At 37.5% G+C, this 72,089-nt stretch overlaps 1 protein-coding gene across 1 annotated transcript; it reads right to left on the bottom strand.

The window, feature by feature from the left end:
* Nucleotides 1-19,757: 19,757 nt before the first annotated feature.
* GPX2 (glutathione peroxidase 2) lies at nucleotides 19,758-71,176 on the bottom strand. The gene is made up of 2 exons (XM_044073729.1): nucleotides 70,857-71,176; nucleotides 19,758-20,246 (listed from the first exon to the last, which is right to left on the bottom strand). Exons 1-2 carry the CDS (start codon nucleotides 71,076-71,078, stop codon nucleotides 19,896-19,898), a joined length of 573 nt encoding a protein of 190 aa, XP_043929664.1. The 5' UTR covers nucleotides 71,079-71,176; the 3' UTR covers nucleotides 19,758-19,895.
* Between the last annotated feature and the right edge of the window lie 913 nt (nucleotides 71,177-72,089).

Genomic DNA, 72,089 nt, shown 5'->3' with positions numbered 1-72,089 from the left:
TACAGTTTTGCCATGACTGTCTAACAAGATATACAGAAGATTCTGTCAATTGACTTGACTGCTGTTGCAACTCTGAAATTAATATTTCATGTGTGGTGACAGTCACAGAACATAATGCAAGTGTATGACCCTTATCTGATTGTTTACCATTACTTTTATGACATTGCACACAGAAAGCAGTTTCATATGACTTGCACAATAAACATTTACTGTCATACAATCGTGTATCTGTTTAAGATACCAGTCAAATGTAATTCATTTACATATTTCCTGACTGTCAACTTGCCCTAAAATGTTTTACATGTGCTAATATGCTGTTTACACAACTTATGTAGTCTGTCTAAAATTGACACAATAATAGTCATATTGTATTTACTACCTTTCCTGTCCTTAATGGCATTCATGCTGTTATGTAACCACAAAAATTTTCTTACTAAGTCCACAGAGACAGATGTCCATGCAGCTTACTGTAGATGGCTTGAAAATGTGTGTAGTTACTTGAAAAGCTGGTGAAATGAATTTGGCCGTGTCAAATTCGAACTTGAAGTCTTCAACACCCTGGAGAATTTATGGCACTGCTTACTTCCTGCCCTCCAGTCCTTCTCTGGATCCAGACATCTAAGGAATTGTACTGCTGTAAACTGGAAACTGAAGTGTTCCTATTCCAGACTCAATCACGTACATAAATGTTAGTTACTGCGCTTTCAATGAAGTGACCTTATACAAGGCACAGGCACTACTCACTCCCCCTGTGTTCGGATACAGGCTAGGCTCGTCATTGAAAACTTATTTAAAAATAAGTGATGGCAATGTTAACAACAGTCTTGTCTTATCTTACTGAAGCTGCCAAAATACAGCTCTGTGTTGGTGCCTAATAATTAAATACAGATGTTTAAAGTGCCTTGCAAAAATACAAAGTATGGTTAGTGCAGATAAACTTTGCAGACTATTAACCTTTAAAACTGTGTGCATAACTACTAAAGTAGCTGTCTATATAACAGACGACCCATACAATACTGTCAGTTTGCAACTTTAATGTCTTCATGTTTCTTCTTGATACAACATGAATGGTGTTCTCCATGAAACAGCTCTAACAGATTTCCCTAAAAATCAGATTACATCTCACATATATACATTCTTATGAAAACAGTCTTTTGGGAGCTCTCAAAGTCATTACTTTGGTATTTAGGGAGTCTTTCCTGTCTGAGAATGTTTCTGTGTGAAGTCTTTCTTCCGATAATCTTATGCAGTCTGTTATATAAGCTCCTTTGTGTTACGTGACAGTTCAGTAAGTTATTCTTGCCTCCAACTCTGTTTCTTTTTTTCTGCACCTGGGTCCTTATCTGTAAACCTTGAAGCTTGCTTAAGACACTAAATATTCAGCTTTTTCTTTGTTAAGCTGTACCAGGCTTCATGTTACATTGCAGGAATGTCATTTTATTTATTTGATTTTTTCCTTGCTTCTCAGCCAAAAACTATTTAACCCTTTTTTAGCAAACAGAAATACATGCATCTAACTGACTATATTATTCCTACATATATTATAGCAACAAAAGTGTATATGCATCTAACTAGCAAACAGATGTACATGCATTTATATATTTCTAAATATATCTAACAAGCCTCAAATCAATAAAGAAAAACATCTAAATTATGCTTCACTATATTCCTGACTGAATTTAAGAGAATTACTATACCCTAGTTAACTTACTTAAGAGCAAGGCAGATGTGGTGAATGGATCATCTAGTTGTTGTCAGGTCAAAGACAGAGTACAGAATGCTCTGTCTCTCTCAGAGATATGGGATAGCTTGCAATATTTAGCATCTATCTGTGAAAATATATAGACCTCAGATCTTTGACAAATGCTGGAAGTCATACAACTATTTACATTATTCCACATTTAAAGAAAATACAGAAAGCTCCCTAGTACAGACATCATGTCTTCTGCTGCACTAAAACTGAAAGATAACATCTTTTTATGGCCTAGCCATAAAGTAATTTAATTTCAGTTATTTTTCCAAAGTTAACCTCCTGTATTTCAGCTTCCACTGTTAAAATATATACATTTAAATAATTACAATAGTGCATGTACATTTCTGTTCTATTCCAATAGAGTACACTGTGGTTACATTTTAAACATCACTTTGCAAAAACCTTTTAAACACACATTTCTGTACCAGCAGTTTGATATACACATGACATACAGTTCTAACACATTTGTAACACAAGCATCTTATATCAATCATGTTGATATTCACAAATGACATATAATTATTTACAAAATTCCAGATAGATGTGCTGGCAGTATCCCCTTTGTCACAAAGGGTATGGAGGCAAAGGTGCCCAGCAAAAGGGAAAGTTGTAAGGTATTTTGGTTTAATAAAGCTTTTCCATCAAGAGTGATATTAAGTTATGTTTGTTTTAATGAAGTTTTCTATGAAGTGTGTTTGTGTACCAGCAGTGATTCACGATGTATTTTTTCATTCTCTTTTATTTGTTTTTCAGCTGTTGTGTGACTGTTGACCTAATATATCTAAGTAAGGGGAATGTGGAGGTGAATCCCCACACCTGGGGGTGCAGTGGAATAAATGCAACTTTGCAGTCATTACTTACAGTTAAGGCATTTAACAGGACTATTTACAATAGGCATCTGACTTTCCTTTTAAGACAGTTCTTACCACACTAGAGCACTTCTAAGAGACACAATGGTTCTTAAGGACTATTTCATTGCAGCAGAACCAGTTATAATGTTTGTGTTTCCTGCTCTTCATGGAATGTTGACGTCTATTTCTTTTATAAATGTCTACAAATCCTTTACACCCTCCCATTCAACAATAAAAGATATTGCATTAGCTGCTTTATCATATCCTTTAGTTTCATGATGGCAACTTTTCTCATGGCTTTTGTATTCTCTCAGCCTCTCCCCTTGTAAATCTGATAATCTTCTGCAGTGTGTCTTATAATAGCAAGGTTGTCTCTGCTGATTTCTTTCCAGCATTGCTTTTACTTTGAGCTGGTTTTCGGGAATCAGTAAAAGAGATAAGGTACTTAGTTTACTTTTCTATCTAGTTCACCTGAGTCCCGGCACCAAACTCTCCTATAGTCCAATACTGCAAAATAACAATCCAAAATAACAATATAAACATTCTACAAACACCACTCTAGCTGCCTTGCGCTATCTGTCTTTCTCTCCCATGATAATTTTCACTGTTTGGGAAGTTCTCTCCCCCATTCCATTTGAATGCTGAAAGTTTAGACTGGATTTTGCATGACTGAATTCCTCTTATACACAGATCTTCTGAATTCCTAACTTTTGTACAGTGGACTATTGAATATGACAAAGTTGTGCATTTCTTGTTTAGAGAAGATAAACCAGTATACTAACCACGCTTGCTCTTGTTGTCTATCAGTTTTATTATTTCTTGGCACAAGAAACAATCCATGAAAATGAGATAATGGCATTTTTGAACTAGAAGAAATGCATAATGGGTATGCTAGCATTTGTTCTTCATTCCAATGAAATGTAGCATTTTTTGGCATTGTGGACAATGCCCTGATTTGGGGCTCTCCATCCAAATTGAAGTCAAGAACCACAAAAAAGAAGTCTTCTCAGACTTGAGAACCATGGTTGCAGTAGTAATAATTATTGGGGCTTCTGCTGTTGAGAGAGCATTATTCAGCCTATCTTACAGAGATTTACACCCTTTTTCCTTCTCACCTGCTTGTCAGTGCTGTTAGAGGGATGTCTGTTCTTGCCATATTTAGTTCTTTCTTAATGCAGTAGGAGTGCAGATTGATGTAGCATTCATTAGCCAATCAGTTTGGTCTGGCTTCCAAAGTTTTTAGATAAGTATGTTATTGGGAAAATATTCTTATATCTTTATACTGCCATGTTTATACTTCCGGTAGTTTTTTAGCCATTAGGAATAGATGTCAGAAGTTAGTTTCTAGGTGCATTTCATGGAAGAAGCAGATATCATATAAATACTTCTATAACCAATTCTTATTCTATTTGGGGCTTAAGCACCACAACCAAACTTCTCTCTGCATGCTTCTATTATTTACTGTTACTGCTTTCTGTTGTGACTAATACTAGTGTAATCTGTGATTCTATTATTGTTACTGCTGCATTCTTAATTTCATTGTACATTAATTACTTCCTATTGTCAAATGGCCCATGTTATACATGAAAAGGGTCTTTGGAATAGTCCACTTACCCAGTTAAAAAATATAAGCAGACACCAAAGACTGAAACACTATCTGAACCAAATCAGAGAAGGCTGCACACCTTGACCAAGTCTGCAATGGTATCAGCCAAGCCTGCTGTGGGCATCCCACAAGAAAAGAAGAGGGAATTGCTCTTGCAAGAAAGATATAAAACAGGAGGACAACTCATTGGGAGTTGAAGACTTCCATAGGATCAACAGCATCAGGTCCAGTGAGGCAGTTTTGCACCTCCTGACTCTCACATCAGCAGATTTCACTATAGTTTCTGACATTGTCCCTCATGAGATCACCACATGCTTGGACAACAGCATGTCCTTCTGAGCCAAAATCCATCAGTCTTCTAATGTTCTGAGGGTAAGGGCACTATTCCCTCTGTGTTATTGCATGAGGGCACCCTTAGTTCTAGGGCTGGAGTCATCCATCTCTGCCCATGCTCAGGGACCTTGAAGGTGGCCACTATCAGGTCCACATGCAAGGCATCCTGGAAATGGATGTCTACCACATATTCTCAACATTATTTTTAAACACTTTCTTAATAACCTGCAGCCATCTGTAGAACAGAAGTCAGTGTCAGTGGGCCATAGTCTTAAGAAAAGAAAGGATGCCCCTCTGAGGAGTCAGATTCCTCTGACTTAGAGTAAGATGAACTGGCCTACATTGACCAAATATGTTTTATTCCCAGTTATGTATCAAACAGTGAGGATACGTTATCCTCAGATTCCCTAGTAGAGGACTTCTCACTTGGTCATACTGTCAACAGAATAAAGGATAATTTTCAAATGGAAATCTAATAAGATTTTATATGCTCATAAAAGATACTTGGACTTCCAGGGCTTACTATAGACAAATCCCTTAGTGGCACATTCAGTGATAGAAGCCTTGATAAATGCATTTAGTAGTGTAGCTTTGATGCCATACTCCCAATCCCCAACTCATAGAAAAGCCAACTGATTTTACAGGGTTGTAAATTCATGTAAATATCACCATACATATGCTATTGTTAAGGCAGCCACAATATCCATGGATGCCAGAAAGAAGACTCTACTAGGGGCCCAAGTAAAAACCCACTTCTTGATGACAGGGAGAGTGAAGTCTCAGATCAGTTTTGAGATGAAGCTCTACATCTCTGCCACCCAGGCTCAGGGCTCTTAATTGCCAGACACACACATGTTAAAATACTGGGGAACCTCTGACTCAGTTACAGGACAAGAGTAAAGAGATAACATGCAAAACCATGAGAAATTCTGTGCTAAAATTAAGTAGCCTGTCTTCCTGGATAACAAAGCATTCCATCAAATGTGGCTATGATGCTAATGATGTGTTTTATAGGGCAACAGCAGCTTCAGGGTCTATGACAAGTGAACATGCCAATCTAAGGAATATCACCTTCCAGATTATGTTAAACTTCAATTTATCAATGCCGCTCTTGAGAAGGAGTTGCTTTTTGACTTCCTGCTGAACAAGTGTTTAAAAAGCTGGAGAAGAATAGCAAGATTATGTAGTCAGTGAAACAGCTGTTCTAGTCCCATGCCTCATCTATCACACAGAGTTTGATCCTCTTGCTGGATGTGGAACAAAGGAAAATAGCTTAAGAGGGAAGAGAGCCCATTACAAAAAGAAAATTGCAAGACCAGAAAGTAAGTCTAGAGGCCCTCAAGGCTGATATCTCAAGGGGGAACAGCTATGACTCAACAGAACTCATCTCATCTCCACACCCAAAATCCCATCCAAAGCCACCGTCTTTTTAATTCACTTGCTTCTCCAAAACCCAATAACCAAAAAGTGGGAAGCCGTTTGAACCTTTTTGTGAATGAATAGTACTTGGATACTGAAAACCTTAGCCCAAAGATAGAAACTACATTTCATAAAAAAGAAAAAAAACCCCACAAATCTCAAGAATCCTTCTAGTGCCCAAAGAAAATATAAGACAGTTAGTGCCCTTGTCTTTACTGGATCTCTTTTGATAAAGTACCAAACTAAAAGGGTTTTACTGAAAACTATAATTGATTCAAAGGGATGATGGCCTTTGGAGAACATTGTTAGATTTACCAAAGCTAAACAAGATCTCAAAGGTTCCAATTTTAAAAATGTTAAATATATAACTTTCTTACTTTGCCTTCTTTCCCAAACTTTCATAGTGACATTGGATATACAAAATGCCTACATGCACATACCCATAGCTAAAGCAGACCAACAATACCTAAGGTTTAAATTAAGGGATCCCACTTTCTTATTCATCTCCTTTCACTTTGGTATTTTGCAGAACCAAGAGGATTCACATCTCCCCATAAAAGGATGATTGCCTAAAATGCAGGCAACAACACTGGAAGAGATTCAGGAAAAAATATGCAGTTCACCCTTTCATGCTTTGAAACTCTAGGACTGTTGCTGAACTTTTGAGAATCTTATCTCTTACCCAGGCAGCAAACCTTGCTCCTGGGAGCATGGCTAGACACTGAGAAGTAGAAAGTTCTTTTCCCCAAGAGAAAGTGACCTCAATAAGCCAGTATTTTCTCTCCATAGCATAGCGCCATCACATCACAACAAACAGGTTTGTAAGAATATTGGGATACAACATTTCCCCCATCCTGATGGTGCTTGTACCCAGACAAAACATCAGGAGGCTCCAGTGATGCCTAAGCAACAAATAATGTCAGAACCCTGTATCAAAATAACTTTCTTAGCAAGCACAAGTGAACCTAAACCTGGAAGTTCCATTTAAATTTAGACCAGACATCCATATACTAACAATGGACTTCTCAGACACAGCTGGGAGGAGGTTGGGTGGGCTCACTTGGGGTTAGATGGTCCAGAGGAGTTGGACCCATGTACAAAAGAAAAGGAATATCAGTGTGAAATAAATGGTGGCAGTAATATTTGTTATCAAGGCTCTAAAAAAATTTGGAAAGCAGGAATTTGGCACTTTTTCTCATAGATGAAACCTCATTGATGTGGTATATTAACAAGTAAGAGGGTGGAGGCATTATTTCCCTCTTTTGCAGGCTAGCCATGGAAGCATGGCTTGTATTCCAGGGACCAGAATGATCTTTAGAGTTTGTAAACAAATAGCATGTAGGATTATACACACATGCACGCAGGCACACATACACACACACACACACACACACACACACACACACACACACACACACACACACACACACACATATATAGTGCACGATGGCATATTAATTGAATGAGTTAAGGAATAGTATAGCATAAAAAAGAAATCAGACGTATAAGCATACCTGTTAATGTTATCTGTGTACAAGTAAATTCACTGTAGTACGATCTTGGAGTTGGAATATATAGTTAGTGTGTGGGGGGGGGTGCAGCCCCCCACAGTCAGCAGTTCGATTACCAGCGTTTTCGCTCATGTGAGCGTTCGCTGAGGTAATCTTTTGGTCTTCTAATATAGACCCATAAATCTTGTATCCTAGGCTATTAGTTTAATAAGCAAGTCAACCAGAATGATGTCTATTACCCACTGTCAAACCGATATCTAGCATAGAATGCAAACCCCATAGTTTCTTCATGTGCAGAGATGCAGCCTAAAACCAAACAAATTAAATCTATGCATGGAGACGTATATCACAGAATACTAAGCAAATTGCATGGAAAGCAATTACACTACATCACAGCAATGAACAAAACAGATAATTTATCATGATGATTCTTTATGGAGCTAGTTATGAGTCTGTCATTCCCCTTAACCCTCTTAACCATTAAATACCTGTCTGTCAAACCCATATACAATTAACAGTTCTGTTGTACAGCAGTACCTTCTGGAATATTTCTAGGTTTGCAAAGTTTGGCCCTCTGCTCATTTTAAATCCAAGTAAGTGTAGCTCCTTCAGAATCAACCTACAACGTATGTTATTTAGTAATGAAATGCAGCTTCCTAACTGGAGGGGCCTTGAGTGACATTCCCATCAAGGCTGCACTATTAGACTATTTGTACTAATTGTATTATTTGTACAAATTAAAAAAAAACAAAATCACACTCTGCTGTTATGTAGCCCCATTTTAACGTGTGACAGGTTAACAATCCATATTGCTGGTTATTTTGCTTCTGTATGTAACAAAGTCTTAGCTGAAATGGTTCTAAACATGATATTTTGGAAATGGATAGTTGGTTCACCTTAGCAGACTCAGCCCTGTAATATCCCAGATATGGAAAAGAGATAATGTGTAGATAGCCATACATTTACCCCTGGTTTATAGGGATTCACAAGCCTCATAAAATCAGGCTGATCCATTCAACTATGGGCTGAATGTAGAAGCAAAACATACTGCTACAGTGGTAACATGTATATAGATGCATGGTTACATTTGTGTTACTTTTTGTAAAGGGGGAGGTATTTAGTTTTTTCAAATACCTTAGCATTTATTTTTATTTATTTTATTTTGCCTTCATTTACCAGGAAACTTTAGTTAAAACACCTCTTCAGCTGAGGCTCAGGGAGAAAAGCACCTCAGATTGTTTTAAAAAAATATCAAGATTACACATAAAATGGCAGTGTAAAAACAGTATACAGGTTAGAGGATGTGATACTTTAAACTGTGTGATTACATTTGTAGAGTACATGAATATTTAAGCAGTATCTATATTTAAGAAGCATATCACTCTCTCTCTCTCTCTCTCTCTATATATATATATATATATATATGTATGAGAGAGAGCATCATATATCTTATTTACAAGGTGACCGTATGAGTTTAGGTCAGTTGTGGTGTAGATTCTATTCCATCTGGTAGTATAGCAGGGAAAGAAAAAAAATAGCATGCAGAGTATAAACCATGCATTTTTGGTGAAAAAAAAGATGACAGTCTTCTTAGAGGCGCTATTTTTGTGAGTAGCATTTAAATCCCAAGTCTATAGAGAATGAGACAAAAGAAGAAAAGAGGCGTTATGATTTTGTCTGATGTGAGAGATTTGGTGAAAAAGAGAGAGAATAAGGAGTGGAGGAAAGGAAATGGGTAGTGCAGTAACTTAAGGTGTCTCTGTGTATTAAAAGTATAGAGTGCCTTGTTGTTGATGAGATTGATTATGGAATCTTTGTAAGTATATTAATGGGTTGAAGGGTAACAAGTAAGTGATATAGATTAGGAAGGATAGTAACAGGAGTGTAAGTATGTGATGTGAATTAGCAAGATAGTAACAGGAGTGTAAGTAAGTGATATGTACTAAGACAGATAGCAACAGGAGTGTAAGTAAGTAATATGGATTAGGAACAATAGCAACAGAAGTGTAAGTAAGTGATATGTATTATACCAGATAGTAACAGGAGTGTAAGTAAGTGATATGTATTAGGAAAGATAGTAACAGGAGTGTAAGTAAGTGATATATATTAGGACAGATAGTAACAGGAGTATAATTAAGTGATATGTACTAGGACAGTAACAGGAGTGTAAATAAGTGATATAAATTAGGAAAGATAGTAACCGGAGTGTAAGTAAGTGATATGTATTAGGACAGATAGTAACAGGAGTATAACTAAGTGATATGTACTAGGACAGTAACAGGAGTGTAAATAAGTGATATAAATTAGGAAAGATAGTAACAGGAGTGTAAGTAAGTGATATGTATTAGGACAGATAGTAACAGGAGTATAAATAAGTGATATGTACTAGGACAGTAACAGGAGTGTAAATAAGTGATATAAATTAGGAAAGATAGTAACAGGAGTGTAAGTAAGTAATATGTATTAGGAAAGATAGTAACAGGAGTGTAAGTAAGTGATATGTATTAGGACAGATAGTAACAGGAGTATAACTAAGTGATATGTACTAGGACAGTAACAGGAGTGTAAATAAGTGATATAAATTAGGAAAGATAGTAACAGGAGTGTAAGTAAGTGATATGTATTAGGACAGATAGTAACAGGAGTATAACTAAGTGATATGTACTAGGACAGTAACAGGAGTTTAAATAAGTGATATAAATTAGGAAAGATAGTAACAGGAGTGTAAGTAAGTGATATGTATTAGGAAAGATAGTAACAGGAGTGTAAGTAAGTGATATGTATTAGGACAGATAGTAACAGGAGTATAACTAAGTGATATGTACTAGGACAGTAACAGGAGTGTAAATAAGTGATATAAATTAGGAAAGATAGTAACAGGAGTGTAAGTAAGTGATATGTATTAGGACAGATAGTAACAGGAGTATAACTAAGTGATATGTACTAGGACAGTAACAGGAGTGTAAATAAGTGATATAAATTAGGAAAGATAGTAACAGGAGTGTAAGTAAGTGATATGTATTAGGAAAGATAGTAACAGGAGTGTAAGTAAGTGATATGTATTAGGACAGATAGTAACAGGAGTATAACTAAGTGATATGTACTAGGACAGTAACAGGAGTGTAAATAAGTGATATAAATTAGGAAAGATAGTAACAGGAGTGTAAGTAAGTGATATGTATTAGGACAGATAGTAACAGGAGTATAAGTAAGTGATATGTATTAGACAGTAACAGGAGTGTAAGTAAGTTATACATATTAGGAAGGATAGTAACAGGAGTATAAGTATTATATGTATTAGGATGGATAGTAATGAGTGTAAGTAAGTGATATGTATTAGACAGATAGTAACAGGAGTGTAAGTTAGTAAGTGATATGGATTAGGCAGACAGCAACAGGAGTGTAAGTAAGTGATATGATTTAGACAGATAGTAACAGGAGTGTAAGTAAGTGATATGTATTATGACAGATAGTAACAGGAGTGTAAGTAAGTGATATGTATTAGGACAGATAGTAACAGGAGTATAAGTAAGTGATATGTATTGGACAGTAACAGGAGTGTAAGTTATTGATACATATTAGGAAGGATAGTAACAAGAGTATAGGTATTATATGTATTAGGATGGATACTAATAAGAGTGTAAGTAAGTGATATGTATTAAGACAGATAGTTACAGGAGTGTAAGTGATACATATTAGGAAGGACAGTAACAGGACTGTAAGTACAGTATATCTATTAGGACGGATAATAACAGGAGTGTAAATAAGTGATATGTATTAGGACAGATAGTAACAGGAGTGTAGACAGAAAGGAGGATGAGAAGGAGTAGATGTGAAAAAGGTAGCAGTAGGGGTGAAGATAAAGAGTGCGTTGGAAGTGTATGTGAGACTAGAGATAAGGAGAGAGGGGGTACTAGTACAGATGTGGGGGTGAGTGAGAGCCATGAGTGGAGTTTAGGAAGAGCAATGCAAGAGTGAAAGTTACATGGAGAGAGTAATGGGTGGAGAACATCTGGGATTGAGAGTAGGTTGGGTAAGTTGCAGGCCATGAACCCAGAGGTAGGCAAGTGGTGAGAGCAATCTGTAGTAAAAAAATAGGTAGAAGTTACAGAGCTAGCCTGTGGCTATACAGGAGCAAATATCGAGTGTCTATCAGATGATATTTTAACAGGGTTTTGAAAGAGCTTAGCTCTTGGATTGATTTCACTGTTAATGGGATGTGCTTCCAGGCTTTGACAATATTAATTGAATGCAGGGAGTCTGCTGCAGTATTGCACATTTTGTCAATAGTGAAAAGTAATTTATCTCTAGAATTTAAAGCTCTGTTTGGGGAGTACTGTTGAATGCTGTTGTTTAGGGATAGGCAGTTCTCAGACTTATAGAAAGTCTGTGTACTGCTGTGAGTTATGTATGTGTTAAGTAGTGTGAGTGTCTGAGCATCCAAGTGCTCCGGATTATGCAGAACGCTCCGTATTTAATGATGAGTGAAGCCACTGTTCCGCTGTTCCGCATTGAACAGCTGTGACTCCACTACACGCATTCTGATTGGTTTGTGTACCGCAATTAATGCCAATCAGCATTGTGGTATACAAACCAATCCATAGCTGTGCTGCCCTTCCACATTACACAGCACTGGCTGTGCTCTACAGTTTTTGATTGGCTTGTACACTGCATTTACAGCCAATCGTGAATGCGGTGTACGAGCCAATTAAGTAACGCGTTTCAGGACAGGAGCCAATGAGAGCTCCCCAATGCAGGTCAATCACGTTCTGCTATGGATTGAAGATGTCGGGACTTGGACTCGGAAGCCAGGAGAGGAGTCAGTAAACTGTAGGGACTTCAGGGGCCTTGCTTTGGTGGATCAAGATCGGTCAGATGGATTACTAGAAGGCTGAGGTTTGTGTTGCTGCCTGCTGGACAACCGGGGCTGATCAGATCATCATTTTGGATTACATTTCGTGTTGTGTGGAGACTGAGTCTGTGGATTATAGGCAGAGGTAAGTGCTTTATAAATGTAGCTGCAATATTACTTCTGCAAGAATTTCTATCCTTGAGAACCTGTATGCTAGCAACTTTCTAAGTTTATAAGAGCAAAGTTTAGTGTCTCTATGTTTGTGCTGCTTGTCCCTGGTATGTCTGTTGTATACAACACAGATCCTGTTATTCTAGCAATATTTCCAAGTTTATCAGAGCAATATTTGTGTTTATAAGAGCAATATTTAGTGTCTCTAGTTTTGTGCTGCTTGTCCCTAGTATGTCTGTTGTATGCCAACACAGATACTGTTATTCTAGCAATATTTCCAAGTTTATCAGAGCAATATTTTTAAGTTTATAAGAGCAATATTTAAAGTGTCTATTTTTGTGTTTTGCTTGTCCCCCTAGTATGTCTCAAAGTAATTACCATATCTTTGAGAAACTCTATGCCAACACAGATCCTGTTATTCTCGCAACTTTCTAAGTTTAGGGCAATATTTAGTGCCTCTATTTTTGTGATGCTTGTCCCTAGTATGTCTGTTGTATGCCAACATAGATCCTGTTCTAGCAATATTTCCAAGTTTGAGTAATATTTCTAAGTTTATAAGAGCAATATTTAAAGTGTCTCTACTTTTGTGCTGCTTGTCCCCTATTACGTTGGGCTTTGTCCAGATTTCTTGGACTAAGAAGTTGAGAGGTATGTTAGGATGGATGTCAAAAGTGAGTTATTTATTGTAATGAGATACTTTAAAGTAGACAGGATGTTGTTTAACTTAGTCTAACTAAAATCATTTGTGTGACTTTTGTAATGGTTTAGAAAATGTAGTAAATGTGAATTTTATTTTTGTAAAGTCCTGTTTCATTTACTTATGGTGTGGATATGGTATTGCAGATTATAAAACAAAGGTTTTGGATCTGAGAAGTGTCTTATTGAATTTTACAGATGTTCTACCATGCTCCATGGCAATGGCATGTTTCGTGCAGTGCAAAAATAGGGTGTTCCACATTTTGACCATTTGTAACACATTGTTAAGGTCTATGCTCCACATTGGCCTCTTAAGAGGTTGAGACCTATGGTGAGAGTTGTAACCAGTTTAGCTCTTTGAGAGACACACAGTGGTGTCCTCAGAAGTGCAGGTTGGTGTCACATGTTGCTATTTTATTGTATCAGTGCTCCAATTTGTTTAAAAAGTGTGACTTGAAGTTTAGTAAAAATGGGTACAGCATATAGATGAGATGGCTGTATGTTTTCTGGCTGTGTCAGTGAGGTATGCTTCAGATTATTATACAGATCGGAGTTATTTATTTATTTATTTTACAGCTTGTGATATGTGGAAGACTAGTTTTAGCTGCTCATCTCTGATGTCTAGTAGTTTTGTCTGAGTTATCTGTTTGATCTTGGTGTTGCTGATGGAGGTTAAGATGAATAGTGCCTTTTGTGAAGACAGTTTTTTGGGAGTAAAGGGTATTAGATTGTTTTGTGGAGTTTTTTGTAGGAGATGTGAAATCACTTAACTATGCCACAACAAACATGAATGATTCTTGTGTGGGGTCTTGTAGTTTTGTCATAGTTTTAGCAGAGCAGACCAACGTGGAATCATCTGCTTATTGGACTATAGTAGTGTGTTTAGTAGCTGTATGGAAGCCATTAATGATCCTTGTGAAATTTCTATGTTTAGGGAGAAGAAAGAGCAGAAGTCAGTTTGCCATTTTTTGTCTTGTGCTCTGTTTGAGAGAGAGAGAGAGCTATAAAACCAATGTAGGGATGGCTTAGTTGGGCCTACGGAATAGAGTTTTTGAAGATGTTTCAGAAGGTACACTGTATCAAAGGATAGGTAACTGAAAAATGCTAAAACTAGATTACCTTCATGTCTTTGTGTATTTTTGGCTGTAGTGAAATACAGTAGAGTAGTAGTAGTGCTGTGATTGGGTCTAAAACCATGTTGTGTAGGGGAGAAGTTATTTTTTAGCAGATAGCTGATTATTTGTTTGTGTATGCATTTTTCTAATACGTTTGATAAGGATGATAGTATACTTTCTTGTCTGTATTTGGAAAGTACAGTAGATGTCCTTTTTAAAGGAATATAATAAATTATGTTTTTTTTAATTGATTGGACAGTTTGTTCAGCCAGGGATCTATTTATCAGGATTGATATGGGATAGGAAATTGCTTCTGCTGCTGTTTTAAAATATTTACCTGGCAGATTTTGGGCATTGGTACTGGGGTTTAGTTTATGAATGAGTTTGTTGATCACTACAGTTGGAACATGTTAAAGAGAGAAATGTTGAAGGAAGTTATTAGATTGATGGAGGTCTATGAGTGTTTTATTGAATATGTTGCCAATCAAATTATAACTTAAATAACAGTGTGTATTAAACCGATTGGCAATGATATTGTGTTTGTTTTGTGTTGTTGGGGTAGGTTATGTGGCTTGTCTTGGATTAACCAGATTATTAACTGATGCCCTGATGAATTTAAGGTTATTAGAGTGCTTGTTTTGGAGTATGAAATAATAGGTTTTCTTATGTTTGGTGATTAGATATTTAGCTGTGTTTATTAGTTGTCTATAAACTTGTAGGTTCTTATCTGTTTTATTTTTTGATCAAGTTTTCCATGCTTTGTCCTTCTGTTTCATGATTTGATTTGTTTTGAAGGATAGTTAAGCAGATGGGTTTTATTCACTCTCTTTGATCTAAGGGGAGCAAGGGAGTGTGGGATGCTTAGGAAGGCCATGTTGAATTGTGTTACAACATCATCTAAAGGTAGGGTCCCAAGTGATTCCCAATTGCATTTGATTGTGTGTTTATGAAAGTTTGTGTGTGGAAAGTGGATATTTTTCTAACCAGGGCATAGTGGTGAGTTCTGCAAGATGGTTAAGAAAATGTTTGTATTGGGAGTAGTACAGTAGGAGGTTTTGTAGCTGCCTTTAATCCTGTTTTCATCTATAGATTCCCTGTAGCAATACACATCAAATATGCAAAATATGGTGTTTCTTTCACCTAGTCCTGGGTCTGCTTTTATCCTCCTCTGTTTCGCTTTTGAAACTGACCGCAAGCCAGTCACAGCTACTCCCCTCATTTGGGCTACTGCAAAACCACCTACACTATGAGGCTATGTTAGAAAATGTGTATACATTTAAAACTCTCCTCTATTAGAACTGTTGAAGTCTTCAGATGAAAGTGCTTATCTGAGATAAATAAAGCCTGATTATTTGAGAAGAGTAGGAAGCTTCAGACTTACCTTACTTGCCAGACTAAGTAATAGTGAATTATTTTCTTAGCTTTTCTGCATGCACTTAATGTTGGCCTGATGAGATCTGTATTAACAGGCACTTAATCAAAGTATCAAAAGGAGGATTATTTTCTTAAAGAGAATGAGATTTAAGTTAGCACCAACTTGAAGCTACACCCTTTTGCTGGTGTTTTAGTTTTTTTCTGCTTAACATCACCAACGTGTGTGGTAAATGGGCACATACATGTATTCAGTTACCTGATGTGAAACCTTAGTGTATGTGTCTTAATAAAAAAATAAATAAATCCATAAAGGAAATTTTTCTAATTAACCTCTTGAAAAACTCTACAGTTATTTGTAAGTTATGACCCCTTATGCGCCTCTTCCACTTTCAAATTAAACTAAAAATTTTTAACCCTTTTCTTTAGTACATGCCCATATCGTTCCACCCTCTACCCTTCTTTTGTTAGAGAATAACATTATTATTTGGCATACTCTAGCCATAACTAAAGTCATGCAACCCTTTTGTAGACTTAACTATCTTTCTCTATACTGCTTCTACCAATTTGACGTCCTTCTATCAGCATAACATTTAATTTGCACTCTGTACATAAGATTTGGCTTTACTAATATCTTCTACAGCACATGTATAATATTCTTTTTCTTTTCAGATCAACACCATATCAACAAATTATCACTGTTATTACATACTATTTCTGATATAGTCATTGTGTGTTTTGTTCATCTGGTCACATGTGCATCACCAAAGCAGTCCAAATGTTAGTCTGGCTTGTCGTATGGCATGTAACTTAGGGCTCTGTTTGTATGTGAACCAGGACATTACATAAAACTGGAAACCCAGGAAAGCATCAGAGGAGGTTGCAGGAAAAGTTTATTCCTGCATAGATGTGTGGTAAATCTCTTAAAGGCAATTCCCATCTTCAGTCTGACTAGAAGAGACCATAAGTTAAGACAGAGGTCCAGGTGTGCTGGGAATAAAAATAAGTACCAGGCTTTATTGATGCCAAGTACAACACTACAGAAATAGGGGTCTATATTATATTGTCGAAACGGCATTACAGCGAATGCTGTTTTGATGACACATAAAGAGCAAAATGCAAAAACAGCGAAAGCTCAGGTCAGCGACTTTTTCCTAGGGAAAAAAATCGCTTGGTCTGAGCCGTGACATTGCCCTTTATCCCACTGTAGTGTGATCTCGGAGTTGGTATATTTAGTTAGGGGGCTGTGGGGGGCACCAATGTTTTTACTGGTGTGTTTTGTGTTGCTGGTCTACTGTTTTTTTTCCCGAGGAAAAAAAATTGGTGACCTGGGGTTTCCCTGTTTTTGTATTTCATTCTTTGTGTCGTCGAAACGACATTCGCTGTAATGCCATTTTAACAATATAATATAGACCTCAGAAATATATATGAATGTGTGTGTGTGTGTGTGTGTGTGTGTGTGTGTGTGTGTGTGTGTGTGCGTGTGTGTGTGTGTGTGTGTGTGTGTGTGTGTGTGTGTGCAATTCCTCATTTAAAAAAAACTGTGCATTAAGTCACTTTTGTGGCATCGAGGGATAAATCCCTGACTACAGCCCACATGACACAGGTCCAATTAGTGGCCGGAGTGACTGACGGATTGGCATGGGATGGATGTTATCATCCAGGGGAGGGTGGTCTCAAGGGCTTTCTCCACACAATCCCAGGTGGAGAATCTCTAAAGCAGGAGGTGTAGTCCTATGAGGGAGTAGGGTGATGACATTCACTGAGCAGCTGTGGAAGTGGGGGTGATACATCAGCACATACCAACTACACTCCTTTCCTCTCAATGCAAACGAGACACCACAGGGGAGAGGGGAAAGGGAGTAGAGCATAAAATTAAAAATCCCCCAGCAGATTGTGAGATAGCCATACCACTCCCTCAGGATGCCCTTTGGATGTGCTCTGGTTCCAGCCCACATGGAGAATGTCGGGGGGGTGAGGTTGGGAAAAACTGGTAGATCCAGAGATGGACATGGAGCACTGGAGTGGGATACCATAGGATAAATGAAAAAAAAAATAGTGTGCATTAATGCAATTGAAAATATGATGTGATTTTTGTAGGTACACATATTTAAGTGTATATGCATGTATATTTGTGTATCTGTGTGTGTGTGTGTTTTGAGTGTATGATTGTGTTTGTGTGTGCATGTATGCATGTGAGTGTGTTCACTTGTGTGTATGTGTGTGTGTGTTTGTGAGCGTGCACACATGTGGGTGTGTTTGTGCTTGTATATGTATTTATAATCTCTCACTGTGCATTAATGCAATTTTTTAAATGGGATGTGATAGAGTACGTGTTTAAGTGTGTATGCATGTGTATTTTTGTGTGCCTGTGTGTGTGTGTGTGTGTGTGTGTGTGTGTGTGTGTGTGTGTATGTGTACAATGGGTCCATGCATGATGTCTTTAAATCCATTGTATTCAAAATAAAACAAACACTGGTTTTCTTCTGATTTTTTTACTTTATTGATGTCAGAAACAACAATGACTAGAAGATCTGGTCCTTTACAGGATTTCCGGTGACCGCCATTCTTATTTTGGTGGACACCTTCATTAAGCAAAGCTCCAGAGTCTGATTACAGCTGTTTTCCAACACCATGGAAATATCACATATTGTCGCTGCTCTATCTCTATATGAACCAGCAAGCAGCTTTGCTACTGGCAAACATTTCTTATGCAATTTAGAAAATTCTCTTATATGTGAGACCTTTCCCACCCTTCAGTAGTGCCTGCATTAAAATGTACTTATTGCTGTAGTAAAAGAAATAGTGACAGTACATGTTTTGGGTAAAACAATGGGGTTTTGATATGTTTAGGTTTTGACAATAAAATGTTCTTTGCTGTATATCAGGACTTTTTGAATGAATGATTTGAGCCATACTTGCAAACAACAGAATAATTAAGACAAGTAATGCTTATACACAGATAAACCTTTTGATCTCATTTATTTTTGCTTTCCTCATTCCTTGTTGTTATTATAAATATACACCTACGATGATGAATCATTATTGCAAAAGCAGAAAACTGCAGTACTACACTAGATGAAAAACAAGGGTACAGGATAATTAGTGAATTATATTAGATTATTGGTGGTAGAATTGCCATCAATGTGTTCCTGAGTTTGGTACAAAGGCTGCATTATTGAATGGTCTGCTACAGAAAAGTGTCTGTTGAAATTTTTAAAAATGAATATAATTAAAATAATGCTTAATAATATTTTGGAGCTGAGGGCGTAGGCTGCAGCCCCATTCCCATGACTGACAGCAACTGCTGTCATTTCTTAGATAAGGAAGAAGGGGGTTTCAGGATAACTTGCATCCAATGATCAAGTTATGCAATAGTTCAATAAATGGTAGTCATACCTAGGGTTAGTTGTTTCACAATGTTTAAGGATCTGCATAGTTGTGCAGATGGAAGTAACTACTAGTGGAAACTGGGGTGATACACATTTTTGTAAGAGGTACTCTTTGCAGTAAGCAGATAAATGGAGCAACACATGCTGTTGTCCAGCCACAGTCTCTTTTTAAATACAGTGTTCTGCTTTTATTCTATTTAATGATAATAGTATGAACAGAAGTGTTTCACAAGTATTTTTTTTGTTTTCAGAACTTTAGCTGTTAAATAACATTAACAGCATATAGCACAACATTAGTAGTGGGCTAACCATATAACCCCTGCAATAGCTAGGTTGTTCCTTGAATATCAGCAGGTTTCATTATGCTACAGCTTTGGTGGCTAGCAGATTTATAACATATTCCATTACTTACAACAAAGACAGTAGTGCTGTAGCAACAATCTCCATTGTGATTTTTTTAACATGTCAGCTAGACTTCCAGTGGGATACTATCTAGTATAAAAATGTCCATCTAATAACATTACAGTGACTATTAATTTGTTTTCTCACTTGTTTTTCAGAAAGCTGGACATTCATTTGCATTAGCATTTCACAACAAAACAATCTTTGTGTGCGTGTGTGTGTGTGTGTGTGTGTGTGTGTGTGTGTGTGTGTGTGTGTGTGTGTGTGTGTGTGTGTGTGTGTGTGTGTGTGTGTGTGTGTGTGTGTGTGTGTGTGTGTGTGTGTGTGTGTCGGGGGGGCTCCGCTTTTCTTACAGAATCGGTTTGTCCTATCTCACTTCGGTGCTTTATTAAGAAACGTTGTTTTGGAGGGAGCCGAATGTGTTTATTTGGCAATTTTTAGCAGTCGTTGAATGTCCGGCTCAATGTTGATAGTCTCAAACCTCCTGCTGTAGCGTTTAAAAGGTTCTCCTTCTGGCCCGATAAGAAACTTCTCAAAATTCCAAGTGACGTCAGAGCGGTTGACAGGGCTCCAGATGATATGCTTGGTATCTGTCATGAACGCTGTGGAGTCGTCATCAGGAGTTGGCAGCTTGTCCTTTAGGTAGGCGAATACAGGATGGGTGTTCTTCCCATTCACCTCACACTTCTGTAGGAGTGTAAAGTTGGGCACAAAACCGTTTCCAGGTCGCACATACTTCAAGCTGTTCAGGATCTCTTCATTGCTGCAGTTCTCCTGTCAGGGAACCAACAATAATACAGGAAATGCTATTTTAGAAATCAGTGGCATCAATTTTCTTTATTGCACAGTTAAAAAACAGTACAAGTATTATAATCAAAAGAAAATCAGTGTAAATGTGCATTTCATTTTGATTCCTCCAGATATTTCCCCTAACTGTACCAGTTAAAACTATCAGCCTCATCAAACTGATAATATCCCAGGATTTTTCTGATTGGTTGTTAATGATTCAGAAATCAGTATTCAGTAGATTTTATTATTCTTTTACTTCTCTATCTGGTCATTCAGGAGACTATCAGTTGTACAAAGGTTATGTGGGATTTGTAAAAAGTAAAATTAGTGAAATCACTTTCAGAGCCAATGGCTTTTGCACATTTTCCCTTTCTTGTGCAACCAGGAGGGAAGTCTTAGCTGGATTCATATGAAACCTTGTACCTGGTGGCTAGCAGCACATGCAAAATTCTAGTCATTACATTTGTTTGATGGCAGAAGGAGTCAATTTGTATCTCTAGTCTGGGCTTTAAATACATATGAAATTCCACCTCCATCCAGTGCTGTAGGAAGGGTGGGACGCATGCCTTACCCAGGTGCCACCTTATGGAATGTGCTGGTCTGGGTATGTAACTTTAAAAAAAAAAAAAGCATGCCCATTACCGCAGTAACTTATAAAATACTTGTAAAATTGTAAATCTGTTCTCTGTGGTGTGCTGTCTATATAGCATTGTAGCCTATTATATATCTAAAAAATTAAAATGCAGTTTAAGTCCTGAAACTATGAATACTTTAGGATATGAAAGAATCAAGCAAAACAATTCACTTTGTAGGCATTGATTAAATAAAAAATGTGGCTATGAACTCACTTTTGTGGGGGCTGGACAAATTGCTGACAAAAAACAAGATATAAAATATAACGTAGAACAAAGAGAATTACTGGATTTTTAAGCAATACGCTACTAATGGAATAGGTTAAAATGATGCATAACGTTAACAGGCTTTCCAGTCCCTCCTATTTACCCACAGTTCCTAGCTTCTAAGTCTCCCTCTCCAGATTTCTTCAGCCGCGAGTAAAGTTGATTTTATCTGAGACTCTCCAAGGATTCTTTTGACATTTTTTTATGGTTCAGTTTTGTTTGTGTATTTTTGTTCAGTGTGCAGGTGTTAAGAAGTCATCCCAAGGTCAGTCTGTACTTTTTTATATACTTTTTCCTTTAATTTAACTGGTATTTGATATTAGTTTGTTCCCTTCCCCCTTCACTTTGATGCCAGTTTGTCCTACTAAAACTTTGTGTTAGCTGGAAGTTTTTTGCTGTTAAATACTGGCAGTTATTTTTCTGTAATTGTTAAATTACCATTGTTGTTACAGATAAGAAATGGGATTCTGTAGTGTATCTGCATTCTGTTGCTGCATATTTGTCCAAGTGGATATTTATCTCATTTCGAAGATGGTAGTATGTTGTACCACAGTTGGGTGGTGTGAGCTGCTTGTGCACTTTTGGTACCTTTTTACACTTTTCTCCACTATAGTGTGACCATGGTGCTGGTATATATAAGTTGGCTAGGTAGGTGGGTGGGTGTAGGAGGCTTGTCCACTGCAAGAAAAGATTCTGTGTGTGTTTCAGAGTGTTTGAGCTATGCTTTTTGAAAATGACTAATGATACGGTAAATTGACTTAACATAGAGGGCCTGATTATGACTTCCTTAATTACAGGGCAAATACTACACCTAGATAAACATTTTTTTTTTTTGTGCTTAAAATATCTACAAGAAGCTGATTTCTCATGAACAACGTATGATATGTGCTAGTTTAAAGACATCCACCTTGAAAGAGCATAAAACTGGCCTGAGCTAGAAAGATTAAGAGCTACTCCTACTTCTTGCCAGAAGGATATTCTTTTTACTTCCAAAGCCCTTTCCTTGCAGACAAACAGAAAGCGAAATATAGGATGTGAGAAGGTGGACACTCATAAGGAAAATACATCTCCTGAAAATTCCAGTATTTCTAAGACTGCTAGTGAGCCAGTTATTGTAGACATTCCTCCACTGAAGGTCAGGCATGTGGAGGGTACTTCTCCTGGAAAGAGACCCTCTGAATAATGTGCAGTCTGTTTGGAAAAAGGTGCTCTGTATTTTCTGTCTCCATTCTGCTACATTATATGGGCTTATGAGGTCAGTTTCAGACCTATTGGACTACAAAAAGACATAGGCCACTTTCACTGTACAGCAGATGTAATGCCACATCTCTTCAACCATCATTTCCGGAACTTAGGCTTCATCATCCCTGGCCCCCCAAACCCAATGTAAGTGAGTAATGCTCAGTGCAAGTAGAAAGATTAAACCTCATCAGAGGAGCCTGTCACTCCATATCTCAATGATAACCAGGATGCAGACTTCCCTACCTTCCCACTAGATTACCTCATGTTTGGGAATATCATGGACCTCATATAGTCAAAGGTCAGATAGCCCATAAAAAACCTTCTGAGTCAGAGTATATCTTATCTTAGGCAATCCAGCCTCTCAAGTCTTCCACTTGGGCGAGTCTACCAGCCAATGAAATGACTCAGCTGTTTTCTGATACTGTTTTGGGAATCCTGACATTGTTCTTGTATTGGAAAGACCTAACTAAATGCTTTGGCTGCTCAAGAACACAATACAATTAGTTGACCCCAGAATTTTTAGCTGTCCTTAACAAAGCTCACGAACTTGAGACTAAGGCTGTCCATCTACCAACTAGGAAGTCACATGCAATGGACAGATTGGAAAGTGAGTTTTTTTCATCCTCTACCTTTTCTTTGAGGGAATTAGACTATATAGCTCATGTACTAAGATTCCAGCGAGAGATCACAGATGAGACAGCCCAATGTCTGGAAGGGATGCCAAAGTCAGACCTAAAATTGAAATTCTGGTCTAGGCTGCTAAGTTCTATAGTCACCTAGATGATGAAGCTAGCCCATAGTACCATTCATGGTTAAAAAAGCACAACAAGCGCAAGGCTTACTGTATGCTGCTATGCCTGGCTGTGTTTTGTACAATTTGTTGAGAACAACAAGGCTGAATTCATGAATGTACCCTTTGAAGGACCCTTGTTGTTTGGGTTATAAGTAAAAGCTGAAGTAAAGAGACAAGAGACTGAGTCCAGCTCCAGTATACTCTCAAAGCTGGGGTTAAATTTCAAGAAAGCTCAGATGAAGTGGAGAATTTTTTTAAGGATTAATCCCTTTTGTAATTTACAGTTTATGAATTATAATTTCACTGAAGTGGAAAGGTAGATACAAATTAAGAGCACATGTATGGTCTGCAGAAGGGATGCCAGGTGCGACATAGGTGAGCAGATGTGAATTAAGAACCAAGATATGGCCCTTACTTAAGTTTATAGATGATTATCTGACTACAGGCACTTACAACACAATTTTCCTAACCAAATATTTTGGCTGACAAATAAACAACAACTGTTTCTTACTAATATTAAACACATTTATCAGCAGTGATCATTATTCAGAGGTTAGCATAATGGTTACGGTATTTGCCTTACAAATACAAAGGTGCAGGATCTGATTCTCACGTAGAGTAACTGGCTAGGCTTAAAATGGCCTAGTACTAATCTATGAATCTATATTGCACTCTCTGTAACTAAAAACGTAATAGGATAGTAACTGATATTCTGTGTTTTTTCTTCCATTGTCACCATATCTGCTCCCTTTCCCCAAGGAGAGCCTTCATTTCTGAGGTAAGTCATGGACAACTATTGACTATTGTTCTCCTGAATTTGGTGGGGAACAACCTTTTCTGAATTATATGTCCTGAATTATAATTTAATTTAAAAGATACTGCAAAGCAGAGTCAATGTTACATTCATCGTAAGAGGAATCCCAAGCAATAAAATCAAGTTGCAGTAGTAAACAAGTTCCTGTCCTTTCCTATACTGAAAAACAATCAAAAGAAACACTAGAACCAAACCAATAATTAAATATGTATATATAAAGGTATGTCATAATTCACAAAATGAAAGATGTTGCAGCCCTAGAGCCTTGAGTACTTAAAAAATGAATATGACTGTTGGTAATAAGTCTTTCTTGCTGGAAAGTATGTTGATACTGACCAGTAATGAACTTCTCTTGCCAACAAAATTTTAATCAAATTTAAAAGTTTTATGACAGTTTTCTACTTGGATTTGCCCTAAAAGTTTTGGGCACTCCCATGTTCAACAAGCACACTGCCGTACTGATATATGGGTAGGAGTGCCCTGCTACTTTCCCAGTGGCAGTCTGTCAAAGCTCAAAACTCCTCCCACTGCCTGTCTATGAGGGTGAAGAACCAATCAAATGGCAGGACCAGGGCAGCCTTTCAAACTCGCAAACAGAGCTCTCCCAGTTTTCTTGTGAAACAGTCAGAGAAAGATCTGTTGAGATATTGCTGCTCTCAAACTGGGCAATATAAACTGTAGAGCTTAGATAAGAAACTCCTTTTGTGATTTATTTCCTCCATCCACCTTTTTATCATTGGTTAAATAGTATGTTGTACTGATTTGAATTTTTTTCTGTTTTTAAAATTTTATATGCTTCTGTATTAACTTTTGACATGACATTTTGCTGATATTGCATTTTTATTCTTTGGGATTATGATTATTTGAGGTGATCAAGAACTTGGAGTCCAAATGGAGAGATGAAATCAGCAAGAAAAGGTGAGTACTATTGCTGGAACTGAAACATATCTCTCCAGTGCGCAGATTTTTCCAGACTGTCCAGATTTTTGTCTTATATTTTCAGTCTGCTCCACATAACATTTCTGGCTTTTTGACAAATCACTGAGGACTGACATCATTAAATAATGATATACATTTGAGTTTCAAACTTCATATCCTTCAGAAACAGCTTGCTAACAGAAATCCCATTGTTGTTGCAACTTTCTAAGTATACAAGAGCAATATTTAAAATCTGTCCCTATTTGTGGGCATTTATCCCCTATTATTTTTAGCTTTGTCTAAAAATTTTGCGCTAATAAGTTGAAAGGTATGAACTAAAGTCATCCTCAAGTCTTGAATACCTTCATGTGGTGGACCCAGTTTTCACAAAATCTCACTAAGATGACACTGATATATACATTGTATTTTATATAGCAAATATCATGGACACGGGTAGGTTAAAAATGCAAACTGATAGCTGAGTGCACAAGTCCCAGGATAAAAAGAGTCCAGTCCCAGTATGTGCATTGGTGCCAGGACTGGAAAAATGGCTGTGTAGAATCCTTAAGACACAAACATTCCTACAATGGGGTTAGGCCAGGCTCGGGGGGGGGTGATGGCCCCATTGTTGTAGAAGGAAGTAGTAGTCCACAAAAATCACAAAAAACTGACAGGACAAAAAAGAGGCATAAAAATGATAGAGTGGACTACTGAGGATATGGAGGAAATTATGTATTGTTTCTATTGTGCAAGAAGTCCAGAATTTACAGATAGAAGATATTCAAAAAGATTGAGAGAAATTAGAAGAAAAAAATGTTTGCACAAGAAAAATTGTCAAAAGCTTCAAATACAAATTTATGTTCATAGTACAACAAATCCATGAAAAACATTACACAGACAAAGAAACTTTGGGCCGTCAGGAAAAAGAAACAATACAGGAAGTATAAAAATATAAAGAACAAAATCCAGAGATTTTTGAAAGGTATAAAAAATATAGACATGGGAAAGAAATAGAGATCTGATATGAGAAAGCTAAAAGAAGCAGCTCCAAAGATATTTGAAGAGAAATACAGACAAAGCCACCCAGATACAAAAAATTTCACAATACAAAAAAAAAAAAAATAAGAACACAAAAGGGAGAATGTAGAATAGAAAATTAATAAGGTAGAAGTTAAACACTAGAGATTAAATTCTGGAATACCTGCAGAGTGATGGATTTAGTGAAGAAAGTTTAACATAGATCATGTCACAGCATGATGGAACAATGAATCCCCAAATTAAAGAGAAACAGGTAGAGTGGGAGACATGTGAAGAAGAAATATAAACATGAGAAAGAAAAAAAATTAGATATGGTGCAATATTTATGCCAAGGAGAAAGCAAAACTAATCAATACAAAAAAGAAGTACCAAAAATATTTGATGAAAAATACAGCTAAGGGCACCCAGATATGAAAAATTTCACAATACAAAAAAAATAAGAAAACAAAGGTGGAAAGACAAAAACAGGATTAGTAATGGAAAATTTAAAGAAAAATAAATTGAAGCTTATGGATTACCTGTAAAGTGAAGGATTTAGTGTAGAAAATCCAACTGGGGTAGCATGACAGCATGGTAGAATGAGTTCTTAAATTGAGAAACAGGTGGAACAAGAAGCATCTGATCATTTGTCACATGATGATGCTCTGGAGCCTTCAGTAGGAAACCAGTGCAAAAGATCAGTTGGAGTTGCATAGCAAGGAAATGTGTAGGAAACAGTAGCAACTATGATGCAGGTAATGTTGTGGAGTGGTGGGCCAATGAGGTCTCTTATGAAGGAGCAACACATGATGCACAATGCAGCCGAAGAGGATAGGTCACAGAAAAATGTTTTAGAACTTTCTGTACAATGCCCAAAGGAAATAGAGAGCAAAGCATCTGCCCTCAGTTTAGAAGAAAATGATTTAAAGAAAGAGTTGCTTGATGTAATAGAGATGGATAGACATAAGACTGATGAAAGAAATAGATTATAGAAAGTAAATAAGACCCAAAATATTAGATGTCTGATAGAAAAGATGAACACAGTAATCAAGACTAACAGAAATTCATGTGATAAAACAGAAGTAAATATAATATATTACTGTGCAGCTAAACTAATAGCAGCTAAAGTCTTACTACAAAAATACATAATAAAGGAAAGAATGGGAAGAAATAAAATCCCATCATGGAAGCATTGAACAGAAAAAACTATAAATCAATTAAGACAAGAAGTGCCACTGTTAGAAGAATATAGAAGAGGAAATAGATTAACAAAACTACTTAGATGTGATTAAAATAATGCACAGTATCAGAACAAGATATATCATAAACTATTGCAAATAATTTAAAGATATCAGCATGGGAAGAAAACTTAAAAGATATGCAGAAAAGGACAAAATAAGCAATTCATTGATGACCCAAAAAAGTTTTATAGAGAACTGGTAAACAAAGCAAAAAGAATAAAACACCACCAACAAGAAGAAATAGACACATTTTGGAGAAAATGTTATGAAGATCCTGTGGAACATAACAAAGATGCTGAATGGATAGAAAACTTAAAGTTTAAATGTACAGGCTAAGAAATGGGATGAAGTAATGGCCAGAGAAATTGAAACAAAATTAAGAAAAGCTCCTAAATGGAAAACTCTAGGCCCAGATGCAGTACCTAACTTCTGGCTAAAAGTGTTAACATCTTTACACAGATTTAGCCTTGGGTAAGAACTACTTATATGCACATCCTGAACAGACACCAACCTGGTTGACAACAGGAAAAATGATACTCCTCCTTAACAGTGAACCCGTAAGCCATCCTAAAACTATAGACCAATAATTTTCCTTTTAACAATGTGCAAACTGTGGACTTTAATTGATGCAGACAGTTTATAGTCATTTAGAAGAAAATTCAATCATGATAATAGAACAAAGGGTTATCAAAAGAAAGGCATATGCAATAAAAGATCACTTGTTGCTAAATAAAGCCGTTATGGAGAATTGTAAAAAGGGGAAAACTCTAAATATGGTATGGCTAGATTACAAAACAGCATTTGACAGTATCCCACATTCATGGATAAAGGAGTGCTTACAGATGAATGAAATACATCCTACGTTGATAAAAAATACAATGAAACAGTAGCAACCCACTTTGCAATTAAGTCATGACAAAGAGCAAATTATTATCAAAGGGATAAAAATTCAAAGTGGGATATTCCAGGGTGATTCTTTCTCACACTGTTGTTTTGTCTTGCCCTTAACCATTAACTTGTTTACTTAACAGATTAGATCTTGGTTACAATTTGGTTCCCAGAAAACAACCTTACTTAAAGATTTCTCATCTACTTTTTGTGGATGATTTCAAAATGTATAATTCATCAGATGGGAAATCGAATGCACAACTGCAAGTGGTTACAACTTTCTCAGATAATATGAGTGACATTTGGTCTTGATAAATGTGCAAAAACAACATTTAAAGCAGTAAAGGTGTACTACAAAGAAAATAATATAGGACAGGAATACGATATAAAGGAACTTGAGCAGGAAGGAATGTATAAATATTTGAGAATTGATGAAGGAGCAACAATAAAATATGAAGAAATGCAAATAAGCTCAGTAAGGAATACATCAGAAGACTAAAACTAATATAGAAAACAGCCTTAACATCTAGGAATAAATTTCAAGCTATAAACAAATATGCAATTAATACATGTAACTCCATAAGAAATGCTGGAGTGAAATCTGGGAACATTGCAAGTGGTGCAAAGAGTACTTTTGGCTAGCAGCAGAGATTGAAACAATACTAATTTCATGAACTTTAATCATAACCTGTTTTAGGAATAGGGTCCATTCCCATCATGGTATTAGAAACCTAAAAGGCTTGGAAAAATTATACCAAGGATGATATCTGCTGCAGAGCTGAGATAAGAAATGCCTTTTGGCTTTTATTTCCTCCCTCTGCATTTTCTTTCAGTGCTGAACTAGTGTATTCTGTTGGTTTGAATGTATTTTTCTGAGTAGAAATGTTGTATATGTTTCCGTTTTTACTTTGACTAGCTCAGTAAGGCCGGTTTATTAAAAGCTTAATTTGGAAGTTTTGACAAGAAAACTTGCTTGAGCTTGATTTTTTTGGGGGGGATTATGATTAATTGAGTGTGTTGAGGAGGATTACATCATTTTAAACATTTCTTTCATTTACATTGCGATTTTGGCACCATTTTATATGTTAATTTTTTTCTGAAATGAAGTTTTTCATCCGTTTGCAATTGATTTTGTCTAATACTGCTTTAGGCTGATCCATTCATTTTGATTTAAACTAGCCTCCTTTTTGTTCATATATTTTGTGCTTGGAACTGCATTACTGAAGCTGTCATTTTATTCAGTGTGTAGTCTTTAGAATAGTAACCCCTGCAGAAATAAAATTCCAATTGCTTTTGGCTCTATTTTTGTATGTTAAACATTTCTGACATGAATTTTTCACCAGTTTACAATTTATTTCTTGTCTAATGTTGTTTAATGCTGTAGCCATTCATTTGGAGTTAGGTAAGCCTTTTTTTCCAAAATCAAGGGATTTTTTTGTGCAAGTATTTGTGCTTGGACCTATGTTACTGAAAAATACTGTCATTTCCTCAGTGCAGCGCAGTGTTCAGAACAGTATCACATCTGAAATAGTCTTTAGATTGCTATTTAGAAAGAGAATAGTGACATTTGTCTATCTTCTTACTAGGCTGACCACGCAGCCAGTATCTGTTATTGAGCTGGCTAGTTTCTTGTCTCCTGAGTTGATGGATTCGGACCCCTCCCGCCATCTTTCCAATCTGCATGTAAAAAACAAAAGAATAGATAAAACAATATGTCTCAGCCTACAGCTTATGACTCTGCAGTAGCCTTAGTTATAGGCAGGCTATCAGACCACTCACCTTCTGTTACCTGCATTTCCTCTGGGGTGGTCATAGTAACACAACTGTGCATGACATGCCTGCGGCAGGTGTTAGAAAACCAAACCCTTTAAGTGTGGGAGAAGTCAGAAATGTACAGTTTGTTGCCAGTATTGATACTTTCCGTAGATGTAAAACTAGAGTAGTGATGTCAACTAAGAGACAGAAGACCCACCAGGTAGTGGGACAGTAATCTGACTGTTTTCTCCTGAGATGTAAGCCATTGACTATGAGGTGCCTACCTGGATTATGAGTAATGCCCATGCTTCCACCACTGATCAATCTGATAGGGATCCTCCCTTTGAAGAGATTCTGTGTCTGAGAACTCTGACCTGTCAGATCAGTTGAGTTCCTCTGGTGACAAACAGGTACTGGTATCCAAACAGAAATTTCCTTTTTCCTAAGTGTTGACTAGATTTAGAGATGTATTAATCTGGGAGCTAGCTATCTTTGGCTGCCCCAAGACTAACATGGTTTATGATCTCTTGGAGGATGAGGCTCTAAACATTGAGACGTTTCCTCTATTATTCCCAGAGTTGGAGGATGTCTTCAAGAAAGAGTGTATTTCCCCTCTGTTTATTGAGGCTTTACCTAAGAAAGTTTTTAAGAAATGTAGGATATGCTTTGCCTTGCCTGGCCTCCAAGCCCCTTTGCATACCCTGGTTCAGTGTCTCCATTGACTTTCGCTAATAAGAAGACCATGTATTCTTCTAACCCAATCCCTTAAGATAAACTAGGCAAGTGGATTAAATCTCAGGCAAAGAAGCTGGTACAGTCCAACACAGTAGCTCTTAAAGTGTTTAACTACCAATGTTTTATGTGTTGAGATGCATAGGCAGTTTAGATGAGTTTGCTGCATCATTCCCTGCAGAGCAAAATGTCTGTGTTAAAGGTATTGTCTCCAATGTTTGCCAAGTGTCAAAACATGCCTTTAAAAGTGCTCCGGAGGGGATTAATGCTATTTCTAAAAATTAATTGTCAATGTTGAGTAGGAGGTATGCATGGTTGCACTTCCAGAATTTTACTGATGAGCTAAATATGAGATTTTGAATGCTCCTGTTAGTCTGATTGCGAGGTTGGTACAGCATTTAATCAAATCCTTAAATACTGGGGTGACAGAGATGAATTGATGCAAGGAGTGTTGAAAATGTTCCATATTCTGAAGTTCTTCTCCTTTAAGCAAGATAACTTTTGGTGGCCAAATAAGCAGAAGTATCAGCCAAACAAGAATCAAGGCAATAAAAGGAAATGGTAGGATGACAACTCCAGTAAGCTGAACAAGAGGGGTTACTTTCCTAAAAAGGATCTCCTACACCTAACTTACGATGAAGCCAAAGTGCATCACCCACCTCAGGTTAGCTCTCAACAAGGTGGCCTAGCTATCAGTGTCTTTTTTCTGACTAATGGGTGGTAAACATTGTTTACAGGGTTTATAAATGGCTGTGGAAAATCCAAATGCTTCCATTTAGGGGGGTTCCCCATCATCTGCCAGACCAGACATTATTATTCCCTCCTATTCTCCAGCAAATGCTGGACACAGGGATCCTAGAACCAGTCCCTCCTTCCGAAAGAATGAGAGGTTTCTACACCAGAATTTTCATACTTCCCTAAAAGTAATAGTGATGGAGATCAATGTTGGACAATTCTTTCCTGAATACGTTTCTCAAAATCCACAAGTTCAAGATGCTCACCCTGCAGATAGTGATTTGTCTGTTGCCAAACTGCTTCATGGTGATCCTGGACTTGAAGGATGCATATCATCATATCTGTATTGCTCATCATTTCAGAAGATGCCTGAGATTTGTTGTGTCACTTTTGTGTATTGCCCTTTTGGCTATCAACTGCACTATGAATGTTCACTGAATTCCTTGCTCTGTTTAACAAGTGTAAAATAAAAGTCAAGGAAACCGAAAAAGTGTGTGTAGTGGCCCACTGTCTGATTCTGAGCATTAACATCTTTCCTTATGTGTACAACTTGCTGATCTGTGCAGAGTCTGCATCCAGGTGTTTGAAATCACTGGAGAAGGTTTTGCCCTTATGCTCCTAGCTAGGGTTCAAGTTGAAAATCCAAAAGCCATGTCTGACACCCTCACAAAGACTTGTCCTTCTGGGTTGCTTGATCAACTGCAACAAGAAAATGGCCTTTCTGCTCAAAGGCAAGGTCCTGTCATACCAGGCAGTGTTTCTGGAATTCTGTAACAAGAATGTCACCTTGGCAAGAAAATTACTAACATTTTTGGACTGATGGCATCCATGATTCTCACAATACCACTGGCCCATCTTCAAATGAGAAACATTCAACAGCATGTCTGCAATTGCTGGACCCAACATCTCCATTCCCTGGAATCCCAATTGCCAGTGTGCCCTTCATCAGACTAGAGTTACAGCGGTGTTGACATCAGTTGAGTATCAATCCAGGGCTTCCTTTGTCCCCTCCAGTGTCAGTACAATCTTTCCAGACAGATACATCTGAATTCACCTGGGGCGCTGTTTTCAATGGGATGAGGCCCAATGATGCATGTAAGCACATCACTATCAAGCAGAAGTTGACAGTGATTCATACCTTGAAAGTTCTTCATCTCCTTTGGACTTCAGGTTCTCTTCTAGTGGTTATAGACAACACCACAGTAATGTAATACCTCAACAAACAAGGAGGTGCAAGGTCTTACCCTCTGTATTGATTATCAGTGATAGCCAGAGAAGTATTCTCTGACTGTTCAGGTAATATACATACCATGAGAGCATAACATTGTGGCAGGCAAATTAAGCAGATCCTGGGTAGACCCAGTGAAGTGGAAGCTCAAGGCAGTGGTGGTCCAGGATCTAGTACAGATGTGGAGAATACCTCAAATAGATTTGTTTACCTCCTTTTAAAACAGACAAATGGAGAAATTCTGTTCTAGACATCCTTACAGTCATGCTTGAAGGACCAGTACATTCTAGTTCCCTTAGAAGGGATGAAAGTTCCTGCATAAGTTCCACCCTTTCCACTGAGTCAGAAGGTGCTTCTGAAAGTTCAAAGAGAAATGCCAAAGAACATTGTGGGACCCCCTTTTGGCCCAGGCAATCTTGGTTCTCCTTGTTAATTGTATTAGCCAAGGGGAAATTACCACAGATGTCCGCACACATACACAGTCTCTGGGGTGACTGCTGCACTCCTATTTGGAGAAACTTCAACTGACAGCCTGGATAATTCAGTCTTAGCTCTGTTTTGGCACTTGTCTCATGAGGATGAGCAGCAAGTATGAAAGGAGGCCAGAAAACCTGTTTACAAATGAGCAAGGTTTTCTAAGCAGTGCCTAAATGGAAACAGAGGGTCCATTGAGATTAATATCCCTCTGAACTTGAAATATTTGTGTGAGCTATTTCTGGATGGCTTATTGCAGTGGTCCTCAACTACCGGGCTGCCAGGCACGGAGTGAAACAAAAAAATTAATGTGTGTATGTATGTGTAGGAGTGTGTTTGTGTCTGTCTGCATGTGTGTGAATGCGTGCATGAAAGCAGAATGTATGTGTGTGTGAATGAAGAGACTGTGTATGACAGAGAGTGAGCAGTGAGATCAGGCGAGCCATTATTTTACACTGGCTAAGCAACGCTTTTGCTGTTTAACAAGTGTAAAACAAAAGTCAAGGAAACCGAAAAAGTGTGTATGTGTATGTGTTTCTGTCTGCATGTGTGAGTGAATGCATGCATGAAAACAGAAGAGGTGGGTTTGTGTGTGTGTGTGTGTGTGTGTGTGTGTGTGTGTGTGTGTGTGTGTGTGTGTGTGTGTGTGTGTGTGTGTGCGTGTGTGTGTGTGTGTGTGTGTGTGTGTGTGTGTGTGTGTGTGCATGATTCTGTCTGCACATGTGAGTGAATGAGTGCATGAAAGCAGAAAAGACTGTGTGTCTGTGTGTGTGTCTGTGTGTCTGTGTGTGTGTGTGTGTGTGTGTGTGTGTGTGTGTGTGTGTGTGTGTGTGTGTGTGTGTGTGTGTGTGTGTGTGTGTGAGAGAGAGAGTGAAAAGAGAGTGATCCCTGGCAGGAGCAGCAATTAGGTTTGTGTACCTCTCAAGCATACCATTCTGCTTCTTGCACAATAAATCTGGACAGAGTCAAATAATAGGGACAGATTCTAAGTTTATAAGAGCAATATTTAAAAAATCAGTAAGGTTGCCATTAGGTTTACTTACCTCTCAACCATACCACTCAAGCAAACCTCTTAACTGTACAGATTTTCACAGAAAGTCCAGATTTTTGTCTCATATATTTGGATCTGTTTTTCATAAAACTGTTTTTCTGGCAAATTATTGGTAAGTCACTACAGACTGAAGTCAGAAAATAATGACATACATTTGAGATTCAAACTGCATAACCTTCAGAAAATTCATGCTAACAAACAACGTGTTATTCTATCAATTTGCTAACTTTGTAACAGCAATATTTAATATTTGTCCCTATTTTTGGGTCTTTCTCCACCCATTATTTATGGCTTTGTCCACATTTCTTGGTCTACTCTAAGAGGTTGAGATGTATGCACTCAACCTCTCCCACAATAAATCTAGACAGGGCCACAAATAATAGAGACAGATTTTAAATATTGCTCTTATAAACTTAGAAAGTCAATAAGGTTGCCATTAGGTTTATGTACCTCTTGACCATAGTAGATCACTGTTATGCTGTTAAGCAGAATGTAGACTTTTTTGGTAATTATTGCCAGTTGTCTTTTTATTGTACTTTGGAGCTTTTCTCCCAGAGTCTCAGCTGAAAATGTTCTTCTTGTCCAGTTGAACCTCCCTGGTAAACAAATGTCAAATAAATAAATATGTACTTTATTATGTTTTATTATGCACACATAATGGAATGCCCTTGGAAAATTGTCTTACATGAAACTGGCCCTTGGTCAAAAAAGGTTGGAGACCGCTGGCTTATTGTATGCAAACATTAAAGTGCATTTAATGGCCATTTCTGCTTGTCTACCAGTGGATTTCCCTCTTTCTTCTTCTTGTTTGGTAAAACAGTTCATGAAATGAATATTGCATAAGAGACACATTATGTTCATGAAAAATTGACTTTATTACCTTTTGAACTGGCAGATCACGCTCATTGCAAGATCTTAATGTGGAAAACATTTCTGCTTATTGCTTTGACATCTGCTAGGTGAGTTTCATGATGAAACAGCCTTATCTGATTTTCCACAGGGATAGAGTTGTGTTACACATTAATCTTTCTTTCATGCCAAAAGTGGTCACATAAATCACTCTCGATTAGCTTATTAATCTCCCTGTGTTCTTTCTAGAACCAAAGAATAAGAGAGAGAGGATATTTTATACCTTGGATGTGTTTAGGCATCACAGGTACTACCTTGACAGAAGAAAGCCCTTTAGGAAGACCAAAGGCTTTATATTTCCTTTTCTGGGGCTGAAGAATGGTCCGCCTATCTCTAAGCAATCCATTGTACATTGGTTGTCCTCTGATAATGTTTTTTTGTTGCACCCACCATGGAAAGGTGTATCTGGGCAAGGTAAAGGCACATTCCACTAGGTCCTTTTCCTATTCTATGGCATATTGGAAAGGAGTGGACTCCGGAAGTATTCTAGAGGCAGAAATTTTATCCTTCATCCACACCTTCATGAAAAACTACAAACTGAATGCTTTTCTAGATTCATAGCAGGCTTCATGAGGACCATTCTCCAGTGACACTTGGACAAATATCCATCCTCTTCTCAGGTTGGGTAAGCTTTGGGAGTCTACCCATATTTCAGTAAAGCAGTGTAAAACAGTTCATCAGTTTAGTAGTGATGGGAAGAAAGCTTTATGATGTGTTAAGGGCAGGTGTGTAAGTTCCACTTAACTGTAACAGTAGATGCTCATTGAACACACTGCCTTACTAGCAGTACTTTCCCACCACTCCCCTTTTGTTGACGGTATACAATTGGTTTTTGGAGTTGCTATTGTGTTTTGATTCAGCAACCTTTTTTATTGCCTGTGTGTGTTTTCTGGTTTGGAGCAGTAGATGTTTTATTTCCTTCTGCCCTTCCTGTCTGTGAGTATGAAGGGATGTCCTGGTCCTGCCATGTAATTGGTTCTTCATCTTCACAGACTGGCAGTGGGAGAAGTTCTGAGCTTTGACAGACTGCCAGAGGGAGGGTAGCAGGGTACTACTACCCATTGTCCAGTGAGGCGGTATGTTCTATGAATATCTACTGTTACAGGTAAGTGGAACTTACACAACTGTACTTACCACATCATAAAGCTTCCTTCCCATTACTCATAAACTGATTAACTTTGTTTCTTGCATGGCAATACACTGAAATTCTTATCTTTCATTTAGTATAACCATAGACTCATCAGCATAAATAAAAATTATAATGACTTGCTTTTTAAAGTCTATCCCTCTAATACTAATATGGTATGTAACATAATATTAAAAGTTATTCACCACTTCAGCTCACCTTGCACCCCATATTTGGAGGGTCATACTACATGTAAACAATATTAGATGATGGCAGATGGGTAGGAATTGTATCCCACTACTGTAAACCAATGTGGAGGTAAGAAGACTGGACAGGGGCTAAGGTGTTCTGATCTACTCCACTGCCAACCACTAAATTAAATATTTTCAGTCTAAAAATCGTAAATCTTATAGCCACTAGGGGTATAGTCACTTAAGTATCTTAAGTCACGGACTAGTGCTAAACAGATTTAAGTATAAACAATGTGCACAAATATGAACCACCACACAATTCAGTAAATACAGCATGGCCTCAATCAAGCAGGAAATACATATTGTTGTCCTGGATAAGAGCCTATACCGTCCACACTAACAAATAGGCTCCACATTAAGCACTTCATCAATCAGAGACTTTTTGACCTAGCTCTCCATACCTTTAATCTCATTTGTCCACATTAACTATAAATACACTTTTACACACACACACACACACACACACACACACACACACACACACACACACACACACAGACATTCATTTTCAATGAATACAGTAATATTCCCTAACAATACAGTTTTTCATCTTAACTCATGGTAGTAAACTGCCATCACCTCAGATTATCAAACCAAGGATCTCCAAGTTACTGTTCTCCCTTGATAATAAGCCTAATAATAATAGGTTCATAGGTTCATAGGAGGTACTAGGCTATCTGCCCGAAGGCATTTATAAGCCTAGCCAGAATGTGTTGGCTTTCACCGCCCCGTTAGATTAGTTCCCTGTGCATCTGTCCAGCACAGCCACTGAAGTGACCCCTGGGTAAACTTTCTGTTTCCCATCCACTTGTCAAGGTTTCTCTTGAAGAGTGTTAGCGAAGAGCTCTGCCTAATGTAGATTGGAATCTTGTTCCAAAGCATGAGAAGTCTCTGGGACAGGAATCTATCCCTCCAGCATGTCCTATTTATTGTTGTGGTGAGGTTTAGATCCCTAGAGCATGTGGCTCGAGGGGATAAGGTTTTCTTTAGATGGAGCATGTCCATCAATTCTGGGTTGGACATAGCCTTGTATGTCAGGCAGAGATCACCTCTGAGCAGGTGGTATGCAATCAAGTACAGCTGGAGTTTCTTCAGTCGAGCTGCATAGGGCATCTGTTTGAGGCCAGTGATCCTCTTGGTGAGGTACTTCTGTGGTCTTCTGTGGTCTTTCCAGCTGTTGCAGATATCTTGCAAGGTACATCCCAAATGGGGCTTTGTACTCTATGATGGGTCTGATGAGTGATGAGTAGAGGGGCACAATGACCTCTTTTGATCTGGATTCAAACCCTTTTGTGATTAGGTGGGCCACGTAGAAGGATTTTCTAACCACTTTGGCAATGTGATTATCAAAGGAGAGATTACTATCTACTTGGGTCCCCAGATCCCTTATTACATTTTCGGTATTTAGGGGACTACCACCTATGTGGTAGTTTGTAGGTACTTTGTTATTTCCAAAGGGAATAATTATGCACTTTTTGGCATTTAGCTTGAGGCCATGATTTTGACACCAGGTATCCGTCTCAGTGAAACCCTTTTGGAGGATGTCTGTGTCAGCCGGTGAGTCAATTATAGCCCTAGTTTGCAGTCATCTGCGAACTTGGTCAGCCATAGTCCACCTGTGCTTGTCTGTACCTCTGAGAAGTATATGCCTAACAGGAGGGGTCCTAGGACTGAGCCCTGGAGAACGCCACTTGCAACCGGTTTAGAGTCAGACCTGGCTCCCACAACTCTGGTTCTGTCCGTGAGCCAATTGGCAACCCATCTTGTGACATAGGGGTTTATATTCAGGCTGGTGAGCTTGTCTATAATACCAGAATGGGGAATGGTGTCGAAGGCCTTAGCAAGGTCTAGGTAGGCTGTGTGTACCACCTTTCCCTCGTCTGTAGCCTTGGTAACTGTCTCAATAATAATAATAACAATAATTAATAAACACAAATGATAATATACATTGCAGTCTGACCAGTCCAGGTTCGTATGATATTACTAGGCTAATGGCTTAAGAGCCCTTACATGCCTAGCCAATATAACCCAATTTTATCCAATATATGGCCCCTAGGGGCAAGAAGATGGCATGGATTTGTGCCTATGTCTTGAGTATCTTACAGGTTGTCTCTGTCCATAAGGGACATAGGCAATACTCCAGGTGAATTTGTGATTCCCCATCCATTGATTCAAACTGTGTTTGAAGAGAGCCACGAAAGGCATTGCTTAATGTGAATAGGAAGTCTGTTCCAAAGAAGAGGCAATCTCTGAGACACATATCTGTCTCTTCAGCATGTTTTGTTTGAGTCACTGACTAAATTTACATGCCTAGATCATGCTGTTTTATTTGTGGATGTGTAGAGTCTCCATCAGGGCTGGATTTGTGAGTACCTTGTAGGTCAGGAATAAGTCACCCATTAATAGTGGGTAGGAGACAGAGTAAAGGGATATCCACATAGGACATGTTATTTATACTCTGTATTTTCTTTGAGATGAACTTCCAAGGGTACTCCAGCTGCTGTAAGTGCCTAGTCGAGTACATGCCAAATGGTGCATTGCACTCAATTATTGGTCTAATGAGGGCTGAGTCCAGGGGGACTATAATTTCCTTGTATCTGGATGCCATACCATTACTTATAAATTGTGCCACATAGAAGGACTTCCTTACCACTGTGGTTACATGATAGTCAAAGTTCAGGCTACTATCTATTTGTGCACCTAGATCTCTCACCTCTGATTCTACTCTTAGGGGGTGTGTATTGATGCTGCAATTTGCAGGTAGTTAATTTCCCAAAGGGTATGATAATGCATTTTTCTCATTTATTTTTAGGCCATGGTTCTTGTACCAATCAGTTGTCTGATCTAGACCCTCCTGAAAGATACCTGTGTTACTGGGAGATTCAATGATTGCCCCCAGCTTACATTCTTTGGCAAACTTTTCATCCAGAGGCCTTTCACATTATCCTTGATTTCAGAGATGTATATTCCAAGCAAGAGTGGTCCGAGCACTGAGTCCTGTGGCACATCACTAGTAACTGGCCTCTTGCTGGATCTGGACTCTCCCACTTTAGCCACATGTGTCCTTTCTATGAGCCAACTGGCTATCCATCTGGTGACAGAGGGATTTATGCCCAGTTTTGTGAGTTTATTTATAATACTGGAGTGAGGAATTGTGTCAGAAGCCTTGGCCTTAGTAACTTTATCAAAGAAATCCACCAGATTCAATAGGTGTGCCCTTTTCTTGACAAAGCAGAATTGGGTTGGGTCCAGTATTTGGAGGTTTCCCATGTCATTATTTATCTGGTCCATAATTATTCTTTCCATGGCCTTACATATAAGACACGTCAAACTTATGGGTCTGTAATTTCCAGAGTCAATATATGGTCCCCCTTTATGTAGTTGGATGACTGTTGCTGTCCTCCACATTATTGGGAAAAGCCAGTCCAGAGTCTGTGGTTAAACAGAGATTCAAGTTGCCTGATAAGTCCTGATTTAAGTTGTTTAAGAGGCAACGTGGTATATCATCAGGCCCCATCGAAGCCATGTTTCTAGCTTTAGAGACCACAGTGGTAACCTGTTCTTTGGTGATAATTGGTGGTGGAGTGGTGGAAGGTATTTCTTGGGAGAGAACTGGGTGTGATAGGGAGGTGAAATTTGAGCTGAATTTGTCAGCCAGCAGATTTGCTATATCTTCTGGCTGAGTATTGGTGAAGCTATCTACAACTATTTCCACACATTGCTGGGTGCTGGCCTTAAGATTGCAGACATAAATAAAAAAATGCCTTACAGTTATTCTTAGCTTTGGAAGCTATTTTTACCTCAAAGTCTGCTTTCAGAGACTTGACTAGTTCCCCGATTAACTTGTTTAGACTAATGAGGGACTTTTTGCTCTGTTGTGCATATTCCCTCTTACTTCTTGACAGGATTTTCTTTCTTTAGTTTTACAACCTATTGGTTGGGTTCCACCAGGGTGGCTTGTTTTTGTGGATTGTCATGGGTTTATTTTGGTCTGGTACTGCTGTCTCTATGCAGTTGTTTATACGGTCATACAGGGCTTTTGCATACACCTCTGCATAGGTTTCTGTGTTTTCTGGATTTGGGAGAGTTTGGAAACTAGCTATGCTGTCCCTTAATAGGGAATAATTTACCTTAAAGAAGTTCTTAAAGTTTTTGAGGTTAGGTAGAGGGACTAGTTTTACTTTTATTTCAAGGGAGACCACTTTGTGATCTGATCTTAACAGTCAGGACATCAGATTGGGGGGGGGGGTGGCAGCATTTTCCCACATTTGTGAGTATCAGATCTAGGATATTTGTTCCCCTAGTGGGAGTGCAGACTAGCTGCTCCAAGTCATTTGAATTTACAAAGTCAAGAAATCTTTGGGCCTGCACATTAGTGGTCATGTATGCCTCCCAACTGATGGAGGGGTTGTTAAAATCACCCATGTGTATGGTGTTGGGCTGGATGGTGGCTGATTCTAGTAACTTCAGGAATGATGTACGAGTTTCCTGGTTCATGGTGGGAACCTGTAGCTAGCAAGAATATGGTAATTGATATGTCCCATGGTTAGTTGGACATGGAATAGCTCAGGCATGTCATATTGTCTGACCAACCTTGAGGTATGCTTATCCTTTATGTAGATAGATGTATCTCCACCTTTGCTCTTTCATGTTCAGTGGGTGGTTGGAAAGTATGAAAGTCATTATAGGCATGCATTGCCAGAGTGATTTCCATGGCTTTGAACCATGTTTCAGTAACTGCACAGACATCACCATTCTCCAGGGTGAGGAGAGCATTCAGAAACAGCAGCTTCCTGTTGAGACTCCTAGCATTGAGATGCAACACTTTTAGCTTATCCTGAGAAGCTTTTGTTATGCTGGAAGGTTTGTCTTTTTTCTCAATGTTTAAAAAAGGCATCATAGGGGTGAATAATGTTTTGGCCAATATCCAAAAGCCTAGAAGTAACAGTTGAAGACTATACATGGCAAAGTAGCATGGCCTGTCAACCATGTCATCCCAGGCTGACAGTATTGGACCCCTTTGGAAATACACCAGTAGTTAAGCTAATTGTTAAAGTCAATCATTTTCTGCTGGTATTGTGGCATCATCCTTGGAGGTGGTAGAATGCTGCTCAATGCTACTTTGTCAGCTCTCAGCAGTTTGAGTGCTGACATTTCAGTAGGGAGCCCTACTCTGAGTCTGAATCAGAAATCCGAAAATAAAATCCTGAATCCATCCCTACAGCTTCCTTTCAGATTCAGAATCTTGAATTTCTTCAGGAAAAGTGGCATTCCTCTTTCTTTTACCAGAAACTACTTGACAAAAAGGATCAGTAGCCTGAATTAAACCCTGAGCCAGTCCCAGTAAATTACTCCTATCCATAAAAATGTGAGGAGGAGGACTAGCTACATGTTGGGTTTTCTGTTTCTTTTTGACAGGAAAAATGGGGCAACCCTGTTACTAATGGGAGAAGCTGCTTTCCCAGGGATGGGCACACCATTTTGACACAATAGAGAAACCTTCCATGTTCCCTCTTCCAGGACCAACAAGAGTGTCTCTCCCTTGCCCACTGATGGGACTCCAACAGCCAAAGAGGCTGTGGCTAACCCCCTGTCTATAGTAGCTGTAGGTGCTGCACCAGAGGGATCCAGGGTACAAGATGAATGGTCTGAGGTACAACAAATGGCCACAACAGTCACCCACCTGCAGCCGAGGCATATTGCTAGCCTGCTGTGGTGGCAAAGTTTTTGCATAAATTTTTCTTTTGTGGGTGGAAGAAGGACAGAAAATTGAGAACCAACAATCTACTCCATGGTACGCCTGAAAATGGTGCCTCTTTCCTGGGGAAGACAAGCAGCAAATGCCAGTAAAACTACCAGTCCACAAAAGTTATTTTCTTGACAGAAAAAACTCAGTAAAAAGCACTTTCAAACACTACTTCAGCCCCACAATTGAAAATTAAATAGAAAAAATGTTATCAGTTAGCTTACACTACTTTTAAACTGACAGAAAAAATAGTACTCTGTTTTAAAGTACATTACAGTCCTGAAACAATCCATTAACACCCAACAGTCCTAGCTTTCCTGAAGAGGAAAGTAATAAAATATCAGTAAATATAAGAAAATGGAAGTTTTTTTTTCCAAAGAGAACTTGTCTGTCCAGCAAAGGAAAACACAAGCCAATCTTCAATCATTGAACGCCTCAGAGGAGCATACTCTTTTGCAACAGGAAAGCTCTGGGAAGCTTATCTCTCAAACTTGTCTTTTAGTTAGCTCAGCTCGAGCTGCTTGACAGTTTGGGTGCATGGAAAGTGCCCTGAAGCTTTGGCAGTTGGCCTGCTGTTATATACTTTGCAGGATATAACCCACATGACTAAGGCTATTGCAGCAATGATCAATATGAAGAATATAGTAGGAATACTACAATCAAGTACAACAACTAGTACATAGAATTTTGCAGTTCTCCATATTAAGCCTCACAACTTAAATAATGACAGGTTATTGGTATGCATAATGTTCGCATGATGCTAAAATTCTGTACCTAACTGGCTTAATCTGATAAACATATCATGGGTTTACTTTGCTAAACCATCATATAGATATGATCAGGGTTTGTCAACTATTCCCTGGATTTATAACAGGATTTCCAGATTATTTAAGTCTATAAGTCAGTTAAATTAACTATTGCATGATCTTAATAATTTTAGTTTTTTACTGTCCTTCTCTTTCAGGTCCAAATAAATATTTTTCTAACAATTATCCTGCTTATAATTTTTTTTCACATTGAACTGTTTGATACCTGTGTGAGTGAATGTTCCTGTCTGGTTGTCATTTTGTCTACTTGTCACAAAAATAAGACTTAAACTTAATGTTCTTCATTTGATGGTTCTAACAATTTTAATAATCAGTAATATATTGTTGTAAATAATGTATACACTTGCTGTATATTATTAATGAAGTTTGAAAATTTATTGCTACTTTCCTACGTGTGTGATAGTTTCTCTTATAAAGACATTGATAAAAAGAGCTGATTGAGAAAACACATGAAATGATAACTTTGAACAGCCAATCACTTGTGATGTTTTTTAGTTAGCAGTAGGAAACCACAGCAGCCAGACCTTTTAACATAGAAATGGGAAGAATATGCAAATTGCACACAAACATTACCCGGAAGTCAAAAACGAACCCAGTGGCTGGCAGGCAGCAACTCTCACCTGACAATGTTCCTCTATCCGATTAACCTTTAAAAAAACTAACTTGAGAATGACATCTTTAAACATAGTCCAGCATACTTTTTATATTACTACTGTTAAAATAAAGTACAGTGCTTAAATAATTCAAGCTGCATTTACAAAGGGTGCAATGTAATATACAAATTGGACATCTGAGAATTAGGCAATGCCTGCAAGTTTAATTTCATGCAAAATGGACACTATTCTAAAAAATTGAAATAATTAGGAATATTTTCAGCATGTTAATTTTCTTATGCAAAGTTTATAAATGTACAATTATTTTTTTTTTCGTTTGGCATGCTTAAAGGTCATTATATTACAAAAGAGATCTTAAAAAGCTGATTAATGCTCATCAAAGTCATTTCTGAGTGGTTATAAGGCCAGTGACAACAATAATGCAGAATAACAAACACAGTTTCAGTCAGTTGTTCAAAACAGCACTATTATCAGCCCCATTGCAAAATACAAGTGAGAAATTATTCTAGCAGCACACTGGACTATTTATCAAGCATAAGTGATCCCGTCCTTTAAGAAGTAATACATTTATTCAAAACTTCCTAGGTTATTTAGAAACTGAATTAATATGAGTTTCTTAATTCTTAGAAATGTGGTCCTCTTACAACAGAATGAGAAACTGGCCTGTTGCTATACTTTTTTGTCAAGCTTTTACCAGTAGTGATGCCTGAAAATGTATAATCATAAAGAAATTAGTTATGGTCCTGGATCTGCATAAATATGCTATAAGAAGCAACAGATCCTAGGATTAGAGTCAAATACTTACACTTTTATCTATAAAATGCTGAACTAATCAAAGTCAAATCAGACTGCTTGACTGCTTCAGATGCAATAAAGGGCCCCTCCATCAGAGAGTAAACATTTTAACAAAGTTTCATTTCATAAAACAGTTAGATAAATATCTGACAACAGATCCCTGAACATAAAACATTATATAGGTTTGATGAAAAGTAGTTCAGTTCTTAATTCTAATTAACTAGACTAGCAGGAAGATGGTAGCGAACAATAACTAATTTGTGAAGTATGACAAAAGGTAAATGTATAGTTTGCTAGGTGTCACTATACTGGAAATCCATTTATTCATTTTAAGTAAAGAATTGCAAGAGGCTAAGCCTCATACTTGAGGGGTACCCAAGGTCACCAGGTTATTTTCCTGTCAATGTAGAAGGACGTCCGCATCCGCAATGAAATCACATAACATAGTCATAAAGGACAGACTGCCTTGTTCCTGAGTCCAGTCTCTAAGTTTCAGTTCTTAGGGGGTTTCTGGTTCACTGCTAATAAAGGCATTCTGGGGTATGACAACTGCAGAGGAAACAAACCACTGTATGAATCTGGTTCCTACATTTCACTTTGAGGAACTACTTCTTGACTAGGATAATCTGACTGAGCAAAAGCACATGTTCAGTAGAGGCCCAAGCTTGATCACCATCTTGACAACCCTAATTATGAGGTTGCGATGACACCTTGATATGTCACTTTACTGGTCAAGTCCTTCACCCCTAAAGTAGAAAGCCTATTTAATTTATTAACCAAGTATTCAAAATGGCTCCTTTTCAGCCGTGACCCAGACCACAACAGCAAGGTCAGATATATAATCTAAAAAGACAACTTAACATAGTCAGTCAAGCAGTATTTTATCTTTTTTTTGTAGGTCGAAGGATACCATTGTAGCCAGGTAAGTCCACACAGGGATGGGTGACATGGGGGAACACATTAACCACCACACACAGAGTGACTAGGTCAGAATTAAACTCCAGACCTCTGCATCTGTGAGGCAGAGAAGTTACCACTAAGCCACAATGCTGTCCACTATGATGAAAAGCATGATGGCTAGCTCACTGCCATGCTCAGGGACTCAAGAGGCTATGTAACTTAAGTTTTGCACTCGGTGAACAAGTAGTAACAAACACTCACATGACTGACTGGCTCTAATGTTTTTGTGCAATACAGTGTCATCACTGCCTTTATCTCTTACATATGTTACTAATTCTGTAATTAATATTTAAAAAAAACATGTGAATAATATATTTATTTCCATCTTGAATACCAAATTAATGAGTTGTGATCTGACAAACAAATAAACTTATAATAGATTTCTTTAATGTATGTGTTCACATTATTATTTGAAACCAGATCCTTTGATAATACCGTGATGATTCATGTTCCGTTTAAGAAATCAAATGAGGAATGACAGTATTTTAGAGGACATGGTAAAAATACATAGACTAGCTGACAAGTGGAATGCTGTTAATAGGAGAATGTTAATGTTTTGAGAGGATTCTATGACTGCTGCTATTTTGCAATCGTGTTCAGACTTTGTCAGTTGTATGCCCTTAATGTTAGTCTTGACTTCTGCGAAGTAGATGCCAAAAAGGAGCAGACCCAGCATAGAACCCTAAGGGACTCCAATAGTGACTGGTCTCTCTGTGGAAGTGGATTCCCCTATCCCAACTTCTTAGGTTCTATCTGAGAGCCAGTTGGTTATCTAATGTATAACTTAGGGGGTTTATGCTTAATTCCATGAGTTTATTTATAATGCCTGAGTGGGTTATTGTGTCAAATGACTAGGCCAGATCAAGGAAGGCAGTATGCACTATTTTGACCTCATCCATTCCCTTCTCAAAAAAGCCTACCAGGTTGAGTATGCATAATCTTCCCTTGACAGAACTGAACTAAGTTTGATCCAGTGTCTGAAGGTTTTCCATGTCAGTATTTATCATTTCTATGATAATTCAAGTCCATCAGTCTTTCCATGAGACTAGCCTGACTTATAGGTCTGTGGTTTTTGGGATCCATTGATCGCCCGCTCTTGTGCAGATACACAGGTACAATTCTCCATTTATGTGTCATAAAGCCTGGCTGGAGGCTATGGTTGAAAAGTGCCTCCAGTGGTCCTGATAGATTTTCATGCTAATTAAGAGGCATTCTGGGATGTTATCAAGGACCACGGATACAGTGTTCACGGCCTTTGAGACTGCATTTAGAACCTGCTCCCTAGTGATAGTTGGGGGGGGTATGTTTGATGGTAATTCTTGAGGGATTACCAGGGGAGGTAAAATTGGAGCTGAATTTGTCAGCCAATAAATTTGCTATATCTTCTGGCTCAGTGTAGGTGGTTGCAATTACTGTTACTTCAGCACATAGTTGTGTACTGCCTTTGAGATTGCGGACATAACTAAAGAAAGCATTATGATTATGCTTGCACTGGGAGGCTATTCTTATCTCAAACTTGGCTTTGGTAGACTTGATCTGCTCTCTGGGCTGTTTGTTTAAACTGATAAGGGAGCATACCTCTCAGCCTCTTAGCTCAAGAACTCTGGACAAAACCTAAGATATTAGGGGGGGCAAAAGTCCAAAAAATAGGGACAGATTTTGAATATTTCTCTTACAAACTCAGGAAGTTGCTGAAATAATGGGACTTCTGTTAACATACATATTCTGAAGGATATGAAGTCTGAAACTCAAATGTATGTTACTTCAGTTCTCAGTGATTTGCCAGAAAAACATACCAAAAAATATCAAAGATATTAGGCAAAAATCTGGACAGCTGAGATGTATGTAAAGGAGATTTTGTCCAGTTAGGAACTGTATTTCCAAACTTTTGTTGTGATTTTCTTCCTTTTGCTGTACAACCTATTTATGTCAGGATTCCACCAAGGTGGCATGCTTTTGAGTTTGCCCTGAGCATTTTTCTGGTGGGTACAACTGCCTCATTGTTTCTATTAACATGACTGTACAAGGTTTCTGTGAACAATTCCACATAGGATACTGTATTCACGGAATGTAGAGGGGTTTGAGACTTTGCCAGGTTATCACTTAATAATAAAAAGTTTGCCTTATAATAGATCCTAATTGCAGGGTTAACTGGGGTCATGGGTTTTATTTTTATTTTGATGGAGACAGTTTTATGCTTTGATCTTACAAGACAGAACATTACAGTGTGTGTGTGGGGGGGGGCAGGCCCAGTATGCTTGCACCCCTACTGGGTATGTGGACTATCTAATCCAGTGTGTTTGCGTTTAAAAAATTGAAGAATCTTTGGGCCTGTATGTTAATGATCCTGTATGAATCCCTGTTTACTGTGAGGTAGTTAACTTTGCCGATGAATTTGGGAACATATGTAGAAAGTAACCTGGCTTTCAACCAACGTGTCTAAAACAGTAAGGAAAGCATTCTGTGTTTAACTTATAAACAAGGGTATGGCATCTAGGTCCAAGGAAGTCATCATTCCACTGGACTCACCCCTCATCAATGAGTACAATGCCCCCTTCATTATGTATCTGACGAGGCACATACAACAACTAGAATATCCACAGAGGTTCTTCACAAAAAGAATGTGGGGCATTAATAATGTGTCCTATGCAGATTGCCTCTAAGCCCTATCCCTACACTCTGTCTCCTACAGATTGCTGTGGGGCAATCTATGTCTGGCATACAAGGCATTCCAGGATCCTACTTTGATGGATCTCTTGTATATCCACAAAACAAATAACATCAGAACTACCCAATCCAGGGACATAAACCTTTCTTGCAACATAAACAGGACATGTTGGAGGGGCAGGCACATATCCCAAAAAACACCTCTTCTCTGGAACAAGCTTCCCACCCATGTGAAGCAGAGTTCCTCCCTGACCATATGGGAAATCAGAAATTCACCCCTGATCTGTCACCTATGGACAGAAGTAAACTGTAAATCTTTGACTATGCATGCCGTAGCTTACACATATCCCTAAAAATAATCTCTAGGTCACCAAACTTGTCGGATACATTTGGGATGCATGGCTAGGTTTAAAAAGGCCCCATAGCTGGCCTTAGGCATAGGCCAACTCGGTGGCCACCTAGGGCGCCACTCTAGTAGGGGCACTTTTCCAGTATTTATTTGGTGCAGGTAGACCAGGATGGGGGCACTGCGTGGTGTGGTGGTGGGGCGCTGTGAAGCCCTTTTGCCTAGGGCACCAGTTGACCTAAGGCCACTCCTGAAAGACCCTTGAGGTCATTAGCCTAGTATATACCGATGAACTTAATGAATCTATGAAGTACAACTCGGTGAATTGTCCATACCCAGAGGATCATTGCCCTACAGACATAAAGAAGGGTACATTTGTATATGTGGACACTTTAAAGATGCTCACAATCTAGAATTAAGGAATCTGCATTATCCCCAGGAACAGAAAAATATTTGCACACCACTGATTGGGAAAAAAATTTTAAAGTTAAATTAACATGGCACAAATATGCACAGACACACATGTATATACATACGTACACACATTTTTATATATATATATATATATATATATATACTTACACACACACACACACACACACACACACACACACACACACACACACACACACACACACACACACAATGGTACTGTCTTCTAATAAAACCTCCACAATGGGTAGTTACTTCTAATATAACATGCACAAACAGTGGGTAGTTACTTCTAATATAACATGCACAATGGGTAGTTACTTCTAATATAACATGCACAATGGGTAGTTACTTCTAATATAACATGCACAATGGGTAGTTACTTCTAATATAACATGCACAATGAGTAGTTACTTCTAATATAATATGCACAATGGGTAGTTACTTCTAATATAACATGCACAATGAGTAGTTACATCTAATATAGCATGCACAAACAATGGGTAGTTACTTCTAATATAGCATGCACAATGGAGAGTTACTTCTAATATAACATGCACAATGAGTAGTTACGTCTAATATAACATGCACAAACAATGGGTAGTTCTAATATAACATGCACAATGGGTAGTTACTTCTAATATAACATGCACAAACAATGGGTAGTTACTTCTAATATAGCATGCACAATGGGTAGTTACTTCTAATATAACATGCACAATGAGTAATTACATCTAATATAACATGCGCAAACAATGGGTAGCATGCGCAAACAATGGGTAGTTACTTCTAATATAACATGCACAAACAATGGGTAGTTACTTCTAATATAACAGTAACAATGGGTAGTTACGTCTAATATAACATGCACAATGAGTAGTTACTTCTAATATAGCATGCACAAACAATGGGTAGTTCTAATATAACATGCACAATGGGTAGTTACTTCTAATATAACATGCACAAACAATGAGTAGTTACTTCTAATATAACATGCACAAACAATGGGTAGTTACTTCTAATATAACAGTAACAATGGGTAGTTACTTCTAATATAACATGCACAATGAGTAGTTACATCTAATATAACATGCACAAACAATGGGTAGTTCTAATATAACATGCACAACGGGTAGTTACTTCTAATATAACATGCAGAAACAATTGGTAGTTACTTCTAATATAACATGCACAAACAATGGGTAGTTACTTCTAATATAACAGTAACAATGGGAAGTTACTTCTAATATAACATGCACAATGAGTAGTTACTTCTAATATAGCATGCACAAACAATGGGCAGTTACTTCTATTATAACATGTACAAACAATGGGTAGTTACTTCTAATATAACAGTAACAATGTGTAGTTATGTCTAATATAACATGCACAATGGGTAGTTAATTCTAATATAACATGCACAATGAGTAGTTACTTCTAATATAGCATGCACAAACAATGGGTAGTTCTAATATAACATGCACAAACAATGGGTAGTTACTTCTAATATAACATGCACAAACAATGGGTAGTTATTTCTAATATAGCATGCACAATAAGTAGTTACAGTATAATCAACAGTGCTTCTGAAGTATGTCTGCTCCCACTGTTTTACAACTGATAATAGACCAAAGAAACCCCAATATTACCAAATGTTACCAAAATTCCTTCTGGTGATGAGAGGAAAAAGAAGAAGAGTGTCTGAACAACCTAAGTAGAGTCCTAGACAGGCTGACAGAATATGGGATAAAAGGAGAATAAGAAAAACGTGAGTTTGTCAAGGATAACATTTCATGTTGTGGTCATGTGATTAACAAGAATGGGATGTAAAGATTACAAGAGAATGTGGAGATTGTACTACAGGCACTAAGGTCTCAGAATGCATCATAACTGAGGTCATACTTGGAATGGTAAACTGCTACCGGAAATTTCTATAGAACCCCTCAACTGTGTACTAACCACTGAATATATTGCTACAGGATGCATCTGAAGTTAAGTGGGTGGAGGACTGTCATCACACATTTAAGAAGCGAAATAAAATTATCCTGTCAGAGAAGGAGCTGACTCATTTTGATGCAATGCTGACTACAATGTTGGAATTGCATGGTTGTAATTAAGCTAAAGTATTATTGCTGATATAGGTAATAATACATTGTGGTTACCACAGTTCATGAGAGTGAAGCTAATAGCTTATACAGTAGAAAGTACTTTTTGGGTAATATAGGAACAGACACTGTGTTTAAACCAATAGTTTTAAATGGGGTGAAAAATATCCAAGTACAATTTAAACCCATTTGTAACTATGATTAAGCAAACTACCCAGACCAACTAGATGCCTTTGTGTGATGTAATATAATTAAAAAAGAGGACATTCTTAATATTTACACAAAGCTGAGAGTGAGACCTAAATAAGGAAATAAAGACAAACTGTTGCATTATTAAGGCATTAAAAATATAAAGTATTTTATGCATTTGTGATACCAGGAAGTAAAGGATTAAGTTTAACCATATTAATCAAAATATTCTACGTTTGACTACTGGCTAGCTAGTGAAGATAATCTGACTCATAGCAAATTAAATACATCGCACCACATAGTAAACTTTTAGAATGTGCATTCTAATTAAAAGTTAATGTGTTAAGGAAACTACAAGTGTTTAATCTCTTTACAGAAAAATCTAAAAATAACTTGGTTTACTCTTTTGACAACTGGGTGGGGGAGCTTCTCTGCTGACATTTTTCAGTCATGATCCAGGAACAAATAGGTCATAGCCATATGTATAGATACATGCAACTAACAGAATAACTTTCTGTAACTGCCAGAATTGTATGTGTAATAAACAAGCATATATTAAGTAGTCTGAGTTACAATGGGAAAGATTGGAATTGTCATAGTTGCATGATAGAAGTCCTATGGCAGAGGGGTTATCAAAAACTTTATAAACACCTTCCCTGTTGTAAAAGGTAATAACCAATATGAACTGGTAATTCATGATACACAACATAGATGATATATTTCCAAACTGGTAAAAGTACTGATACTTGTAACTATTATAGTTTAATTTCAACTAGATTGCTTTGCACATTTACATGTATATTTCAACAGTGAGACTTTATTTTCTGTGGTTACAATAAACTCAAAGAATGACATTTTGCATGGCAAATTTGCAGTTGGGTATTTTGTCTTTTAAATGGGTTTAGTAATACGTTCAAAAGGTTAAAAAAATCTCATTTGGGGTAAATGGGAGGAAATGAGGGGAAATGAAAACAAAATAAATAAATATAAGCAAAAACTAAACATGAGTGTTTAAAGAATTGTCATGCATGCCCCTCAACTGATATCATTTAGGGTGTAGATTCAGGCTTGCTCCTCTTAGACTTACTGAGTTTCTTCATAAAGATAGAGCTATTTAAAAATTAATACATTGTTATGGGTCTTGTCCCCTTAGGAACTTTTTAAAATGGAAGGTGTGTCTTTTTCTCAGCCTATGTTATGATTCTTTTAAAAGACAAAGTTATGATATTTAATGTTCAGAAGCTGAAACATGAACATGTGATGAGTTACTACCATACACTTAAAAAATGTAGCATGTATTAAAAACTAGTTAGGAGTGTAAGTATTACATTTTGACTAGTTAAGAGTATGTGAAAAAAGACAATTGACATTTGTTAAAAAAGACATGTTTTACAAACTACTTTAACATTTAAGGTTATTTTTTATTTATGTAATTTACTATAAAATAAATGTTAAGTCATTGTTACAGTTAAGCAAACCAAAGGATACAAAATTAGAGCTTGCCTGTTACTTGGGGGGATAAATTAGAGTCTTCACATAAGTACTTATCTTAAGGCTACTATGTAAAGGCTACTATGTATTTTCTACTTATATGTGAGTGTGTGTATATATATATATATATATATATATATATATATATATATATATATATATATATATATATATATATATATATATATATATATATATATATATATATATATATATACATACACTGGGCTACATTAAGCACACAAGTACATTTAATGCAGGTGTAATTGAAAAGATTCCTACAGCAATAGTAACTTCTGAGATTTTCATCTGTAAAGTACATATTGGAATATGTTAAAAATAAGATTTAAAATTTCACATCTGAGATTTAAAATGACATTTGATGTTTTATATTATGAAACAACAATTAAAAACTGGCTCACAAGGGATGACAAAAGCAATATATTTTTGCATTCTTGTAGTATCCTATTCTGTATAACAAAAATGACAAAGAAAGATTAATACATTTATAAATGTATAAATTAGAACTAATCATTAAACAAGTTTAAAAGAAAATGACCGACACAATGAATATGTTACTGTTTTACATTAGTACATTACATGTATCTGTCTCTTAAAATACATTATAAATTCAGTCAGGCAGGATGCTTAAAATGTAAACTGACTATACCATGCAGTTCAGCTTGCTAACAAGTTCCAAGACTGTTTTTTGGAAAATAATACATTTCTACTCTGACAAATAAGTTTGTTTTGAAACAGGTACATCACATGCTGCAATGCATTGACCTCAGAAACATGTGACGCAGGCGAGTAAAAACAGCCTTGTACCAGACAAGAACACATAACAAGGCCCATGTAAAAAGGTACTTAGAATTATGATATTGCTTTATGGAAAGTAAATGATAACACCTAAACTTTTGATATGTGCTGAATAATCTAAAGGATGTCTTTAGTGTGTACATGTGTATATGTGTGTGTGTGTGTGTGTGTGTGTGTGTGTGTGTGTGTGTGTGTGTGTGTGTGTATATATATATATATATATATATATATATATATATATATATATATATATATTATATGTAGTTCACCATATTAACAAGTAGGCCATTCCTTAAAAGCTGTTTTGTAATTTAAGTATGACATCCCATCCTTTATCCCTTCCCAGGTAGTTAGCAGTTATGTGATTACCTTATGAATAAAAATGCCTTGTCTGTCTTGCCTAACAGTATCAGTGAATCAATAACTTCTTACAACCTCAAACATTTTTCTTCAGGTACAGAAGTACCCAGATCAGGAATATGTCACTACAGAAAAACTTAAATCTTTCAAAGATAAATTGTGTTATCATCTCTTAATTTTTCTTTTACTACACTGACAATTACTTTTTAACAGTTTGACTATAGATGATTTTCCAGGGAGTATTTTAATATGGTTTCAAATAGACAAAACAGTACCAGGGAAATGCACTGCCTTAAATGGTTGACAAACAAAAACTTTGTGCACATCAACTGATCACAGAACAATGGTCTTTGACATTAAGTTCAAAGCATACCCCTCAACCTCTTAGAGTAAGAAAGCTGGACAAAGCTATAACTAAAAGTGGGACAAAGGCCCAAAAATAGGGACAATTTTTAAACATTGCGCTTACAAACTTAGAAAGTTGATAGAATAACAGGCTTTGCATTAACATGAATTTTCTGAAGAACATGAAGTCTGAAACTCAAGTGTCTGTCATTATTTTCTAACTTCAGTCTTTAATGATTTACCACTAATTTGGTCAAAATCCCACAATTTTATGAAAAATGGACCAAAAAATATGAGGCCAAAATCTAGACATAATGTGAAAATCTGTATGGTTGAGTGGTATGTCTCAAAGACATGAAAGCAGGTTATAGAGTCTTTGTACTGTTCATGACCATTCCCATGAGGGCATCTGGAGTGCACTGTAGATAGTACTATAGTAATGAGCTGTATGAAGAAGAAAAGGGGGGGGGGGTGCTATGTTTTTTTCAGCTTTGCCAGGAATCAATCCTGATATAGAAATGGGACAGTCAACAAACTTTATCTATATCAGGAGTGTAACTCTCTGTGTTGCAGAACTAGCTGGAAGACTTTAACAAATATTGCTGGCTCTTGAGTAGACAATGAATACATTTGATATTACCCAGGACCCAGCAATGTCACAGGTGGATCTATTTTCAGTAAGTGTCAATAGTCAACTAAAACATTTTCTTGTTACAGCTTTACAATTCAGTATTAGAAATAGATGCTGTTTTATTTACATAGGTCAGAGCTTGCCCTTTGCATATGTAACCTTTACAGCAGTACAGAAAGTATAGCAAAATAGGACAAAGGCAATTAATCATGGTAGCTCCTTTTTGGTCTAGACATCCGTGATTTTCTCTGCTAATTAAACTACCCATTCATGCACCTTGGTCACCATCTGTTAACAGAATACTGCTAACAAGGCAAAAGGGTAAAAGGTTACATCTTCCTCTCAAGACTGTGAAGATACATCTTTAATTTCAAAAACTACTTACTTCTCCACAAACGTGTTCATTGTGCCAAATGAAGCTACACGGACAGTACCTGGGAAGTCATACCTACAGAACTGGAAGACATTACTTTCCTGGACAGAAATTAAGAACTTAACTCCATTTAATTGCCCAATTTCTAAAATATTAAGACTACCTCAACCATCTCTTTGAGTGTAACTTAGCTTACTTTCCCATTACAGTAGAAGTGTCACCTGTTTCTGCCTGCTTGCCAGTCTTTCTGCAGCTATCATCCAACTCCCCTATCAAGGTCTTACGTGAGAAACCAAGAACTGTTTGAGATTCAGCCCAAATGCTATGATTTAATATCAGAGTGACCTTCCATAAAGATGTCTGTGGAGTTGTGCAGGGTACATATTTGCCAAAAAAGCACACCTGCATGTTTGTACCTAATTTTAGTTCCTACATGTTTTCTGTGCATACATCTCAACCTGCAGACATTGAAAATAGGGACAAAGACCTATGAAAATTAGGCGCATACAGCCAAAAATTCTGAACATCTGATCAGCATAAAATCTGAATACCAAACAGCACACAACTCTTCCTGCTTAAAAATATTTAAAAAGCAGTGACAAAAATTATGGAGATATAAGCACATTATCAAAGACTGTGTGAAATCTGTAGACTTCAATGAGCCGGATTGCAAATTTTTAATTCATAAGGTAATTTTTTTGCCTCTGAAAATGGAGATGTAATATATGTCCTTTTTCTTTAACTTATGGGTGCTACTAGTATGTTGTTCACAGACTGTGGTTTTCTGTGTACTAGACAACTTCAAAAATCATGGGTAATGACAAAGATTCAGAAAACTGTGTAAAGGGGGTAAATCAAGCATGAAAAAAGGACATAGCTCCAAAAATAGGTATATCGTGCAAGGGAAAATTAAGCCTGAAAATAGGAACATTCCTCCAAGATAGGGCAGTTGAGAGGTCGGTTTCTGTGTCTAAACTACATCTGTTCTTCATTTCATTGTATATTTTTTTAAATTTTATTTAAGATATTTATGATTTTTTTTTTCTGTAGTACTGCATTTGTATATCAGAAAAACATATTCACTGTGGGACCTTAGTCTCAAAGCATTGATCAACATCAGTCTTATATGAAAGCCTTAAACATGCACAGTACTAGCATTACTCATCACAAAGAAAAGAGACAACTGACAAATATCCATCTGGGAGAAAATGCACAACAGGTGTGTTATAACTTGACTGTTTACTTATACTTCGTATGGCAGTGTTACTGCTTTGCAGCAGGAAGACTGTATAACATACAACTCATACCAGGATGCAGAAGCATGCAGAATGTAATTTAGCAAAAACATCAGAGATTACTATAATGATGAACAGACAATTTTACAAAGGTTCTACATCAGACTTTTAATGTCAGAAAAAATGTTGCAAAATCAATAACACCATGCACCAAAACTGCAGTATTATTATTTTAGACCATTTATGTTAGACCTGCATGCAATTTAGGAGCAAATATATAGATTTGCAGTATTCTGCATGATATGTGGAATGAAAAACGGAGTATAACTGATCATTTTTATAGATGAATCAAACAGAGAAGAGCAATAGTGAAATTCTCCCAAAGGTATTATGCTTACAGTCAGTCAGTCAAGTCTCAGGTGGGTTACCAAGCCAATCAGAACAAAAGAAGTACATTATAAGGATGCACTCAAGTAATGGCAAATAAAGTGCAGAATATATCCATCAATATGTAATTACTCAAGAAACAATCCACACAACAAAAATGTTGCTTTTCCTTGGACCTCCTTTTGCAGTATTCTTAGCTTTCCCGACCATTTAGCTCTTTGGAGAGTCAGTCTTTATACTGTCAGCTAAGTGCATTGAAAGTAGATTTAATGGGACCTTTAGTCATGCCTTGCTTCTGATATATCCTTAAGAGGTAATGCTGAAGTGATTTCTTAAAGATGGACACAGACTTTCCAATCACAAGCTGTGGTACCTTGGTCAACAGTCATTGTAGTAGCATTTTGGTTTTCTAATTGTAACATGCAGACTGGAATTATTTTAAAGACATAATCCTGCAGTTTTAAACATGGCAGTTACTAGGCAGCAGCGTTTATGACAGTTGCATGGAACTGGACCATTTACTGCACTGAAAGCACATTACAGTTAGAAGCATAGAGTGCAGCATTGCATTTACTGAATGTAGCCAATCAGCAGCAGCCATGTTTAAAACTGCAGATGATTCTGACTCTGTTTAACTCTGTCTGGCAGACAAATACATGCAAAGTAGTCTGCATTCTGGTAATTGGCAGAAGGAAGGAAACTAATACAAAAATTAAACATATTTTTGTTATCTGATTTTGGTAAACCATCAATATAAAATGCAAAAGATGACACAATATTTAGAGCTGCTTCAAAGTATTTAGTAGTTTGCAGTTTTTATTTTCACCGATTAAGAATAAAACTTTCATGCACAAAGAAAACTTAATTCACCCATTAGTAATTCATGTTGTTTAAACTCCATAGCTAGGCCTTCTCTATTCATTCTAAATGCAGAGTAGAGTACAAACCAAATGTTTACAGTAACAAAATATGTAGGAGTCCCTCATATGTGTGTTTCACATATCAGTGTTTCAAATGCAGGAACGTGACAGTGCTACAGATAGTTTGATTTTTTTCATTTTTCTTAAGCCTGACTTCCTTGGATCATTTAGTATTCAGAAGATTAACTCTACACTAGGTGTAAATGTAGATTACCACAGTACCTGCCATTTCATTGATAACAATACACAGAACCAGTCTTTAATGTGCACCTAGAACTACAAATGCCAGGACAGAAAAGTCCACTGCAGAACCAGTCACCTTCTTTTCTAAGCAGTTCCTGATTACTCATATTTGTTTCCAAGTACCGGCCACTGGGCACACTCAGGTGCACCAGTGAAACCCTTCTAATGACTTGTTGAGTTAAACTACACCTTTCTGTTTTTTACCTTATGGCATTGCAGATGACAAGCCAGTTAATTCTCCTCTGCTGATGATGTTAAAATGGATTCAGGGTTCTAGGCGATGAGACATTGCACTGCAGTACATTTGGTTGGGGACATATGGCTGAAGTGACATTCACCTGCAAAGACATATAGCTGTTGCAAATTTCCTATGGGCAAAGAGAAGCATGCAGTGTCATGCCCACAGCTTCAATAAACAAGTGCATAGTGGTAGGGGAAGTAATGTGTGTTGTGCTTGGTGCACAGTGCATGCTTATGTAAGTACAACATGTTGAAGTATGCAACAGCATACAGGAAATTCTGCATGCTAGTGCAGTCATAGCTCCAGAACGTGTTTTAGTTAATGTACACTATCTACTGTGGAGGGGGTAATGTTCACACACACCAATTATAAAGGCACTGCCCATTGTGCACTGCATTTTTATTGCCACTGACATGCGTACTGGCCAGCCCGCTGTTGACGCCTGCCATGCTGCTTGTTGTCTCTTGTTGCCCTGGTGTCCATGTACATTATATTCCCCCTGTGCATTTGTTTATTGAAGCTGTGGGCATGGCACTACAGGCTTCTCTTTGCCCATGGAGAATTTACATCAGCCATATGTCTCTGCAGCTGAATGCCACTTCAGCCATTTGCCCATAACCAAATGTACCACAAGAAAATGCCTTGCTACCTAGGAGCCTGAACCCTGTTAAAACACTGTAGTTAGCTTATGAGTTTATTGTCAGCTAATAAAAGATAATTTTATAGGGTTGTAGTAAAGGAATCAGGGCAAAACTTTGTCTGCATTACCAGTAGAGATAATATCAGCTGTTTGCCAAGAATCAGGATTGAGACCAAACACAGCAGTGGAATTTATCCTAGAGTTAGGTGAATACTTATTAATCCTTGTACAGTGCAAATGAGTCAGAAGGTTAGAGCAGGCCAACATACTGCATGGGGAAGTCCCTAGCCCCAAACCATGGCCTACCAAATTCCTGCAGTGGCTGTGACGCTCACTATAGCTATTTCCTAGGGAGGTGCATCCATGCATGCTTCAGTCACACATGCCAAATCCCCCATCATGGAATGCAGTATCACTCCTGAACATAGTGATTCATCCCACACCTCTCAGACTTCTGTAGAGTCAGTGGTGTAGTAGACTGCAATGCCTTCCTCCACATGATAGGTGAGCTGGTGTCAGCTGCTTCACCAGCTCTTGCAGTTTCCTGTGCTGCTAATCAAACATAGCTCATCTGTGATATAGTCGGGTTTTATCTCTCGTATATCCATTATCACATGCTTAACTTACACTTGTACTAACTGTGTCCTTATGGTGTGCTTATTTGACACTTGTACCATTTCATTGTACCATGTTAATGTGAGCATAACCATCACTTTTATCATATTACTGTACCATTTTATTGTACATCTGTGCTATTTAATGAATCTAGTTTGTGGTTCAAAAGTGTTAACCGACCGGTCTACTTACCCAGTTAACAAATAAAAATAAGTAAGTAAATAATTCAATGTTTCTTTGGGTGTAACAGCCTTGTCTTGGATGTTAGAGTAGCAAGGCTCAATGTTCAAGATCTACCTTAGCCATTTTGCCTGTCTTGTCAATGAGCTTTAGGGTTTCTAGGTTTCTTCTACTGCTACATTGTTCTTTCATGTCTAGTGCTGCTTAGAGTTCTAATCTGGCCTTTTAAATGCACTGATATGCAATTTTTGCAGGTCCATACATATTGGCAGGTGGGCTGCTCACCATTTTTCATGAAGTACATGTAGACAGTCATTTTCTCCTTTCCATAGAAGAAGCTCAGAAGTGTTAGATTTGGACTGTATTCCTTTATCAACGTGCATTCTTTACAAATAGTAAGTAGTTAATCAAAATAGGACAACCCAATCATTCTTGTAATGAATTAATAGCAAGAATGTGCCTAAGAACCCCCAAAATAAACCTAACAAATTTTGAAAGAGAAAGAAGAAAGGGCAGCCACTAAAGCCTAAGTGTACTTATGCATTTAGTCCACATGACTATTAACATGGGGTATGCACAAAATGCTGACAAATTATTCAGAATGTGAATTTGTAGCATTGGGTACTAAAAAGCGTATTCAGTTCTGCACAAACTGCAACATTTTGTGTGATCCTATGCCAGTGTGCAACAATTATGTAAGAAATATTTACAGAGTCTGCAATTCAGCTCAATAGAACAGCTGGTTCAGGCAGCAATGACTAAGGCCTGGAGATTTAACATAATGAGTAACAAATTAAATGTGCTTAATCAATATTCTGCTTCTGGATTCCTGCACACAGCAGAGGTAAATAAAAACAGCAAATTTACCTACAAGATAAAATAAAATAACAATTAAAAAAGTCAGCCATTAGTCATGAACTTGGAAGAAAGTAATTTAAAATCAGTTTTGTAAAAGCAAAGGAAAGAATATCTGAATAAATTATATATTTAAGAGAGTAAAAAGCCACAGTGCATTAACATACATGCTCTTTTTTTCTCCTGTGCAGGAGGCCTGGGACAGCCTCAGCTGTGATAAAATTTTTACCCACAACCCTAATGGGCACATTATAAGAAACTGTCAACCTTTTAAGGTCATGTATCAACACAATTTGCAGCTAATTTACGGTCTCTGATGCTCTTATTGGCAGCTGTGTACTTGAATAATACTCTAGTATCCAGTCTATATTCTTTGTGATAAACTTTGTTTCAATATATTAATGTACCCCATTACTTCACATTCTTCACGTCTGTCATTGTGACATTTTGGCTGATTGATCATTAATCAGATTATCAAAACTTTCTAATCACTTATTATGTTGCACATCTTCATGTTGTCAATTTTTCTTCTCACAATTGTCCTTGACACAATGCTAACCTAGGGCATAGCAGAGAAACCTATTTCTGTTCCATGTAGTTAGTTGGTAATAAAGAAAGCAAGCAAACCCATTCAACTCTTTTTCTACTGGATATTTGGTTTACTATTATGGAAAGCCCAAGGGTAGAACAGCAGCAATCAGTCTTTAAAAAAAACAATATACAATGGGATTTAACACCAGTCGTGTAGCCCTACACTGTGATCATACATGAACGAAGCACATTAAAAGCTGTCAAGGGATGTATGGGTTAGGTTCCCTTGTGCAGAAAACAGTACATGATCTGCATACATTCACCATAGGATGCTGAGATCTGAATCATTTCAATGCTTGCATTCTGTGCTTTCTGTCTAGAGCCTCTTCCTAAACCTTAGTAAACATCTTCTGTTTTGAGACTGTGTTCATTATACTTGTATTTTGGTATATGTAGCATGTTAACAGTTGTCTTTACTTATGCCATTTATCCAGGCCAACAGGTTTTGGGAGATTTATTTTATTTTTATTTTACATTTGTTGCCCAGGCTAGTCCAATTGGATATATGTCCATTTTCAGTGGAGGCCCGGGGAGAAAAGCTCCACATACAGATGAATATTTACGAAGACATTGATACATTACAAAGTTTTGGCAATCATTTCATTTCATTGGATTTAGCTTATTAACAAGGAAAATCCTAGTGCGTAAGAGCTATGGATATTCATACAAAAATAAGTACAATGACAAAACTGTAAAGTCACAGAAAGTCACATAAAAATCCTAGTGTGTAACAGCTAAGGATATTCATACAAATATGTACAAAGACACTATTCAACTGTAAAGTCACATACACATTATTGTCAATAGAAAGGAAACAAGCTTATACAGATAAGAAGATTAGTGTCTAGGGACAGGTTAAGCAGTTAGTCTGGGTTAACACACAGGCATAACCAGTGTGATTTAAGGTAGGGTTTTAGTTTGCTTCTAAATAGGTTAGCTGAGGATAGGGAGGGTGTTCCAGGTTTTACCCACTGTATTAGAGAACAATGAGTCACCAGCCGAATTATTGGTTTTAGCTATTTGTGCCAGTAGTTGGTTAGATGAGCGTAGGGTTTTGAGATTATTATAGGGGGTGATTAGGTTAGTGAGTATTGGTGTATTTATAGGTTGATAAAGGATCTTATGGGCTACTATTAGTTGGTTCAATAGTATTAGATTTGGCAATTCTAACCAGCCTAGTTGATTAAGAGTGTTACAATGATGGGTTCTATAGGTTGACCCAGTTGCAAACCTGGCAATATTGTTGTAGAAGGTAGTCAGTTTGTTCAGATTGCCTTTACATAGTTTAGTATAGACAGGGGAGGTATATAATAGGGTTGAGATAAGGTGGGTATGGGCAATAGTGATCCTGGCTAGTGGAGACAGAAAGGGTTTGATCCTGTAGGGGGAACCTAATTTTTTGTTCACTGTTTTTATAGTGTTGTTAATATGAGGCTCAAAGGTGAGGTTATTATCAATTAGTACCCAAAGTAGTTTTGTGGTAGGATCAGGAAATATGATAGTTCCATTGCTAGATGTTACAGTAAAGTTCAGTGGGGTGGTCCTATGGGTGGGGGTGAATAGTAGCATTTTTGGGGGGTTTTTTGGGTTCAAGATGAGAAATTGGTGTAGAAGCCATTTTTCAACTATGCTAAAGGTGTTTTGGGTTAGGGACTGAAGTTCAGATGGGGAAGTGGCTGAACATATAAGTGTGGAATTGTCTGCATATTGGATACAGGTAGCTTGAGGAATTACAGAATGAAGGTCATTTGTAAAGATAGAGAAGAGGAGAGGACCCAATATGGAGCCTTGAGGGACACCAAGGGAAACTGGGAGGTGGGAAGACAAGTTATTTTCGCATAGTACAGCCTGTTGCCTGTTATTTAAATAGGATTGGAACCACTGTATAGCAAGTGCATCCAATGACAGGTTTTTAAGTATGTTTATGAGGAGGTGGTGGTTAACCATGTCAAAGGCTTTTGACAGATCAATAAAGAGGGCTGAGGATAGTGTCGTTATTTTGATTTCTATTAATGCAGTCGGTAAAGGATAAGAGAGCAGAAGTAGTGCTATGAAATGGTCTGAAGTCATGTTGGCAGGTGGCTAGTAAGTTGTTTTCTAGTAGGTAGCTTAAAAATTGCTTATGAATGCATTTCTCCATTATTTTTGCCAAAGGGGTTAATATGGCTATGGGCCTGTAGTTAGATATCTCTTTGGAATTACCACCTTTATGCAGGGGGATAATATTTGAAACTTTCCAGATTGATGGGGATGGTTCCTTCAGAAATAGTTCTATTAATGAGGATGGATATGGGGTAGGCTATGGCTTTTGCTGCTTTTTGCAGGTATTCTGCAGGTAGTAGGTCTGCAGAGAGTTTGGTGGGTTTAAGTTTCTGAATAAGGTTACAGACAAGGGATGTGGAAACAGGCTGAAAATGAAATAGAGGGGGGCTGTTGGAGATAGCAGTCGTAGAGGATATGGTGCTAGGGGGTTGCTGATTAGCAAGGGATTGAATGGTCTCTTTGAAAAAAGTGTTAAAAGAGTTGGCTATTTGGTTAGAATTGTTGTGATCAGAGCCTGAGGGAGTTGTTGTGCTTGAACAACCTGGGTGTAAGAGGTTATTGATGCCTGACCAGAATTTTTGAGGATTATTTTGGTGGGTTTGTTGACGTTGACAGTAATAGTTTTTTTTATCAGACAATATGGGTTTTTTGTTTTGTTTCTTAGCTGTCTGAACTTTCATTGTTCTGTAGAGCTTTTTGTTGCATGCCAGCTGGCCCAGAGTTTATTTCTTTGGAGGATTTTTTGTTTGGTAGTCTTGGAGAGCCATGTGGCTAGTTTAGTCCTAGTTCTAATTGTGCGTGTTGGAGCATGGCAATCTAGAGTGGCTAAGAATTTTGAATTAAAGTATTTGACTGCATCATCTAATGGGAGGTGTTTCAGGGGTGACCAGTCACAAGCTGTAAGTTCTGTTTGGAAGCTATCAGGGTTAAAATTTTTGTTAGTTCTTATTGTCCTATAAATGGTTGGGTTTGGAATATCAGTCTTATACCTAATTAAAAAGGTGAGTGAGTGGTCACTTATATCTACCGGGAGGGTGCCTGTTTTGTAAGTTTGTGACTATTAGTGAGAATCCAGTCTAGTGTGCTTTCCTTGTTATTAAGTTTGTTGGTTCTGGTAGGGGATGTGATGGTTTGAGTAAAACCATATAGGATAATATGAGTAGAAGAAGGCTGTTCAGATGAACAGGACTTCCAGTTTATATTATAGTCCCCAAGTACTATGGTTTCTTGTGTGTAGTTGGTTGAGAGACAACTGAGGATGGCTTCTAATGTGCTAGTATTACTGCCTGAGGGAAGGTAGATAAAAAAAAAAAAAAAAAAAATATTTTTTTTAATTAAGGACTTCGCATAGACCGAGAGTCCCAACATCGGGTTCATGCGATGTCATGCTCAAACCCCGCCGGTCCCCATAGAGGGGCGTTCTGGATAATGTTTAATTCCTTGAGATTTTGATGGTGCAGTGTATTATTTTGCCTCACAGCTATAGGTTTTTCTGTTTTTTTCTTCTTGGTTGGGGTGGCTTCTGTTTGAGTCTGCATCCTGCCTGTGTGTGTGTGTGGATTTGCTCTGGTGCCCTGCCATTTACAAAGATAGTCTGCATCTCCTCTCTGTGTTTGTGTGGCTCTTTGCTGATGCATTTTTTTTTACAAAATGTCTCTGAGTATTATTATCCCCTCGTCTCTGCTGAAAATTGTTTTTGTTCTGTCAATGAATGTGAGTTCAAGGGCAGAGAAGTTTTAATGCTAGTTTTTCATTGTGAGAACTGCATTGCTTTTGTTTAACAGATGATAATGTGTGTGCTGTAAAATAAAAAAAACTTTCAAATGAAGTCCAATCATTGAGTAAAGCAGTATGCATGCATAGTGTTTATGGTAAAATGAGTGAAATAGCCAAGTAATGGTTAATTGGAATGGCTGCAGAGGCTCCAGTTCAACCATTATTTTGTCTATATTTGGCTTGTTCAGATTTACTGCATTAACAGGTTGAGAGGTACATGCAAATAAATTACTTTATAGAATTCATAAATGTTTTTTTTTTAATAAATTGACAACTCACTAAAGACTGAAGTTAGAAAATGACAGACATTTGGTTTTCAGATTTATTACCCTTCAGAAAATTTCATACTAATGCAAGACCTATTCTATTATCTTTCTAAGTTTATTAGTAGATACAGATGATATATATGGATTTACATTTATTGAGCTGAATCTTGGAAATAAGAATTTCTGCATTACTAGATAGTGGAGGTTTGGATTCTATTGTGATAACTTGTAATCCAGATTTGTATAGTATAGCTACTCCTCCACCCTTTTTAGCATTACGGTCGAGTCTCAGGATATTATAGCCAGAGGAAATAACTACATTGTGTTGTATTGATGGCTTGAGCCATGTTTCAGTGAGACAGAGGATGTCAAATGCATGTACATCCATAAGGGCATGTAGGTGAGCAATTTTATTATTTATGCTCCGAACATTAAGTTGGGCTATCAGGAGAGAGTTAGGGGACTTGTTAATGTGTTAGTAGGAGTTGGTGTGTCAGGCTTTGTGGTTGTGCTAGAGTCTGGACCAGTGTCTGAGTGTATATCACAATCTATAAGGGAGTGGACTTGTATTCTCAGGGTGAGTTGTAAAAGTTTACATATTAGGTTCTGGGATTTCCAGGCTCTTGGGATATAAGTGATGTGAGTGAGTCTATGAAACCTGGCTGATAAATACTTTGGTGGGCAGGATGTGTTATTATGACTATGAGGGAGTATAAGTGTTGGCGTCGAGGTTTGCTTAAAGAGGTTGTGAAATCCTAGATAGTTAGGGTGTTCATAGAAAGTAAGTAGGTAAGGTATAGTTAGAATAGTTAGGAGTGAGAATAAGAGTAAGGGTTTGTGGTATGTTAGGGTATTAGAAGGTGGCATTGTAGAATAAATTATGTTTATGTTAAAATACAGGGATAAATGCAGATAGTTTACTAAAGTGATAGTAGAAGAATTGTTTATGTTAATTTACTGGGATAGGTATAGATAGTTTAGCAAGGTGATGACTAGTGGGAAGTGGGTATTAGCACTTTAAGGGGTTGGAGTTTGTGATTAGTGGTAATGAAGGAGGTGTGTGGTTAGGGTGTATAAATCTAGAAGCACTGGGGGCGGGTGGAATTTGGAGGCAGGGTAGGGGAGCGGAGTGAGCCAGCAGGGCGAATGGAGCGGGTAGAGCCACAGAAGGAGTGAACCCTAGGAGAACAATCAGTAGAGCTGATTGCTAAGGTAAGTTTAGGTGGGGAAAAGTAGGAGATAAGAGCCTTAATAGTAGGGAGAGTAGTCAGAGTGGTTAAATGATGTAAAGTATAAAATAATAGAAGGATGGAATGGGACTGCAACCTAAACAAGATATAGAGAACTGGATGCCTGAGAGTTGTGATTAGAGACAGTAGGATAAATCTAGGAAAATGTTGCCATCTGGTGGAAAAAGGCTGCATAGCAATAGTAACCTCTAATGGGAGAGTGAATGGGAGGCAGCAGGTCTAGAATTAGAGTGGGGAGGATGACAGTTATTAACAGAGGGTACAAGAGGGGAAGGTAGGCTAATTATGAAAGCAGAAAGGTTTTACCTGCTGGTTGTCTTGGCTAGTAAGAGTAAGTTAAAAGCCTAGAGTATTACACAATTTTATGTCTACAGACAGTAGTTTTAAAGCACATACTTTCTTTTATTAGGTTTATTTTCCTTGAGGGACTGTTGCTCAGGGAGAGGACAGGTTCAGTTCCTTAGTTTAGGGAGGAGACGGCAGTTTTATGTGAAATAAGGCTGTGGTTCAGCAGACAGGGCAATTCCTCAACATAAATACTGTACAATCAGGTTGGGCAGCTGGTTACATAAAGGGAGAGAGAAACAGAGTGGTGATGTATGCAGAGAGTTAAACACACAGTTAAACACACTTACTAAGCTTAAACACACAGTTAAACACACTTACTAAGCTTAAATAACAAGCAAGCTAATGAGCATACTAGCATACTAGCACTAGCACTACAGCCAGATATATTTGAACTCTATTCTACGCATACCAAATGTTAATTGAAAAGTTTAAGGCACATTAGGTTACAGTTCAATATGTAGCAAGATATTCAGAAACCTCTGTGAATTACACAAAGCTACATTAATACCAGTGAAAAATGGAGCAACACAGTTTGCATGTAACAGTAAATACGGAGGGGAACAAGGTACACAGAATGCAATCAAAATCAGTTTAGATGCAGTAATATACATAGGCGCTAATCAAACATGGCATAATCTGTCTAAAAATAACAGTTACAGCATTAATAGTGTGCATAAAGTAAATCTAGTCAGATAGGACCTATATAAATCAGTTTAGGTTATATTCACACATCCACTGGTCAGACAGGACCCATAAAAATCAGCTACGCTTATGTTCAAACCTCCACATATGTGGATTTAGGTAAGCTAGACCGCTATTAATATAGTGTTGTAGGTGTATTTAAGGATAGTACAGCTTGCTTAAGCTATTCTCCGCCAATTCCCCCTTAACTTACACTGTACTCTGACAGAAATAGGGTTAGACTATATAGCGTTGTTGGCGTGCCAAAACACAGTATAGCTTGAGTAGGATACAACCTTCCAAATCCACATCTAAATTCACTCTACCGTGAATATACAGTGCTACATTACAAACGTGCTACTTAAACATGGCGTTTGGTTAATATAGACAAAGCTCTTACATGCTAAAATAGCAGAGAAGCAGAGCGGAGATGTCATTAATTCGTTTGGAGTAGAACCCTGAAAGATACAAAACTAGATACATTGGACTACTCATTGTTATACCACCTGCAGTTCCAAGGTAGTTGTACATGGTATCACTAATAGCCTTATTATCATGATCACACATTGCTAGACCGTGTATACATGTGTGTGTGTGTGTGTGTGTGTGTGTGTGTGTGTGTGTGTGTGTGTGTGTGTGTGTGTGTGTGTGTGTGTGTCTTTGCCTGTGTGTCCGTGTGCATGCGTGTGTGTGTGTATGTGTGCGCGTGTGTGCGCATTAGTACACGTGTGTGTGTCTGTGTGGGTATACATTCATTTAGCCGTCCGTTACCTTGTCAACGTGCTAAATGTCGAAAGCAGTGCAGCAGGTTCTCATATTTCCAAACTGGAGATAGTAGAAACACACAATATCCCCCCCCCCCCTTTTGACCCATGGTAGCACTTGTTTAGGTTGTAGAGTGGTCAGAAATGTTGCATTTGGTGTTTTGTATGACATTCCGACCGTTCGCCACTTTAAAAATCGACATTCTGATTCAGAAACACTAACGCTCAGAGATCGTTTCATCGACTAAATTAATGTATACCATCTGTGTGTGGTTGTGTGTCTGTGTGTGTGCGTTTGTGTGTGTGTGTCTGTGTGTGTATTTCAGGCATGGTCACACCACAGCATCCTGCACCAAGACTCTAAGCAGGACACGATTATCCATGTTAAGCTACCAATGTAGTTTGACACTAAGACTTTCTCTTAGAGTTATACTGTTTTGGACTCTCATGAAAGGAAAATGCACATTTAGATACACTGGAACTCTGTATTCTGGGCACTGTCAGTGAAGATTATATGAAAACAGTTACCACTCTAAGCCCTTGAGCCTGCTCTAATGACTCTGAACAGCATGATGTAACAATTTCCAAACTGCACTGTCTGCAATTTGTTATTGAAGAAAAGTTATGCACCATGAACCAGACCACGATATTACTTCCAAATATGTTTGTTTGCTTTTCTATTTTTTATTGACTTTTGATGTTACAACCAATAAAACTCGTTCGAAAAAAATCTGCAGACAATTTAAAAAAGCTGAAGTCTCTGCTTCATATTTGCACGTCCTGTATTAGTGTTACATATCATAATAATGTTCACAACTGGTGAAGGAATAATTGTGAATAGTGTAGTAGTTGACAGGCTGTGAGGTAGAGGTCTGTGATCAGTTTTACTGGCAGGTTTTTTTGAGAAGAAATCACCTTACATTCTATACCACCACTTAATTTTAAGTACAGTTTTCTTATATGAGGAAAGGAAACACTTTTCTACTGGACTGTCTGGTTCTGTTTTAAGTACATTTCCTTATCAGCATCCCATACCACTTCTCACTGCAAATCCTTTCTGCAAAGACTGTTATGAACTGGTCAGGCAGTTGAGATACAGCAAAGCAACCAATAGCTTGGAATGCTTACTAATCATATGGCATGCAAATAAGTAGCACCTCTAGGTGGCAGTGTGGTAATGTTTGCCATTAACTTTCAGTGGAGCACTACAAAACTGAAAATAACCCTGTGGGAGCATGTTCCTATCCGGTTTAAGTTTTTATTAGCCTCTGTCTTCTATAAGCCTCCAAATATATGGTGACTGATCTGGAGTGTTAATATCTTTGTCAACACTATGCATATGACGAGGGTTTAAACTAGATGACAATCCAGTAGGATGTTAGGAATATATATTACAGTCATGGACACGCATTTATGTGTGTGTCTATATAGATATATCTATATGTCTATATATATATCTATATATATATATATATATATATATATATATATATATATATATATATATATATATGTGTGTGTGTGTGTGTGTGCATATACATATATGTGTTGTGGTATGTGTGTGTGTGTGTGTGTGTGTGTGTGTGTGTGTGTGTGTGTGTAGCTATGTTTATATCTTAAGAAGTATGTAGAAGCTTCATCAAAAATAAGATAACGTGTATTTAATGTGCACAACATAATGCTCCTTTTCTTCAAGCTCTGTATTAGTTACGCTTCCCTGAGTATATGGTTCATTTATAATGAATACACAGGGGCATTACACAAACTACAAAACAGGTTGCTTAAATGTGGAAAACATGTCTCACAGTCTATAAGCACAGCACATTTTAAATAAAAGGTGATGCAGTATTTCAGCATATTTATTTTAATTGCAGTATTTTCTATGCCCGTGATTTTAACAGTGAAACACTGCTGTAAATATATAGACAGTCATGCCAGAGACCACAGAGGAGTAAACAGAGACTATGTCATTGATGAGAATGAACCCTCAGTAAGTTATCTGTATATCTGTTTCATTTGTTAACCCAGATAACTAAAATTGCAAAAATTAGGTCTTTAACAGTAAATAACATTGTTTATGGGAGACACCCAGATTTAAAGACGTGAATACATCTACTCCATTCATTTTTAATAAACAGGTTAAAATGCAGCCTCTTCTATATAGTGGGAACATATGTCTGAGGGATTACAGATAGACAGGCTGATTCGTTTAATTGCTACTTCACCTGCTCAAAGCCTGACACTGAGTAAACAGTTCAGTGGAATTTACTTGTACTTATAAGTTCCTCCTTATCGTCTAGCAGTATTATGATTTGCAGTATAAAGTACATAACTGAAAGCCTGCAAACTCTTAATGGTCCCAACACTATCAGTTTCATAACACTCATGTTATCATGCCAGCAATAAATGCCTTCCATGCAGTAAAAAAAATAACATTCCGTTTGGATGTCATATAATACTATATCTAGTCTCCTTTCATTTTAAAAGCATTTGCTTATGAACTGCAATGTGCTAAAGGTTAGGTTATTGTTTCAATACTCGGTGCATAAAAGTACTACAATCTTAAGGTAAGTTTCTTTATTAGATATCCTGAGGAAAGAATTCCAGTCATTCAGATATTCCTAGTTTAGTCATTGCTTTTAACCTCCTCAGTCTGCAACATTTATTATGAATTATTTATTTGCTAAAAAGAAAATGTTACATGCAATTTATTAATAATTACAAACTGTCAATTCAGTGTAGCGTTACTGCAGCCTTAGCACAATACTTTGTACCTGTTGCACATACCTGATATCCAAACTGGTTGCAGGGAAATCCCAGCACCACCAGCCGCCGAGGGAACCTCTCTTGCAGCTCGTTTAGCTGGGTATAATCCCTGGTTGTTGTCCCTCAGAGAGAAGCTACATTCAAAATCAACACCACCCTCCCCCTGAAATTGTTGAAGTCCACAGTTTCACCACCCAGAGCTGTGGCAGTGAGGTCATAGAAGGACTTGGCTATGAAGGTCATGGCTAGTAGACAGCTAAATGCACACTAATACCTCATGTGTCAACGGTAACCTGCTTAATGTATAGGCATTAGCAGCAATTTGGTCAGGTGATCACAGGTGTGGTAGCACAAAGACTGTGTTCCCTGAATGACACAGCAGAAAGCTGACACTTCATTGCTAATGACATAGGCATCAGGTTAGTAATACAAGGAACAATGGATAACAAGACCGTTAAGATTTCAACATCCAAAGGTGCAGTCTCTGACCTTGTGAACAAACATAGTGACTTATTTTGCAAGAGCTGTACAGTTAACATAGTTCCAAAGACTACTTTCTCATGCTGGCTATAAAGAGGGCAGGGCCAGTTTTTGCTTTATGTTTTAGGTTAGGAAATATATAATAATTTTATGTATTATATAGTCTAAACAGCATGAAGTATGACACTTTGATCCTAAGAGAATTAGACTACCTATTTAGTTGAGTTTAATATTTTTCCACATTTATTTTATCTTTGATAACCATGCATAGGTTATTCGATATAGTAATCTGTTTTCATAGGAAGATTGGGAACTTTAGTTTGATTAAATGACTTGCCCATAATTATATATTTTGAAAGGGATAGTTATGAGAATCATACCCAGTTTTACTGGATATAGCTCATTCACTATTGATCGTATTAACTATACTGTCAACCTGTGCTAGTAATGTCACATTTTATCAGTATACTCAGATGGGTAAGTGAGTGAGTGAGTCTATCTTTCAGTCAGTCATTGAGCAAACAATTTTTAAAAAAATTAATTTAGAAAAGAAATATTAAACCAAAAACAGGACTGTTTTCAGATATATGTTTTCAAAGCTGTAAGTGAGACATATTTTTAAAGTTTACAATTAAAATATCTTAGCAGCAGGCAAATAATCTTGCCCTGCATATACTCATGACAGAACTGTTTCAATGATTCTGCTGTTGAAATGTGTGTGTATGTGAACATGTGAGAGAAAGAGAGAGCGCAATAGAGAGTCAGAGCTATAAA

This window comes from Protopterus annectens, chromosome 6.part0 (assembly GCF_019279795.1).
Source record: "Protopterus annectens isolate FY-2018-M chromosome 6.part0, PAN1.0, whole genome shotgun sequence".
Taxonomy (NCBI): Eukaryota; Metazoa; Chordata; order Ceratodontiformes; family Protopteridae; genus Protopterus; species Protopterus annectens.
The sequence above is the reverse complement of the archived record's forward strand: the minus strand, read 5'-3'. Positions and strand labels throughout refer to the sequence as shown.